Source organism: Hoplias malabaricus, chromosome 14, assembly GCF_029633855.1.
Source record: "Hoplias malabaricus isolate fHopMal1 chromosome 14, fHopMal1.hap1, whole genome shotgun sequence".
NCBI lineage: Eukaryota > Metazoa > Chordata > Actinopteri > Characiformes > Erythrinidae > Hoplias > Hoplias malabaricus.
In genome coordinates this window covers 13,202,537-13,274,625 of record NC_089813.1, presented here as the reverse complement: position 1 = coordinate 13,274,625, position 72,089 = coordinate 13,202,537, and the positions used below count along the sequence as shown (strand labels likewise).

Sequence of the window (72,089 nt, the reverse complement as noted above, 5' to 3'; positions counted from 1 at the left end):
TGTTGTGTGCGTGAATGCCAAATAAGTGAGTAACTATGTTTTATCTGTTGTTAAACGACACCACTTCATGTAACTAAATTAGAGATTTACTCTCCAAAGTTTATACTTAGTGCAGTAATCACGTACTGTTGTTAGAAAGTGGCTGTTAGCGATTAGCCGTTAGAATCGCGTTATGTGTGTGAACTAGAAATACTGATTTATATCACTACTTAGGCACTCATTGTTTTCTATAGGATGTGAGCATAGAATGTGATAGTGATTATTCTTTGTTTGATTACTTTACAGCCACACATAGACACTCCTCTACCTACTGAAATATCTGCTAATGTGCAATGTTCTGTATTGCTGCTCTGAATTGCAAGTAAAGAGAGGAATATTTAAACGTCTGCCTCTTTCCTGTGCTCTGACCGGCACCCCAGAGTGAATACCACTAATATAAACCTCGCCTACATTACAGTCAATATCAGCCTTCCCAACAGTGTTCATTGTCTGTATCTGTGTACTGTTCACATAACCTTTGTCCATGCGCTTGCACTTTAAATTCTCTCATCCTCATTTCATAGCAGTTAACAACACAGCAACAAGTGTTTCAGTTGGCGCTCCCCAATAACATATCCATGTTTTCTGCTCAGAAGAGATGCTATGTCTTTATATTTCAGTCCAAGGTCAAAGTAAAATTCAACGAGCTGCTCCATACTTCACCTGACATGCACAGCAAGCACATAATCAACAGCAAGCACAGTACTACGGAGCCCACAAAGTATTTGCGAGGGAACGCAAAACTATTTGCGAGGGAACGCAATTGTGTTTGCGAGGGAACGCAAAATCAATAGTGTTTTTTTTTTCATTTTTCCCCCAGTCCCTTTAGGGGCTCCGTAGGTTTATACCTCAGTGAGTGGGAAACTTAATTAAGAGTGATCTATGTTGAAAATAATTTTTCTTACACTCTCTTCCTCACATGAACTCTAAGATAATTCAGGATGCAACCACCTTGGTGACTTTGTATAATGTAATTACCATGGGGTGCCTTTTGTTCCAACCATTTGGGCCAAGCTGAAGACAGACTGGATGTCCCCAACACAGCAGGGGTTCTCCATTTCTGTTAACCTGATTGCTATGGTAATTGATTAGGTGTGGTTAAAGGTGGGAGGATCACTGTGTTATTCTTAAAAGGGTATTGTACAGAGAGAGTTTCAGACTTGTTTAGGAAGAGACCCATGCGCACCCAATAAACTTCATTTCATCTCTACTTTTCGAGTCTCCTCTCCTATTTTCAAGAAACAACTTGCCAGCAGAAAAACAACAACTTCCAGCGATGAAAGCAGGAACAAAAGAACAAATTTTAAAAGACAACAATTTTGGCGTAGTCGGCAGGATCCTGCTGTCCGACGCTGTGAACTCCTGTTGCTGTCAGATTTGGACCAAGAATCCTGTTCTTCTGACGATCTGCTTGTGGCTGACCCTGGTGCTGTAAAGAAGCTGAACTGTCTCCTCATACAACAAGGGTGAGCGAAAGAAATCTCAGAACACAGCACACACTGCCAGGGTAGGAGAGTTGTCTTGTCTTAAATGTGGTCCCATGTATTTGTGGGAAGAACACAGGTATAGCTTTATTCCTGGTCAAAGGCTGTAAAATCCGGTAGGACGGCGTTTCCTACTGAGAATCAGGTGTTCCTGGTTTTGGGGAACAGACGGCGTTTCTGTTCTCGGATTAGATTTGTTTCTAACCTTTATCTTAGGAAGGCGCAGAGAGGTTTAGATATACCCTCTGGTCTTTACAAAAGCATCAGCGTTTGCTTTGGATTTAGGTGTTTCCCTATTTTCACCAGTTCCTAGATCAGAGTTCATGGTGGCGTCCTGGCTCGGGGTTGGATTAAGTCTATTCCTAACTTTTTTGTTTTTGTTTACAGCATTTATGTTTTCAGAATAGATCTAAATTCTAACCTTTATCTTAGGAAGGCGCAGAAAGGTTTAGAGATACCCTCTGGTCTTTACAAAAGCAACAGCGTTTGCTTTGGATTTAGGTGTTTCCTACTTCCACCGGTTCCTAGATCAGAGTTCATGGTGGCGTCCTGGCTCGGGGTTAGATTAGATCTACTCACAACTGTTTGTTTTGTTTTGTTTTTGATTGTTTTTTGTCTGTAATTGTGTAGTTTGAAATATTAGCATTTACAATGCAGAAAGTAAGTGGAACTCGTTTTTCCACATCCGTGACTAGTTCCACAACTAACACAACAGCACAGTATACAGACAGGGGTGCATTTGAAGGAGATTTAAAACAGATGCTAGATAGATTTTTATTTAAAAACAAAAGCTAAACTGTGTAAAAGGTTTAACATCTCAGAAGATTCAGAATGGAGTCAGGAACAGTGTTTCAAAGTTCTAGCTAAATGTGTAAAGAAGAAAGATATTGAAGGGTGTGTACAGGTTTCAGGCAGTGGCATTTTTTGTTAATGACAGAACAGCATTCTAAAATTGAACAGTTAAAAGAGGAATGCTCCCATCATAAAGGTGCTGCCACCAATGCTCAGAAAACCTGTGAACACAGCCAGCGATCACTTGTTCTTCTTGAAGCAAAAGTTGAATTGCTAGAGAAGGAGAAAGACAGACTGATAAGCAACAACACGAAAGCTACCAACCACCAGCTATATCCATCTTTGGATGCTTTAAAGAGAGAAACAGAACAGTCCAGTGGGCCTTCTTCCAGCGACAGTGAAGAAGAGGATTTTAATATATCTGTGTTGGAAGCTGCTCCAGTGGTAATTAAACAGGTGAAAACCAAGGGAGGTGAGGAGAAGATAACAGTCAAACACAAGCCACTTTCTCCTGAGCAAATTGATCATCTCTCTAAAGAATTTAGCCATCCTAAAGTTATGGGGTTGGGTCCTTTTATGACACAAATGTCACGTAAGATCAAACTATACTCTCTACATCCATTAGATGTTTTAGCTTTGTGTTCACAGATATTGATGCCTGATGAGATAGACAAATTAGAGTCATACTATGAGAAACATGTAGATAAGCTTCGATCTATGAAGGCTGTCAAAGAGTGCAATATGGGCATGTTAGCAGTTTTAAAAGAAGCCATGGATTCTGCTGTTTGTTGGCAAAAAGTAGTGGAGTGTCATCAGAAACAGGGTGAATCTGTGAACCAGTATACGTCACGTTTTGCTGAAGTTTATATGTTGCATGGTGGACATGAGGACTGTACTTCTGTTGAAGAAGTACTTAACTCAAAGTTTCCAGTTGCACAATGGGCTGATGGGTTATCTCAAGACATGAGGAAGATTTTGCCTCTTTTGAAACCAAACTGGCGTACAACAGCAGTAGGGGAGCTGTCTGACAGTTTAGTAGCATATGAAAGGGATTCCAGCGTGAGATTACATATATCTGCTGTTTTGCATAATGCCTCCCAACAATCCAGGAGGACACATAAAATTGATGGCATATGTCGCTACTGTGGTAAAGAGGGACACTGGGAAAGAAAATGTAAACTGAAGCATTTAGATTCCCGGAAAACTGCTAACTCACACAGGGATCAGGACAGTTCAGGGGATGAAACTTTATCACCTGAGCTGGCAGGGCGGCTCCTCAAGCTTATTCAACAAGCCAGCCAAAAGCCCGCTTCTCATACTCACAATTAGGTGTCTTTAAACTGATTGTGTCCGCTGTGAGAGCTTATTTGCAACCGGTCACACATGAGAAAGACAATAGATCATATGTGAAAACTACTGTAAATGATCAAGAATTTGATTCCCCTGTAGTGATGTCACAAACTCTCACAGTGCGTTGTCCACATGCGATTACTTCTTTTTCATCTCCTGCTCATGAAATCATAGTTTCTGCCCAGAGAAGGGGTAACCGGCTTGCTGCTCCCACAGCTCCAAATATTAGCCTCCAAAAGGCACAAATCACAAATCAATCATCCTTAATGATGACTGCATTGTCTGATAATTGTGATGAGAATGATAGTGATGATCATGAGTGTGTATTGTCATCACACACACCGACTTCAGGCATTTATGAGTGTCCCTTAGAAAATCCTGACATGATTAAGTTTTGTGATGGTTCTCCCCAGGTCCTGAATGGAAGCAAACAGGCTGGGTGGACTATATGTTCACCTGATGCAGTGGTAGAAAAGGGCCATCTTCCCAACCATTTCTCAGCTCAAGCTGCTGAATTAGAAGCCCTTACTAAGGCTTGCATCTTGGCACCTGGTGTTACTGCAGGTTCTCCCACTGAGAATGCTCCTTTGGTATCTAAACTCATGACAGCTCCTGAGCTCCCAGCTAAGCCTACAATGGCTAAAGTTAAAGCTCACAGTTCCCCCAACCATATAGAAACCAGAGGTAATATTATGGCTGATGCTACAGCTAAAGCACCAGCAAAATTTGACACAATTTCCGCTGCTGCAACAACTTGTAATGAAAACGTCCCACAAAATATTGGTTTATCCCTATTGCAAGCAGATGCTCATCCAACTCCTGATACACTGCTGAAATACTGCATGGAGCTCACTGACTCTCTTAGCTCTGTACAACAGCGTGAAAAAAAGGGTGTGGGCTAAGTCACCAGAGGGGGGGACACTATTGTACCAGGACAGTTGGTAATGATTATAAATCATACAGCTGCTCCTTTAGAGGAAAGATGCAAAGGGTCTGTTTCAGGTTTTGCTAAGCACAGAACTTATTTCAACGTCAGAAAACATGGATACGTGCTTCACATTGTGGAATTATGCCACCTCCTAATTAGGGATAATGGGTGAATTAGTTGGAAGAGCTTTGGGAAGATCTGCTGGTATGTAGACCACAGGGGCCAAACCCAAAGTGAAGACTCCCTTTCCCAAATATAACGACTAGCGTTTCCACACTTCCAGCTAATATCTTATGACCCAGTGGTTAGGAAGGGACAGAATGGTGGTATCATATACAATGTTAAAGCAAAATACACAAACACATTTTTTTTATCTCTTTCAAACATTTCATACATACAATGGTCAAAAAGATACTGCCGATGGTGTTTTTGTGTTTTACAGCTGCCAGAAGTGGGCAATGGAAGGAGAAATATCTTCGAGACATTTCATCACTGGAACCAAACTGGAGTACTCCCAGTTCTGACAACCATCTAAGGGCTCAACAGAAACACTGTCAATAAACATCACCAATATTTTTAGTGTAGTGTTGGCTCTACTATAGACAACTACATTTGACCACACTCCTGTATGGTCAAGAGGGGGGAATGTTGAAAATAATTTTTCTTACACTCTCTTCCTCACATGAACTCTAAGATAATTCAGGATGCAACCACCTTGGTGACTTTGTATAATGTAATTACCATGGGGTGCCTTTTGTTCCAACCATTTGGGCCAAGCTGAAGACAGACTGGATGTCCCCAACACAGCAGGGGTTCTCCATTTCTGTTAACCTGATTGCTATGGTAATTGATTAGGTGTGGTTAAGGGTGGGAGGATCACTGTGTTATTCTTAAAAGGGTATTGTACAGAGAGAGTTTCAGACTTGTTTAGGAAGAGACCCATGCGCACCCAATAAACTTCATTTCATCTCTACTTTTCGAGTCTCCTCTCCTATTTTCAAGAAACAACTTCCAGCGATGAAAGCAGGAACAAAAGAACAAATTTTAAAAGACAACATCTATATAGATTTGCTCATATGTAGTAACATGGTTTTGTATGAAGGGAATCTCTGGTGTGGTTTTTAAGTGCATTGTCCTGTGTTGTTGTAAAACATGTTGTAAGATGTTTGTGTAATGAGGCTGAGGCTGGCAAGTTGGTAGGATCCATATGCAGGCTTTAATACCACAAATCCAAAAAGCAAAGTCAAGGGCAGAGCAAAGAGTTCAAAACCAAGAACACGAATCAGCAGTTATCAGCAGTTCCAAAACACAATCCAAAATCTAGATGCAAAAGAACAGGCTGAAATCAAAACACAAGCGAGCAAATAACTCTGAACGCTTGGCTTTGCAGAAAAGACTGGTAATGCATCGCAGTGAATCTCTGTGTGAGGGAAGTATAAGTACAGGGGTTTAAGCCGCTACCTTATGTTAAAGCGGTATCTCTTGTACAGCCGTTAATGTGGGTTCTTTGTCCTACCCTGATTCAATAGTAGGTCGGTTCCGCTGGTGCAGGGTAGCGTGGTTTGGACGGGGAGGCAAGAAGTGAAAGAGACTCGGTCATGAAGTTCACTTTTTAATGTAGAACACACTGTCACTCTGGCTACTAGTTAACTGCGAGCTAAAGCCTACATCTGACCACCTTTTCTCCTCACTTCTCTCTCCCTCTCTCTCTCTCCTCCCCTTTACATCATATCTCGTCATATTTTTCCAAACCATTCTGCATCATAGCAAACCATTTACAGTGCATTTGTAGATCTAACAATTGCTGTTACATATACTCTCCCACATAGCAAGAAATGTCCTCATTTCTGTAGCTAGAAGGACAAAAATATATCTAATTTGCAAAACAAACAAGAAAGAAAACAACAACCAACCCCAAAAAAAAAACTCAGTTGATTATACCTAACTGAACTTGCTGAAAATAACAATGCGTCCAACGAAAAGAGAACCAACATTTAGTCCATTCAGTACAGATGAAAGCAGGACGTAGGCCCGCAGGGGCACAGTGAGGTGTTGCATATGGAGTGTGTGGCAATGGGTCAGGAGGATGGGAGTGTGAGGTGCGGTGGGGAGTTTGGAATGTAGAGAGTGAGGTAGGATGGGGAAGTCTAACTGAGGGGGTACAGGCGAGGGGGGCCACAAAGGACAGATTAAAGGGGGCTTGGGAAAAGACTGTGGGGCTCTAAAGACAGTGTTCTGGGGCCCGGAAACAAATGGTTTGAGGTGATTATAGTGAAGAACTTTGGGCCTACTGTGTGGGCAGGTCAAGTCACAAACCTGAAAATCAACAGGTAGTGGTTGATCAGTGTGTGCCACGGGGCCTAAGATCTCATAAGGGTCAATCCAGCCTGGGGCAAGCTTATTATGTTGGCGTGCTGGGTCGTCCACTAAAACTAAATCACCAGGTTCATAGGGCCTGTAGTTTAGACGGCGATCATAATACTTTTGCTGACGGTCCTGAGCTTCATTCCTGAAAGCGGTAGCTGACTCGTAAGCCGTGTTCGCAAAGAAGCGGCATAAGCAGCTGGGGTAGTGGCTGTACCTGTTGAGATCGAATCAGGACTGTTTAGTAAGGTGTCTACTGAAACACAAGCCTCCCGGCCGTGGACTAAGTAGAAAGGTGTAAATCCTGTGCTGGCATGAATCGTGGTGTTGTAAGCCAGTGCAACTTGAGGAAGATGATCATCCCACTCATGGCCTTGGTCAAACAGGTACTTGGACAGTTCTTCCTTGAGGGTACGATTGTATCGCTCCACTGCACCATCACATTGTGCATGATAGGGTGAAGTGCGAAGCTTGTGAATGGACATCAGACTACAAAGATGTTTTATGTGGTCAGATTCAAACTGCCGCCCCTGATCGGAGTGCAATGCTTCAGGAACACCATGCTGAGGAATGTATTGTTCAAAAATGCAACGTGCCATTGAAACAGCTGTCTGAGTCTGTAAAGGGTAGAGATTAACAAATTTGGTGTAGAGGTCCATGACAACTAGAACATAGCGGCTGCCTTTGGTAGACACCGGAAGCTCAGTAATATCAGCTGCCACAATTTGAAAAGGCCGACTGGGTGAAATTGAAATTAGTGGGGCCTGTGGACGAGGTACTGGTGAACGTCGTGACTGACAAGCGGCACACTGCCGACAATATTGCGAGATGTCTGAGGACATATACGGCCAGTAGAAAGATCGCAAAGCTCTGTGAGTTGTTTTAGCCAAGCCGTAATGACCTGCTGTGGGGTGGCCATGTAAGTAATGTAATACCTGTGGAACCAATTTTCTGGGAATGACCACCTGCTCAATGGTGTTGTGAGAAGTGGGGTGACTCACATATCTACATATGAGGCCATTACACACCTTAAGGCGTGGGAACTGTGACCACAACCTGCGAAGGGATGGAGATGCGTCTTTCAGTTTCCAAAGAGGTGGTCGTCGGCCATGCTCCAACCAATCAAACAGCAGAGTAATATCAGGGTCATTTCGCTGGTGTGTAGCTAGGTCCCAATCCATCTGGACATGAACTAAGTTTGCAGATTTGTGACATGAGTCATTGTTACCATTACGACCTGGGATATGGCATGGTTCCTGTCTGTAATTCTCGTTGGCTGTCTGAGTTGAAGTTGTCTTCGTAAGGAGCTTCTGTGATACAGGCAGTGCTATATCATCAGGGCGACGGGACATGGCGTCTGCATTAAGGTGCTTAGTGCCATCTCTGTGCACTATGGTCCAATCATGAAGGTCTAATTCAACAGCCCAGCATGCACGCCTGCCTGTAGGATCCTGTTCCACTGGTAACTTCTTGAGACCTACTAATGGTTTGTGGTCCGTGACGATAGTGAACTGGTGGAAGGCCAGACAGTGGCGAAAATGACGAACAGACCAGACAATGGCATACAGTTCACGGTCGAATGTTGACCAATTCCTTTCGTCCACCGAGAGTGTATGACTTGCGTATGCTATTACATGTTCTCTACCAGCTACCCTTTGTGATAGTACACTTCCAATGTCATGAGTGGAGGCATCAGTGTATAACAAGAAGGGGGCTGACAAATCCGGAAAAGCCAAGATAGGTGGTGAGGTCAAAGCATGTTTCAGTGTGTGGAAGGCATTGTTTGCAGCCTGAGACCATTCAAATTATAATAATGTAGAACACACTGTTACTCTGGCTACTAGTTAACTGTGAGCTAAAGCCTACATCTGACCACCTTCTCTCCTCGCTTCTCTCTCCCTCTCTCTCTCCTCCCCTTTACGTAATTTCTCGTCATATTTTTCCAACCCATTCTGCATCATAGCAAACCATTAACAGTGCATTTGTAGATCTAACAATTCCTGATTATTGCTGTTACACTCACACCCTCCATCTTGTTATTGAATGACCGGATTTTTAAGAGAGTCTTTGCCTGGTAAAGGTTTTTCGTTAAGATTCTTAGCTTGACCCCTACCCCAGTCAATAACAATTAAAAAAAAAACAGCCGTCCACACTTTTACTTTCTTTCACGAACCCGCCTGCGTCTCATACACCGGTTACTATGGAGATACATGGAGCTACTGAGGTATATTTAATTATAAGGCCTTAAGCACAGTACTAAGGAATGTTCACTGTTTTTTTATGTTCAGCCATATGCTCTGTGTCTGTGTTCCACAGAGAGAAATGTTTAGGATAAGCTGTCAGTGAGGGTAAGAGACTATGAATTTTACCCCTCCCTTAGTCCCTTAGTATATGCAAATATTAACCAATCTCTAGATTACCATATTTGGAAAGGTGGGAGAATCATATAGAGTGGGGTCCTAGCCAGGAAGGAGGAGAGAGAATTTAGACATGGGAGAGAGATTTTGAGCGCTGAATTGAACACTCCTCTCATGGGATCCTTAAGAACCCATAAGACACTGTTTTGGTAAATAAAGATGTATTTACACCTTTGTCTGCGGAGATTCTTTTCCATCACCTGTCTTCACAACACAGCAAAGTTAACAACAAAGATGGCGACGAGGATGGGATGCTGAGTTGTGGCCTTCCTGTTTCAGACGGCTCCTGCATTCGAACTCCCGCTTAAAGCCGGCAAATAGAAGGTGAGATTTTCACAAATTTGAGCGCTGGTTGGGTGTTTGGGCTGTCTGATGCAGAGAGAGTTGCACAGAGATAGACTCAATAGTGTATCAGTGTTGTGTTGATGATGGTGTTGGATAAAATTTCTCCGTTCTAAATTTTTAACTATAGTCATAGTAATAGAGCAATGAAGGAAATAAAAGGGAATAATGAAGAAAACAGTAAAAAGGAATAGAAGAAAAGGAAAAAAGAAAAGGAAAGGAAAAGTTGAAGTATAAGTGTAGAATAGCTTAATTAGTAACGATAGGGTGAGCTGATGATGACACGCAAGTTTGGGTAAACAGGGCCCTATTTTTGCTTGAAACTGTAAGACATGAATCACAGTCATTGTGTGAAAGTAAACTTTGAGTTATTGTGGAATTGGATTATAATGAAATAGTGAGAAGCCCTGGGCCCAGTGGCATTTGGTTAAAATTTATTTAAGGTTATAAGGAAAAGGAATATAAGGAATATAAGAGGAATATATGGGAAAGAAAAAGAGGAAAAGAGACAATAGAGTTAAATAAAGAGAGGATGCCGCAGATTCCGGATAAGCCCTCGTGGAGGCGGGGATAGCCCGGCCGTAAATCCTGAAAAATTCACTAGGTGATTTTTTGGGTCAGTTTGATGAGAAACTGGAGGTGTGATGCAGAGATTTAATTAGGGGTGCCCACTCGAAACACTGTTGATGAACACTGTATTGATGCTGCCTCTTTTTGAATTATTACACCTCATAAGGTAGCATAAATTAAAAATAAGAAAATAAAGGAATAAAGGAAATAAGGAAATAAAGGAAAGGGCAGCAATAAAAAGCATGCTGTTAATGTGTGAATGAGTCGACTATGAGAATTGTGTTGAAAGTGATGGGTGTGTGTAAGTGCTGTTTGGGGGATGTTGGATGCTTTGTATGTGTGTGTGTGCTTAGTGAGTTAAGAAAAAAGGAGTGTCTTGCTGTGTATGTGTGTGTGTCAGTGTGAGTGTGTCCCTCCCTTTTTCCCATCCTATAACTTTGCCCCTTAGTCTGTAACTATGTGTGTGTGTCAGCTGAAAGAATTTTTTTGGGAGTATTAGGAGAAAGTGGGGGAATGATCAACCCCCTCCCTTCTTTGGTTGTTCATGAGTGTGTGTGCGCTGTAAACAGCCATAAATTTTCTGTGGGTGTGTTTAGAGAAAGGGGGGAAAGGACACCTCTGCCCAGAGAGTGTCAGAGAGAGAGAGTGTTTAGAGAAAGAGGAGAAATGTGATGAAGAATGAGAGATTTAGAAATTAACAGGGAAAGAAATATGTAATGGTAAAAATTATGAGCTTCGTTCAAGGACAGTTATTTAAATGATTATGAACCTCAAAAATGAGGGGTTTGTTTATTTATGACAATGAGCCTGAACGGAAGACATTTTTAAATTAAAAAAATAAAATAAAATAAAAAGTAAAAATAAATGAGCTTTCTGGGAGACAGTAAATTAAAGAAAACAGTAGAAAATGAGCTCCAGAAAGACGATTTTATGAGCTTTCTTGGAGATTATACATTAAGAAACTATAGACAATGAGCTTCAAAAAGACGTTTTTAGATGCTGAGAATAGGAGAAAGGAGAGCAAGGTGTAAAGCTGAGTAATTAATAGGGTACATTGGGGAAATTGTAAGGTTTAATCATGGGAATTAAAGGTAAAATTGTTATTGGGGAAGAAAGGAGAGAATTTGAAATCTCCATATGTTGGCTTTTATTGGGAGAAAAAGAGATCATGGGTTTAAGTTCCTCTCAATTTCGCTGAAGCTTTGAGATCTTACACTTTGATTGTTCCACTCTTGAAAAAGAGAGAGATGGCAGGACTTTGATTTGTGACGTACTGATAAAAGCCACGTTGATTTGGTTTAAATAGAAACTAATAGTTATTTGGGCAAATTAAAAATATAAATGTATGGAAAATATTGATGTATAGTGCTGTGCAGGGGTTTGGAGCTCCTGAGAATGGGTGCATTTGAACTGAGTTTCTCTATGGGTGTGGTGCTTGTGTTGTGCTTATGGTCTAAAAGAAAAAGGGATTTAGAGGATAAATTTAACATAGTGGATGAGAGTGAATTGGTGGTGCAGTAATTTGTTTGGGTTCTCCTTGAATACAATAGTTTGATGAAATTGAGACACATTGAATGGGGTAATTGTTTTAGGCCAGTGGAACTGAAGAATGGCCTCATATGTTTGGTTGGATATTGAGCTGTAATGTTGCTCATTTGGGTTTAAGGAATTAACAATTGTTGCTCAGAAAAAGGGGTTGAATCTTATAGTCTCTGGTGTTTAGATTTCTGTGAAGTACTGTTACTTTATATGAAAAAAAATTTTTAGCAGCCAACTAAGTGAAAGTACTGCCAATGTGTGAATATTGGAAAACTCTGAGTGTTTGACAGTGGTGCTTTCTGGGGTTTAAACATACCACTGCGATGTTTATATATGAAAATTACAACATAGTACATTAATCTTATCTTAGTATATAAGTTTAAGAACCAAGATGCAGGGTTGAAAATTTACTATCAAGTGGTCATAAAATGCGTCATAAGTATGTGACATGTTTATGTTTAACTGGTTAAGCAAAACCAGATGTTAAAAGAAGCTGTATTGAGGATGGACTTAGTTTTGCCATCAATCATTTTAGACCCTTTCTAGGGGGATTGAGAAAAAGGGGGGTTGAGAAAAAGGTCATTTAAGCATTAAGCCTATGAAGAGATTTGTTGGAGGTGTTTACAATATTGAATGAAGGGTAAAAATGTTATGAATGAACTAAATGTTGGTAAATAAAATACACATAAGCAGATTGAATGTTTATTTAACAAAAAGTAAGATGAATGTATTAAATTTCTATTTGTCTGTTTCTCTTATCCTGTGGGGTGTGTGTGTGTGTGTGAGTCTGTTTCTCACATCCTGTGAGGAGACCAGGAGCTGGCTGGAAAAAGGGGGGTCGAAGTTACCCAGAGCAGAGCAGACTGCACAAAGGCCAGTCATTTTATCCACAAACTTCTTTCACAAACACCTGCATTGATACATTTAGATTAAATCATTAATAGGTCTCATTATTAAAAAGTAACAATTGGAAATTCATTGATTTGTTTATCTATTTGCATTTAGTCCATTATTGGTGCTATAGTACATGACATAGACTTTTTCAAAGAAAGCTTGGCAACAGGTTGTTCATTTTTTTAAGATAATAATTTGATTATAAAGAATTAACAACGAGGTTTATGAAGAAAAATTATTATTTGGAAAGGGGTTTCTGATCTAAGCTTTGCTATAGGTGTAATGGGGTTGCAAATATTTAGTGGTAATCATATTTAGAAGTGCTTGGTGAGCCTTATATAAGTTTGTATATTCTTTAATTACAAAGTAGTTATTGAATGTTTAATAAATCTAAGTTTATGGTGCACTTAGTAGTTATATCACTTAGGAAAGGGGATTTAGTGCTGTGAATTGTATTGCATATTAAAGTTTGATTTCTCTGAAGTTGGCAAATTCAATTGGGGTTTAATTTTTATTGATTGTGGTAATATAGTGGCCTATAAACAGAGGAAAAAAGGAGAGAAATAATTAATAAGTGTAAGTTGGGAACATATTTAGTCATTATTATGCCAAAAATGGACACTAATGTTTCAAAAGGGGTTACTCATGTTGATATAGTTAAGAAAAATAATCCTTTAATAAAAGGCATTGCAAAAATATCAGAAAAATTTTATAAGCGATGGCCTGACATAGACCAACCATAGACCGTAGAGGGGACACTTAACCCAGATGTAATTAAAACAATAGAGGTACTTGTATCAACATATAAAGCAGGACAGAATAAAGGGCATCAAGGAGAAAAGCGAAAAGAAAAAAGAGAAATAGAGCTTGGCATTCTCCAGTTATTTGAACAAGAGAGTCAGAAACTGATAAAGGCGGCAAAGGAAAAGAGGGAGAAAGGTGTAGAAGCAATGAATCAGCGTACAAAGACAATTGAAAAACAGATGGCAGAAGTTAATGTGTCTTTTTCACATGTGGACTCAGTTAAGACACCACCACCTTATGAGAAGGAAGTGAAAACTGAGAAAGTCTATCCTCAGCTTCCAGTGATCAGTCAAGGCGGAAGTTATCACATTGAAGACGAAGATGAATGCATCATTGAAACAGGACAAGCAGAGACAACGATAAAACTGTATCCGAGTTCCAAAAGCAAGAAGAAAACTCGACGTCTGCAGACTAGAGGTGAACTGAGAGTGAGAAGGAGGACCATTGGAGATGAGGATCTGAGTGACCAGGAGGAGGCCATGGGTGGATACGACCCAGCCATCAGACGAATGCTGGCTAAAGCAGAAAAAAGAGGAGATGTGAGTAGAAGGAAAGAGGACTCAAGAGATGGGATTTGTGAAAAAATGAATGGTGTCTTGAAAAATCGGATTGTTAAAATCTGTCAGCACACGGGGTTAAATTGGATAGCAGCACTTCCATTAGCATTAATGGTGTGTCGCTCAAGTGAGCTGCGTGATTTACACATGACTCCTCATGAGTTGATGACAGGCAGACGAATGCCAACGCCATGTTTGCGTACAAGTGGGAAAGGTCCAAGTTTAGCCCTTTTAGAAGATGACATGAGAGCATATGTTTCATACTTAGCTAATTTACATAAAAGAATATCCACATATGTTTCAGAAAAGCAAAGAAAAGAGGAGGAGCAGGAGAGGCTGGATGAGCAAAGGAAGAATACAGTGCAGCCTGGAGACAAGGTGTTTGTAAAGGTATTTAGAAGAAAATGGTATAACGAACGCAGAGAAGGACCTTTTGAAGTTGTTCGCAGTACTGGAACGGCAAAGAAAAGAGGAGAAAACTACAATGTTCTGACTTGCACTTTCAGGATACTACAGAACGTATATAAACTTGTTGTTCACAACTTCCTCTGATGTTAGGCAGTTCCTTACAGATGTATGGACGATTCGCACTGGCAAACAAACTGTGTGTTAGTAGAGATAAATAAATACATATATAATCTCTGTTTCAAGTGGCTGAATTTCCCTGGAAACTGCAGTGTCCTGATGTGTTAACTGAACCACGAAGACAATTGTGTATCATAAAACATTTGCGCAATGTATTTGTGAGGGAACGCAAAATATTTTGCGAGGGAACGCAAAACTATTTGCGAGGGAACGCAAAATCAGTGGTTCTTTTTTATTCCCCCCCCAGGCCCTTTAGGGGCTCCGTATAAACCAGCTCCTAAACCTGTTCAGTCTTGACTTTGGGATTCTAAAGCATCTATTTGAAGGCAAAATGTTACAAAACTACAACTTCTGTTTACAAACCTGCATCTCCTTAATGAACAAAACTAAACAAAGGCTCAAATCACATTTACAGTGGAATTATTACAAGTGACATGCATTACTCATTTCATACACTTGCCTTGCTGCACCCCCTTTCAAACACCTCTGTGCTCCCCCTAAAGGGCACCCCCCCCCCCACACACACACACTTTGGGAATCACTGAGTTATACTAAGCTTTACTTCAGTGAATCAGTGTATGTTTTGCTCCTGAAGCAGCTGTAATGAGATGAACTGTGGTGCTGTGAAAAAGTCAGACATGTGCTTAAAGAAGGGGAGAGTCAAATAATTAAATATTTAAATAATAAAAAAGAAGAAAACTAAAAATATTCTGGACCTGATAAACCACCAAACTGGTCTCTATCAGATAAGCAACACTTAGAGAAACACTAGGTAAGATTAGTGTAGGTCATTTTTACAGCACTTTACAGAGATCAGAGGTGGAGTGGTTATCTACCCTCCTCCAAAAGGTACATAATGCAGTTTCTGCAGTGCTGAGCCCAGAGAAGCAATCACAGAGGCTCCTAATATACTAATCCCCTGATGCTATAATACAGGCAAAGAATAGATTTGTATATTTATAATGCACATCTAGATTAATAAATCATACTATAAACTGGAATACAGGCATCACACACACACCTGGTAAAGTTAGTGTAACAGCCTAACTAGTGTGTGCGTGTGTGTGTGTTCAGCCCAATGTGTTTTTTACAGTTATAAACACTTGCATGATACAGATTAACTTCAGAGATTTGTTCTCCTTCCACTGTGGAGATTCACTGAGGGGGATGTCGTCCTTCTACCACACACAGTTCTGAACTCAGGTTTTTAGTAAAATAGAAATCAGTAGCAGTCAATACATACCTCTGACTGTAACCTGGACGGTGTCACTGAAGTAATAAGGACTGTCACCTGGCCGGCCCACTGCACACTGGAACTCTGTTTCTCCTGGAGTAGGCACTGTTACACTGACTCTGTTGATGCGCTATTTTCAGGAATCAGAGGAGGTTGTAAATTCTGAGAGTTTGTATACCAGTAAAACTCCCATCCAGTGGAATATGGCGTCTCACAGCTCAGAGTAACTGTGTCTCCAGTAAAGACTGCGTCCTGAGGCTGCACTTTCAGTTTGGGTTTATATTCTGTTGATATGAAATGATGAATTACAATGTACAGTTTTCTTCAACATTTGCCCCTTGATCAAATGACATTGTTAAACATTATATCATTTCCTCTTCATGGATAAAATGTATTTATATTTTAGTGGAAAGTAACTAGTTATTTGTTAGATGTAAAACATTGGACATGTGTTTGTTTTAACATAAATATAGCAACATGCGATTTTTAGTTTTTCTCTGTAGTGTGTTCCATATTTTTAACAAAACAGCTGATTTTTGTCCTCCAGTATACAACCATTTTAATAATTATAATTAATTACATAATTTGACTTATTTCATGAAAAATACAAACTGAATCATGTATTATTAAATAATTAATTAATTAATTGATTCAATTGTTCATTCATTGTTTGTAACCACAATCCTAAACTGTCCAGGGTGTGTTCCCACCTTACGCCCAATCCATCACAGGGCAACACACACTCACACACTCACACCTATGGACACTTCTGCACAACCACTTCATTTAACAACATGTGTTTCTGGACTGTGGGAGGAAAGCAGAGCACCTGGAGGAAGCCCACACAGACACAGGGAGAACACACCAAACTCCTCACAGACAGTGACCTGAGGTGGGGCTCAAAAACACAACCCCAAGCCTGTACTAATCAAGTGATGATTTTACTCTGGTTTTGTCTGGGATTCATTTAATTCATTATTAATAAAAATGTATTAACAGAATGATCAGTTAAAGGAGTCAGTTTCAAAGGATGACAAAACCTTCTGTGCAGAAGTCAGCACAGCTGCTTTTTGCCCTGCATCATATTTTTTAGCACATTTCTCACACCGTTACTATTTATTATTTTTATTTATTTAACAAAGCAGAAGGATTTAAACTATATATTATAGCGGCACTGGCTTGGGGTCACACAGGAGATCTCCCAGCATGCACTGCAGCCTCCCCTGGTTCGTAGATTTAGGTCTAATTTGGGGTTTATGTTGCAGTTGGTGGTTGTTCATACCAGGGAGGGTTTTCTCTTATGTTTTTGTGTGTTTGGGCGTGGTGTGTAGTGAGACGTGTTGTTGTTTGTGGGCTCACTGTCAGAATGAAGTGTGGTGGTTGTGATGCCCCTGAATCTGGCTACAGACCAAGTCTAGGCCAAACACAGCCTGTTCACTTGTGGCATTTTTCACTTTTTTGCTCTTTTAAGGCACTTAGTAAACTTTGCTTGTTACAGCACGGCTGTGTCTCAATATCATCCCAGTGTCTGTCAAAATATAAATATAAACATTAAAAAATAGATGTCCATAAATGTGGAAAATGTGCACTAATATGTAAGTTATATTTCTTTAGTGGGTTTAGCAGAGGGTCTCCAAACTGCTGCATACAACTGTAAACAGTCACCGCGGCTATTAGTAATTTGTAATAATTAGTAATAAATATGACTAATTACTAATAATGTAATTATAATGTCACTCTACCGTCCTAAAAGCATGAAAGTTTCTATGACTCTGAATGTTTCTGTGTTCTGTTTCTGTTCAGTCAGTCTACACTTCAAAAGCTCTCCCTAAAAAACCCTGAAATTTGATTTCTGATTTTTCTGCACTGTCAGTGTTAGGATTAGGTTCAAATACAGCCACAATTCACACTCCTCTTATAGAAAATGTTGTAACTGGTGTGGGAGTCTTCTTTTCATTTATTTCACCACTTAATTTCTCATTTCTCCTATTTCTTTTCCCTCCATTCATCCACAGCAGAAACATGTTTCACACCAGCAGTTACAGCTAAAACAACATTTTGCAGCTGATTATATTTATCAGCTGAACCTTCAGATGTAAAAATGGAGAGAGGTTCATCACTCTGTAAAAGACTGCACAGACAAATAGTGACATAATTCCAGAATAAAGTGTTTCAGAATAAAACAGTAAAGAACTTGGTGATATCATCATCTTCAGTACATAAGTATCTTGAGTACGAGTGTCTAGAGTCTGAAAACTAATATGGAATGGCCATGATCTTTGGGCCCTTAGACAGCACTGTATTAAAATAAGACATGATACTGCAGTAGCAGGTAGTGTCGCAGTCACACAGCTCCAGGGGCCTGGAGGTTGTGGGTTCGATTCCTGCTCCGGGTGACTGTCTGTGAATAGTTGGTGTGTTTTCCCCGTGTCCGTGTGGGTTTCCTCTGGGTGCTCCGGTATCCTCCCACAGTCCAAAAAAAAAAACACGTTGGTAGGTGGATTGGCGACTCAAAGGTGTCCGTATGTGTGTGTGTGTGTGTGTGTGTGTGTGTGTGTGTGTCTGTGTTGCCCTGTGAAGGACTGGCGCCCCCTCCAGGGTGTATTCCCGCCTTGCGCCCTATGATTCCAGGTAGGCTCTGGACCCACCACAACCCTGAACTGGATAAGCGGTTACAGATAATGAATGAATGAATGATACTGCAGGAAATCAAGAACACTCCCCAAAACCACACACACTGCATCCACAAATATAAGTTAAAATTCTACCATAAAGAACAGAAACCATATAAAAACAAGATCCAGAAACGCAGCTGCCTTCTCAGCCCAAGAGCAGTTAAATTGCAGCATTTTGGAGGCAACAAATAGAGGTAAATTTGAAAACTTTCCTGTGGTTAAACAAATAAAAATTAATTCCTTTTGGAAATCATGGAACCTTCCAGACTGAATAGGAGAAGGGTAATCTGACTTGTATTCAGCACAGTTTAAATAAAAATACATAATCAGTTAAAATGTATATTTTAATTTTATAGAACAATATAAGTTCACAGTTCCAACATTTGTCTTCCATTTATTTTATTTCTAAATGAAAACAGGGTTTAAATAATTTGCAACATTTTACATGTTAAACCTACAGTAGGTGAACACACTCCTACACAACTACTCTGATTTATTGTTGTTTTCCAGCCCTGAGAACTGAGTCCTAATCTGCTGTGTGGAGGTCAGTAGTGTCACCAACTATGAGTCACCAACAACACAATCATCAGAGTAGTTAAAGCTGTTCAGTGACTACTCTTTTATCCCATTTCAACACGGCGTGTCCACTGACGTAGAACTAATAAAATAGGCTTTTGATTCAAAGCTGAAGACAAAGTTAAGATGTTTGCAACATTTCTGACCAAACAGCAGCCAAATCACCACAGCTTTCATACATTTTAAAAATAAATTTAGTCAAAGCCCAAATAACTCAATATCTAGATTCAAATTGTATTTAGACAGCAGTCAAATCAGTGATAACTGAGTGGAAGTGTGCAATTTCCCATCTTCAGACTGTTGCATAAATCCTTTATTTGCTGGAAGCTTGAATATTACGAGCTCCTGTTGGAAAACAAACCACAGAGCTGTCTATTATACATTTACACAACAAATCTATTGATTTTAATTGATTCTTATTTAATAATGTTAAAGTAGTCTTAATAAAGAAATGAATTTAGGGTTCATTTTGTTTCATATGTTCTTGCATGAACTCTCACATTTATAGCACTGCTGGAGCTTATACTGAGACTGTGTTACAGTCAGTCTGGGTGGTGTTAACACACTTGCTGGTTGTTTGGTCTTAGAATGCAAGTTTGTTCACATTGTAGGCCACAGTCCCTCAAAACTCTACTTCAGCTCTGGGTACAGATTTTGTAACTAAATATTCATGGAAGAAAAAATAAACCTTCTGAACACAGTCCAAATGTCTGTGTCCTCACATGGCCATTTAAATACGCAGAATACTCTGTAATACTCTGTGTATGTGAATGATAATGAGAGAGTTCAGTAGATGCATGTAATGATTCACCTTGAGTTTGTCCACGGTGGAAGAGCACAACCAGCGCTGCAGCAGAGAGAGAAACAGAGGACATGACGTATTAGTGTGAAACATCAGCAGGTAACACACACAGAATGAAGAACTCTGAAAGAGCTGGAGCTCTTTTTATAAACTAAAATATTCAGAATCACATGATTACAGATTAAGATTCATGCTCTGTTACTCTTTCAGTGTCAGAAGTCAATCACTGAAAGTGATTCACTGAATTACTGAAAACATGTCTTTCCACTGAGCTTTTTTCACTCATTGTGTGTTATTGTTGTGGCCATGCAGAGATGAGGACTGATGTTTGAGACTCTGACTCAAGTCGCATTTAAGTCCCTCAAACTGTGACTTAAGACTCAACTTGGACTCATGAACTATCTTTGTGTAATGTAATTTATTATTATATCATTAGTTTCAGATATCAGCACTAGTGATGTTCGTTACCACCGATTTACTTTCTAATCAGATACTGAGTAAAATTCAGGCTGTAATCAGTGATACCCATCCGATCTGATACTCTGTACAAAAACACCTAATGTGTGCAGTAAATAAAAAAAAGTAGTGTTTTTCAAATTATAGCTTCATAAAGAATACAAAACATCAGGGTTGTTTATTTATTTTAAACTCTGAAGTATATTGAGGTAGTGGCTCATTATATTGAGTGTAGCTGCTCTTGGGGAATCACCTTCAAACGATACAAAATCACATGACAAAAACAAATGATGGAGCTATTCTGCACTGAATGCTTAATCTTATTTAGATTTAACTGTGTGTGTAGTCTCTCCAAATAGCCTACAATAAGAGGATACAAACACTTGCTGTTTTGTAATGCTGTGTGACTCAAATCTAAATTGCCAGTCAAATATTTAATTAAATAAATAAATGCCACAATATTTGCACCGGTTTGTCAATACCTACATTTTAAAATATTAATTTAACAGTTAAAGTAAATTAGACAGATTGTAAATAGATATTTTTATGGACAATTTTTTTTTATTTTATCTTTTCTAGTATATATTTTTCAAAGTTCACCATGGATGTTTTATTGCAGTTGCTTTGTATAAATTAATGACACCTGTAATCCACTTTAAACGACCAATTCTTTAGGAAACCTTACCTTAATAAATCTAGGCTTTGTTGCCTATGTGAGATTATCTCAGTGATACACACATTATTAACTGAACTCATGTAGCTATTTGTTGAAGCATGTGTTTTTTCGTTAACAATTTTATAACCATATTCATTAATTTGAACAACTCCAACAGTAACAGTGCTTAGTGCCGTTTTAAGCTCATTTTCTCCCTCTGGATAGTACCTGCCTGCAGCACCGAAGGACTCCACCAGAGACGTCTCACATTCTGTTTTTGTGGTTTAACCTGAGGTGTTTCACGAGGTTTGTTGTGTTGCCACAACATCACAAAGCACATCTTGTCTGTGCAGCTCCGTTTACGATCTGCCCTTGTGTCTGTGTCTACAGTCCGAGTGACAGAACAGCGTGCCGCTGCATTTACCCATGGCGTTCTTACCCTATGGAACGCCGTTATAGAACGCCGTTGGGCTCTAAACGTGTTGGATTCACCGTGTTAACACGTAGCGTATAATTTCGTGTTAATACGTTAAGTTGGTGTATTTCGTGAATCTTGATTCTTTACTGCCACCTACTGGTATATGGCGTTATTGCTGAAACAACATAAAGCCTTAACTTACCAAATAACGGAAAAATTCCAGTGTTTAATGTTCTGATGTTTTTTTATGAGATTTTGTATAAACATTATACATATATAAATACGCTTAAAAGCGCGCGCACACACACACACACACACACATATATATATATATATATATATGTGTGTACATATATATATATATATATATATATGTGTGTGTGTGTGTGTGTGTGTGCGCGCGCTTTTAAGCGTATTTATATATGTATAATGTTTATATAAATATATATATATATATATATATATATATATATATATATATCAGTGGCGGATGCTGGTCTTTCAAGGAGGGGAAGCTCAATTTCGGCCTACATCATAAAATGTGTCGGTTTATTTATACGTAAATTCTACCCTCCGTTCCTTTTCAACAAAATGATCTGTGACCCTGTCGTACCAACAAGGCGTCTTTTCCAGGGACTTGACTAGTGTCCTCTCAATGGCCAGCAGAGCTAGGCTGCTTAAACGGCCTTGGCCCATGTGACGTGTGTCCGCCTGTGAGTGCTTTGTGACGGTGGAGGGGCTCAGCAGCACCCGCTGGACAGAAACTGTGATAGAAGTCAGAAAGAGTGATAGAAGTCAGTCTCCAAACACAAGCAGCTACAAAAAACCCACCAGAAATAGAAGCTCGATTTGTCGCTAGTCGTTTTTAACAAAGAAAATGCCGCTAAGAGGATTAAGAAAGTCTGGTTCAACTCAGAACAGAATGAAAATGTAATGTTCCCACAGATCTTTACACCAAAGGATCGCTGATTCGCTCATTTCGCTGTCAATCAAAAAGGGATTCAGCCTCAGACAGATCATCCAATCATCATGCAGAAGCTGAGCGTCCGGCCAAATGCTGGCCACAGCCGAGGCCAGCCCACTGTCCCATAGACCCCCAGAGACGCTGAGCGTCCGATGGGCGGGACAAAGCCCAGCATTTATCCAATGACTCGTCTCGTTTTGCTGCACTTCACTGCTTCGCTATTGAATTAAATCACTGTGAATCTGCGCGAATGATTGAGAGGAAAGCCGCGTCTTTACCAGTGATAAGAAGCTGATTCAGAACAAAAGTGGAGCGTGTTGTAGTCCATATTAATTCAATGACATGTACACACAACAGTATATATTTGATCACTTATTTTTTTGACATTTTAGGGGAAGCTGACCTTCCCTTGCAGTCTTAGAGCAATCACCTCTGATATATATATATATAACCCTCACTTCAACCACCACTGAATTTACTGCTGAAAAAAAGCCCTTTTTAATTCAGATTTTTTTGTTCAGTTTCATTTTGAAGGAGATTTAACATCTCTTAATGTATATATAGAAGTGGATACGCATAATTAAATAAAACATGAGTAAATAAATGTATCTTTAAACATATTATACATCTTTACAGAAAGAGGAGGATCTGGAAAGTTAATTTCACCATGGGTTTGTATTGACACTATTGTTTAGCAGTATGCTATTAAAAGAATGCACATAATTTATCAATGTGAATGAATAATGCCTCAGTATGTGTCACACATAGTGTGAGAGAATAGTGATGTTTGTTTGATATAAAATTATGAAAAGCTTTAGAGCATGTTATAAATTAAGTTATATAATAATATGCATGTTTACAAATTTTAAGGTATTAAACACCAGAGTTTTGTTATTGTGAAAAATAAACTTCCAGTTGCTATGGGGATCAGGTTACTAGTATTGCTCAACGTAGCCATAGGTCAGCGCTTAGCTCACTATGTTATGAATAATTCAGATGAAACGTAGGGAGTACGTTCACAAAGGATTTATGTTTGGTGTCAGCTACAGTGTGTGATGTAAATCGATTGTTCCGCGATTGTTCCACGTTTCCGTGAGTCAAACTCGGAGTCAGAGCGCGAGGCACATGAGGCATCCAGCTTCCTTTTCGTTTCCAAACGTGCTGTGCGAGGCAGAGCGCAGTAATCTCCTTTATAAATCAGTGTAGCCCGTCGTGTAAAGCGGGATTAAAAATCGCCTGCAAAGACCTGCATTTACAATGGTTTTATATTTTCTTCAAACAGAAAAACATTAAGCAATAGATGCTTAATTATGCTAAACACAAACAGAAAATAATAATTTAAAATAAAATATTGCAAAATACAGTTGTTCACTTAAAGGTTGTGGGTTTCTACACATTTCACTGAAATATACTTTTAAAAGTGATCTGATCAGTTTACTGTAGTGTGTGCTAAAAATGACAGTACAGTACATGATTTAAAATCAAGAAATAGCAATGCAGTCATGTGGTCCGGAACAATGGCATTCATGGTTTTCAGCAAGAGACTTGAGACTCGATTTGGACTTGAGGTCAGTGACTTGAAACTTGACTCTGATTTGCAAAAAAAAAAAAATGACTTGTGAACATCTCTGTGGCCATGACCATAATTTAAAAAAGATTGGATTCCATCAAGTTCACTTTTAGTGCATCAACAAACTCAATGATCAGGACCCTCTCAGAGCCACAGGATTACCACAGAGCTGTATTATCAGGTGGTGGATCATGTGTCTAAAGCACTGAGAGGTGAGAGGTCACAGTGTTTAAAAATTCCAGCAGCACTGCTTTTTTAATTCCATTAACTTATTTTATTTATAAACTATAAAATGACAAACACCAAAAATCAACAGCACTGTGAGTTAAAGGATAAACAGGTTCATGAATCAGTAAAATGACGAGTGTCTGATTCACTCATAGCAGTGTAACACACACTAACACCACCTCCACCACGTCTGTGTCACTGAAGTGCTTACAATTATCTATCACCCAAATAACACCAACTGTCCTATGGAGGTCCTAATTAATGAAGAACTGTGGGGAAGGGGTCTAACCGACTAGAAAATATGAGCAGAAACACAACAAACACTGTCCATGATATAATACGTTCCTGTTCTTTTCTTGTGTTGATTGGAGTGTAAAGTCTTTGTTTTGTATGTGTTTGTAAAGTACATGATTGTATTGTAGTTTGTTCATTTATTACATGTAGCAGTGTGAAATGACCAACACCGAATGACACTGAAGCAAACACACATATGATACAGCTTCAGTAATACAGACTTCATACAGGGCCTTAACTAGAATTAAAATTGTAGTGAGGTCCATGCTGTGGGAATGCAAACCCACTTCACTTCACAAAGCCAAATGTTTACAACTTCAAATGCTGACTTCTAATTTATGTTACCCATCCATTCTTCCATAAACTGCTTTGAGTCCACTTAGATTATGTATTTTGTTTTACATTTACCCCTCTCTCTCTCTCTCTCTCTCTCTTGCTCTCTCTGTGTGCGCTCAACCTCCTCTCTCACTTCTTACTGATTATATATATATATAACTAAGTCTAAGGGAACTAAGTCTTTAGTCCCTCATTAAAATAAACATACTGTAGTAATCCATGTAGGATTGGGACATAAGAACTCTGACTGTTTTAATTACTGCATTAATACAGTTGTATTGACTGACCCTGCAGTATATTAGTAATATTAGTAATATAATGCATGACCAATCAAAATGACTGTATTAATGCGGTAATTTAAACAGTTCATGTTCTTATATTGTACTAATGTACTGTATGGATTATGTCTTATCACGTTACTTTTAATAATAACTGTTTAAAGCTGGAAGAAAGTTATTACGATACAGAAATTTGCAACTTATATAAATAACTGATGTTTAGATAAATTACAAAATATACTACTTATAGTTTTATTTGTGTTGAATTTTTTAATAAAGTGGTTTAAAATAAATATAACGTTATTATAAAACATGTAACTACTGAATGCATTTTGTATCATTCCCTTTTTATCCTGTGTTAAGATGTCTTTGTATTTTGGGAGTTAAACCTGTAAATACACACTAGTAGCAGGATCTGACAAGGTAGCAGAACTCGACAGGTATAAAGTCTGCTCAGCTAACGGTACTGCAGCTAGAGAACAGGTTTTAAACAGCAGTGCTACATGGAAGTTGTGTTCGTATTTTGCCATCTAGCGGCGACAGAATGCAACTACTGCACCATTTAGAAAATCGTAATAAGAAACTTGTGAATAAGTAGCGAACTTCAGCGTCGTGATTGGATGTTGGTTCGATTGGAGACAGAATCGTTTGCTTATCCTTTGTATCCCGGATGTGTACTCTGAATTTTTAACTCGTATTTTGGCATCTGAATTTGAGCAACTATATTGTTTGAAGTTTTTTATCTGAATGTATTAACCTTGAATAATAACAGTGAAAGCGTGTTCCTGAAAATTCACGAGTTCAGTTCAAGAGCAGTTATATTCAGATGCATAATTGCGAAGCAAAATATTCAGAGGTGAAAATCTGAAGACTTAAATTCAAAAGCAACAAAATTCAGATGCATAATTTCAGTGCAAAAAAAAAATCAGTGCTACAAATTCAAAGGTGGCAATATTTCAGTGTCTAAAGAGACGGATTTGCTTCTATAGCTACATACACATTTCTGACTAAACCTTCAGTTTGCCCTCACAAAGTCCTCACGTTTATGTCATAGCAGCGGTGTCGTAGACTAGTCTATAATATATGTATAACATACCTCTCAACAAACACTTAAAGACAGTTAGTAATTGAAAGGTCTTGTGAGAGCAGGAGCGCAATTCTAACGGCAAATTGAGAGCAGGGTTGCCAAGTCCAGCAAAAATACCCAGACCAAAGTCTGTCGAAAACCCGTGTCCTAGAAATATGGGAGATATAGTAAAGATAAAAAATACTTGGTGTCTTCATAGCTAGTTATGGCCATGACTTCATATTAATACATATTCAATCTCCACACCTGATATTTCTGAACTACTTCATGATAAAATATTAATTTACTGGTGTTACCCATAAAGTGAAATACAATTAAATAAAATCAGATTTTTTTTACTAAATGTTACTAAAGCTCCTGTACCTGTTCAAACTCATCCTGCCTGTGAAATAAGTTTACACTTAACTAATGAGGTAAATTTCCATGTAAACCTGTTCAAGAATGCCTGATATACATTAAAGATTGTGTCTGCTTCTCTCCTCTGCTGCACTCAGTGGTTATAAACAGAACTTTTACTACTTACAGAACATCACACACAGACGACTGAACTCCATACTGCTCCAGACGTGTCGGAGAAATGCAGTGTTAAACACCACTTCCTCTGCTGAGAGAGAGAGAGAGAGAGAGAGAGAGAGAGAGAGAGAGAGAGAGAGAGAGAGAGAGAAGAAGCATACAAATATTCACATCACCTTCTGGAGAAGAAAATGTAATGTACTTTTAGGGAACACAAATGGACTCTAAAACTACAGCTGTTTCTTTAAAGGTATATTTTCACAGAATGTATCTTTAGGAGCAATAATGTACCTTTTTTCTAAGTGGACACTATAAAATATTTGATCAACTTTGTAATCTTATCTGACCTTATCTGACATCATCCAACTCACCAAGTTGGTCAGAGCTGGGGCTAAGAATACATTCACATTGCCATTGACTGGTGTGACTCAAATCTGATCATTTCAGGGCTGTGTGCACATGTCAAATCCAATCTTTTCAAATTTGATTTGATCCTATAGGATGCCATAAATGTGAACAGTCCAATCGAATTTCACGAGTCTTTTTCCCTGTACACTGCTCTTGACATATTGTGCAGCACTTTGGTGTAGATGCTGTTATTTAGGACCTACATCCTGCACTACACAGAGCATAGGGACCCATTTGGGATGGAACTACACACACACACACAGGGGCGTAGCACCAAATTCTGAGCCTAATGCACAAGCAGTGCCCATGGGCCTACCTCAACCCCCAGATTCTTTCACATTACAAACAGATACAAGTCACTCACATTTATGATTGTGAACCATCAAGAGAAACCAATCTGATCTATAAATAAATCTGATTTTATTAAAGATGAAAAACACTTTATTTTGCTGCATATTTTATGTTTGTTCTTATGACATTGTGTTCTAAACAATAAAGTGCACAGGAAACTCTGGTGAGTGCTGCATCAATTCTCATACAGCCCCCCCTTCAGTGGCTTCAAGGTGTTCATGACATCACACTTCACCTGAATGTCCTTCATGACTCATCTGAGAATTCTTACAGTGGACAATTCTTACATGACAAATTACAGAGAACCTCATGCATTTAACAGTTTCTCAGTTGCAGCTCCTTTGCCTCTGCGGTCTGCACCCCCAGGGAATAGGGACTTATTGTTGTTTATTGTTGTTCAGTTTAGTCTGGTAGTGAATTTAGTTGCTATACTCTGTGTAGTTAGCATTTTCTGGGGTATTTTTATTATTATTATTTTTATTGTTGGTCTAAAGAGAGTTTGAATTGCCTTTGTCAGTAAAGAGTATAAAAAGAGGACGGGGTGATTCCCCCTAGACTTTTACTGGTTCAACTTCTTATTAAACTTCAGGAGGGTTCTCATCACATCAGCCACAGTCACAGACAGTGCTTCATCACCTGGGGGGAGGTGGGAGCCCACTGCCTCTGTGTTGTTTAAAGCATCTGAAAATGTAGTCATTGATGTGTACGAGATTATTTTTCCCTGTTGTTTTCTGTAACTGTTTGGATCCTCTGTTTTGTTCTCGACAATCACTGTTTACATGTTCTTCATTCCAACAGTGAGGTTACTCTTTGTTGCAGACTGCCACTCTCTCACCAGATCTAAAAGAGGCATCATGGGCTTTGAGCAAAGAATAATACTTTAGAACTCAGCCAGGGCCTGTGACTGTGACTGTGTGGTAAGTTTCAATGGCTACTACACCATCTACCCACTTGTTGAAGAAAGACTAATAAAATATACCCCAGGTCTGTGTGATTCTCACATACAGCAGCACCATAAACATGTCAGCCAGTGCAGCTAAAACAGACCTGCAGTGCTGAAACTGCTCTTTCCGGCCACAATTTGATGGTTGCTGTTGCTGTTTGTTCACTTGTGCTCATTTCAGCCGTAGTTGATATGTGAAGACCAGTGCTGCAGGATGTGATCTGATGGGTTAAGAGTGGGGGCCAGAGGGGGCTTTGTAAGCTCATCTGTAAACGCAATGAACCCACAGCTGACTCAAAATGATTTTTGATTGTATAGAAAGATATTGGTACAATATGTCAAGTGCATCGCCAGCATTTACTACTGGCTCAGTGACATTGCTCTCTTTGTTCACAAATACAATCACTAATGGAGAAAAAAATCAGACAAACCTTTTTCACAGATTTTCAGATAAAAATGTGGAGGCAGTGTTTACACACCCTGAATCCTCAGCCCCTGCTGAACAAGACAAATTATGAAATTTCTGCACCATGCCACACTTGACCATTCCTGCTCTTCTCCAAAGCTGGCATCACATTGTAAAATAAGGATTTAACCTACACTTATTTAAATACTTGAGTACAGATAGTGTTTAATGGACGAATATGCTTTTGAACAGCATTTCTGTTGTTGGTCTTTATGTGATTTTAATGCTGTTTTTAATCTATGAAAGAAAAGTGACTGGGTATATCATCAACTGTGTACATAAATATTCAGTGCACATGTATTTGTTTCATCGTACTATAAATCCACACAAGAAACCAGCTATGGGTCTCAGTGCTGTTTCTACAGGTGCAGTGGGTATGACTCCAGAAGTGGAGGAAGAGGAGAAAGAGGCTGGAGCAAGAGGCTGTGATTCTCACTAGAAGCTACGAGCTACAGCTTGTCCTTTTTATAACTTAACTTTTATAACTTAAGACGTAATATAAAATAGAAGAATAAGTAAAAACTTAAACAAAAGTAATGAGCCTCTTTGGAAAATGTAGTGAGTAAAATTAAAAAGTATTAAGTGACAGAAATATTCAAATAATTTACAGATTTAAGTACAGTAAACGAGTACATGTATTTCATTACTTTTCACCTCTGACAGCTGTGGGTATAAATACAGTCAGACATTTATGTAATTACTTCATTATTAACTAACAGTCACAGATTTGGTTCACACATTAAAATGTAGTTGGGTTTCAACTGAAACATTACAAAAATTAAGCAAAATTACCTACATGTTCTATACTATTGTCTATTTTGTTCAGCTCCATTGTATGTTGTATGTTTAAAGACAACAAATCATCACAGAGCAGATATTAATGTAAGTCTGGATCAATCTAAGTGCCGCAGTTACACTGAGGTTGTGGTGGGGTGTTAGTGTGTGTTGGGCTAGTGCAGTTGACTCACACAGCAGTGCTAGAGTTTTTAACCCCCTCAGTGTCACTGCTGACAATAGAACAGTCAACCAACCAACCTCCTGCCAACATTGTTCTGTGAGCAGCGTCCAGTGTCCACTGCTGAAAGACTAGATGATAACTAACACAAACCGTGCAGCTGCAGGTGAGCTATTGTCTCTGATTTTACAGGTGTATGTTTAGGTGTAATATTTGAACAAAATTTCCAATAATATTCTTATACATTTTCATGGAAGTTTGGCCTTTTCACATTGTTTTGCCCCATCCCCAAGGATCCAGATATTTTTAAAAACAAACATTTTTCTCACTCTTCTTCTTCACTCACTCTTCTGCTGCATTTCTTTGCTCTTGTGACTGAATCTAAGTAAGTTATTTGTCACGCCTTCGTCCTGTCAGTCTGTTGTCCCCGCCATGTGCTTTATTCGCACATGGCTATGTTTTGTTTATATCCTTGTCTCCGCCCTCGTCCCGCCTCCTCGTCCGTGTCATGTGTCAGCCCGTCCTCGTTATCTGTCCAGGTGTGTCTCGTTTGTGTCTGTATTTAAGCCCTCTTGTGTCACGTCCTGTTTGTCGTACATTTCTCATTTCACTTTTCTCATGTCTAGTCGGTCGTGTTTTCGAGTCTGTCCGTCTGTCTCCACAGTTTCTCCGTGTTTGTTTCCCTAGTCGTTGTTTCGTGTCGTAGTTTCTTTTCCTCTCTCGTTCCTTCGTTTTCTCTTTAGTCTGTCAGTCCCGTTTGCCCTGTTTAGCTCCCCTTGTTTAGTTTAGCCTGGTTAGCTCCCTGTTTGTTTTCGTTATGTTAATGTATCTTTGTTTTGTTATTCTTCTTCATTAAAAAGCTGTGTTTTAGCGAGTGCGTCCGCCTCCCTCAATCCGCCCCTCGCTCCTGACAGAATGTACGACCCCCAGGACGCAGCTAGCACAGACTATTATCTCAAGGGATGTGCCGTTCGCCGGACTCCATTCCGCACAGGCCCCAAAGATCCTGTGGGGGAGGCTTTGAAAGCGGCCTCGGAATGGAGTCGCCGGCTCCAGCTCCTGCCTGGCGCTGCTCCGGATCCTATAGCGGAGGAGTCGACTCGGGAATCGAGTAGTTGCGCCAGCGGGAGTCGAAAGAGTCGGCGGAAGAACCGTGCTGGAGTTCCCCCCTCGCTGGAGGATTACCCCCTCAGGTCCGGGGAGATTTTTGGGGGGGCGTTAAGGGTAGGGGCTGTTAGCCTCACCTCCGTAGCTCTGAGGTCTGAGGCTAACAGGGGCGCACCTCGAGGTGATCTAATGGGTGCGCCTGTGAAACCCCCTAAACCCTTTACAGCTCCAGCGCGAGCCCGGCGAGCAGCACAAACCCCTGTCCTCGAGAGCGCGGCACGCGCCTCTCCTGTCTTCAGGGACGACGTCGCTGCAGGTTCCCCTGCCTCCGTGGACGACGTCGCTGCAGGTTCCCCTGCCTCCGTGGACGTCGTCGCAGGGTCTCCAGTGTCCGTGATGGCGGCACCCGCCGCTCCAGTGTCCGTGATGGCGGCACCCGCCGCTCCAGTGTCCGTGATTGAGGCACCCGCCGCTCCAGTGCCCGTGATGGCGGCACCCGCCGCTCCAGTGCCCGTGATGGCGGCACCCGCCGCTCCAGTGCCCGTGATGGCGGCACCCGCCGCTCCAGTGCCCGTGATGGCGGCACCCGCCGCTCCAGTGCCCGTGATGGCGGCACCCGCCGCTCCAGTCCCCGTGATGGCGGCACCCGCCGCTCCAGTCCCCGTGATGGCGGCACCCGCCGCTCCAGTCCCCGTGATGGCGGCACCCGCCGCTCCAGTCCCCGTGATGGCGGCACCCGCCGCTCCTGTGTCCGTGACTGTGGCTACGGCCTCTCCTGTCCCCGTGACTGTGGCTACGGCCTCTCCTGTCCCCGTGACTGTGGCTACGGCCTCTCCTGTACCCGTGACTGTGGCTACGGCCTCTCCTGTACCCGTGACTGTGGCTACGGCCTCTCCTGTCCATGTCCGTAGGTCGGCCCGAAGGACTTCAGGGCCGATCCCCAGAACTGTGCCCAGGCTGGTTCCTCAGACTGCCACACAGACATTAGCCAGTCCTGGGCACCGCCCTGTTGTTTTGGTTCCCTTGTCTGTCCCTGTCATGGTTCCCGTTTCTGTCCTTGTCCCAGTACCCGTGTCAGCCTTTGTCTCTGTCCCTGTACCTGTTACTGTATTCATGTCTGTCCCCGTAAACGTCTTGGTCCCTGTTCCCCTACCAAGTCCAGTCCAGTCTCCTGTCCTGCCTCAGGTCCAGTCCCCTGTCAGCCCTGTCCAGTCTATGTTTCAACCCCCGGTTCAGTCCCCTGTTAGTCATGTCCAGTCTTCGTATCCGTCCAATGTCCAGTCACCCGTCTTGTCTCCGGTCCAGTCTCTGTTTCAAATCCCTGTCCAGTCTCAAGTCCCGTCTCCGGTCCAGTCTCTGTTTCAACCCTCTGTCTTGTCTCCTGTCCAGTCCCCTGTTAGTCCTGTCCAGTTCCCGTTTCAACCCTCTGTCTTGTCTCCTGTCCAGTCCCCTGTTAGTCCTGTCCAGTCCCCGTTTCAACCCTCTGTCTTGTCTCACGTCCAGTTCCCGTATCCGTCCAATGTCCAGTCACCTGTCTTGTCTCAGGCCCAGTTTCCCTTCCAATCCCCTGTCCAGTCTCCAGTCCCGTCTCCGTTCCAGTCTAGTGTCATGTCTTCTGTCCAGTCACGTACCCCTGTCCAGTCTAACGTTCCTATCCTGTCCAGTGTCTTGTCACCAGTCTCTGCTCCCGTCCAGTCCCAGCACCAAGTTCTGTCACCTGTCCCGTCTTCTGTCCAGTCCCTGTTTCCATCCAGTGTCATGTCCAATGTCAAAAACCCTGTCAAGTCCCATGTGTCCACTCCTGTCCTGTCCAGTCCGTTCTCGTCTCTTGCTGCCCCCCTTTGTCAGTCTCCTGTCATGTCCCATGTCCCGTCTCGTATATTCGGTCCTGTCGTGTCCCCAGCTCCTGTGTCTGTTCCCGTCCTGTCCTGAGTCCTGTCACCCGTTGGTTTGTTGTCCTGTCTTGTTTTCCGTGCCCTCTCCAGTGCCAGCTCCTGGGGGGTTTAGGAGTACGCGCCCGGGAGTTGCGCGTTCTTGGGGGGGGGCATCTGTCACGCCTTCGTCCTGTCAGTCTGTTGTCCCCGCCATGTGCTTTATTCGCACATGGCTATGTTTTGTTTATATCCTTGTCTCCGCCCTCGTCCCGCCTCCTCGTCCGTGTCATGTGTCAGCCCGTCCTCGTTATCTGTCCAGGTGTGTCTCGTTTGTGTCTGTATTTAAGCCCTCTTGTGTCACGTCCTGTTTGTCGTACATTTCTCATTTCACTTTTCTCATGTCTAGTCGGTCGTGTTTTCGAGTCTGTCCGTCTGTCTCCACAGTTTCTCCGTGTTTGTTTCCCTAGTCGTTGTTTCGTGTCGTAGTTTCTTTTCCTCTCTCGTTCCTTCGTTTTCTCTTTAGTCTGTCAGTCCCGTTTGCCCTGTTTAGCTCCCCTTGTTTAGTTTAGCCTGGTTAGCTCCCTGTTTGTTTTCGTTATGTTAATGTATCTTTGTTTTGTTATTCTTCTTCATTAAAAAGCTGTGTTTTAGCGAGTGCGTCCGCCTCCCTCAATCCGCCCCTCGCTCCTGACATTATTTATACACAGACCACATACAATCATCAGTAAGCATGTTATTTCAGACGATTTCACCTGCTAACAAGGGAAATAATTTGACCCCGCTGTCCCTGCGCTCCCAGAGTGTAACAGATTTTTGGAGCACCAAGTTTTATCGTGACTGTCTGCCTAAATTATTTCAGTTATTGTTATAGATGTATAGCTACTTGTCTGAAAATAAAAGTAACATTGCCACAGCAAAGCTGAGGCTGAATCCCAGATGTGTCACTACACAGTTTATAGTCAAGTTTCACATTAACTTATCAAATTTATGTCAAATTATTGTTGGGGGCAGTATTTTTAGTTTATTATCTGTGATGTGCACCATATAAAACTTGTGATTGTTAATGTAATGACTTAGATATGCAAGAAATAGATAAATATATATATATATATATATATATATATATATATATATATATATATATATATATATATATATATATATATATATATATATATATATATTTAAATATGAGCTGCTTTGTATGTGTCACAAGTGTCAATGACAGTATAAAATGTGTCACAGGATAAGAATCAGAGAGAAGATTAAACTAGGGGCTTTTTTTACATTTATTAGAGGTGTTGGTGAAGCTATTTTGAAACAGTAGTTTAGTAGTTTTTCAAGCCACTCTTGGTTAAAAGTAGTCAAGCTGCAGCCAAGCCAACAAATTACAGAGCTGCACTATGAGCTACTGAGGAAAAGTAGATAATGATGAAGCTACTTAAGATATGAAACCTTACATTTACCTGTGGAGTGCAGTTTTTCATAAAAACAGTACATCAACAAATGTGCGTCATAAATACAAAGTTGATTTGAAGAGAAAAAAGTGAGCTCTGTGTGTGTGTGTGTGTGTGTGTGTTACTGAACTGAAGGATCAGAGCTGCAGAGATCTCAGAGTGGGACCTCACAGATACCCTCTCATACAGTTAAGAAAGGATTATTTTTGTGAAACATATGAATTAAGTAATAAATCAAATATACCCCTGTGTTTACCTCTTTAACAATCAGACATTACACTTCATTGTCTTTATTTATAATGAAAAAGCAGCACAGAGGCTTTCTTGTGACCTTCCAGGCTGTGTTTCATATCTCTGTAGCTCTGTTTGTGTGGTGAGTCAGGTCTGAAATAAATTACTGTATAAAATGATGCTTGCTGATGTTTCTCCATTTAGCTGATCTTGAGTGGAGCTCAGATGTATCTTCTGCTGTCTTACCTTTCTCAGAACTGTGTCTGTGTTACAGTAATACAATAACCCTGCCTAGTATTGTATGACCAGGGGTACTTGGCCTGTGACAATGCTTAGATAGGTGAGACGTGTAAGCATAGTGTCCACATGAAAGTCAGGATTAAAGGTTTCTGAGCAGAGCATCACACTGCCTCCACTGGCTTGCTTACTTCCTATAGTGCATCCAGCTAAGCAAAGCATCCACATCCAAAGGGGAGAAGCTCGGATTTCATTGGAGGTGGGGGTGCACTTTGTTAAACAGCTTTTGAATGTTCTTTGATATCAACATTAAACGTTGGTAACGGGTAGTTTCCGGTGGTTATGAATGTGATGAGACAAAGGTTGCCCTTCACTAGAGACTGTGTATGTGGATGTTATATTTGCCTGTTTACTTCTGTGGTCTCTTTGCCAGCAAACAGAGTAAGGGGAGGTTGATCGGACAGAGTCCACCAATGGGGTGTGCTGTAGGGCCCACGACTAGCTTATAGGGAGGGAGAGTCTTGGTCACAACCCGGTAAAGAGATTCTGTTGATGTACGTGCACTAACCGGTTATGTTTCTCTAAAGCCTTATATTATCTCATGTTACTTTGTTTGGTTGTTTTTTGTGAATAAATGTGTAGCCTATTCTTATATGTTGGACACACCCCTTGGATTCCATGGTTCAGTCCAGGGGAGGGGCCAATCATATAAGAAGAAGGGAAACAGGTAGCAAGGGGGAGACTAGCTGGAGAACACTCACCAAAGTCCGAGAGGGAGCTAGCTTAGAGAAAGAGTCCCATGGGCTTGTGACTTGGAGCCATACTTACCTGTGCTTCATAAGAGTCAGGTTTACTGTTTTAACTCCTGTTTATTTCCATTTCAGGTTTTGTTTGTTTCTGTTCTGTTTTATTCCAATAAAATTACTCACTGTGCACCAGATCCCCAGAAATCATCATCTTTTCCATCTACACCCATCCTCATTCACCCTTGATCACAACCGACCCGGTGACTTTGTGTCTCCTCATTGGGGATTCGGCGAAGCATCGTCAAAATGAACACAGATCTCTTGGAGGAATAGAGCAATACCTGAGTGAGCTACCAGCTATTACAAGATCAGAGCCAAATGCTAAGCAGTCAGAAGTGGAACAAAGTTGAGGGAACTTATAGAAAACTGTTTATTTATTTATTAAAAGATAAAAAAAGGAAACCAAAAGTAAATAACTTTCATAAAGAATGGAATGATTTCACCACATCAGGTTTGAACCTGTCTTTCTGATGATAATCTAATACCCCACCACTGTACCACAACCACCCACAGAAAGTGAACAGGTGGAGGTGATAATAGTGGTGGGAAATGCAATAGAGATTGGGGAAGAAAATATTCCCAAACCTATACGTATTTGGGGAGAAGGCGGGAAAGGTAAACAAAGGATGCAAGGGGAGACTGACTACCTCTACAAAACTGAGGTTTGATAAATTCTCCCAACTTAACAGAACACAACAGAACACCTCTAAGTCTTCTGATAAGAAATAGAGAAAAGAAGGGGAAGGGTGAGACCTCTCAAACTCCCAGCACCTCCTGAAAACTACGACATGCTAAAGCACACAAAAGAACCAGCAAACTCTGCTGTCTTCCTAGAGCCTTTATAGGTAGCTCCACAGGTGCAAGGTGCCAGGGCTAATTGCTGATTTACCTCTAGTGGCCGAAGCTGGACCAGCACCCTGACCAACCCTTACAACTTTCTGTTTTTGAGTGCATTGTTGTTTCCTTATTTCTCACTAATCACACACACGTCTTTAAAACATGGAAAGGTAAAGTCATAAAGGTAAAGTGCACTGTGGAAAACCCTTAGCAGCTCTCCCATGAGTCAACAACTGGTTTCTATATAAAATAGCAGAAGGACAAATACCACACTGTAAATTTTATGTTTAAATGTTGTTTTGAAATATATTTATCACATTTTTTTTCTCCTGATCACATTAAATTAAAATGTACTGATCACATCCAGAGCACTGTTTAGTGTGTGTTTACATGTGGTGAGGTTTCTCTTCTGTTGGTTGGGCCTTGTTTTGGAATCATGCTTTAGTTTTTTTAGTTTAATCGTTGATTTTTTAATATTTCATACACTAAGTTCACTTTTGATTTGCTGGTATTTTAATAATGAACGTGTATGAGATGTTTCCCATTAACAACATTACTTTTGTCTCATTTAATGTCCAGGTCATGACTCTGACCTCTAGTGGACAAACACATGCTCTACTCTCCTTCAGTATATGAACATGAATGGTACCACTTCAGAATAAGGCCACATTTATAAATGCTTTAAAATCTGTTTATTAATGGATATTTATAAAGTTGTAAACACATTAAAGTCCATTTATAATATTTTATAACACATAAATAGTAAGGGTAATGGTGACCTGTTATTTGCCAAATAGTAAAACCATATCCATCTACACTGTTACACCTAGGATCTCGCAGAATACTGACCTCACTTCGTCTTCTCCTTCAGTCGACAATAAACCTGTCAGCTTCAGCACGTTTGTTAATGTGTTTAACAATACTTCCTCCTGAAGCTGAAATAATTGTATTCAGAGCGGAGGAGGAGGAGGATGAAAACACTGAATGTTGGTTTCCTGGAGAAAAAAAAAAAGAATAACAATGAAAATTGAGGAGAAAGAGAAAAACTGTGTTGAGCCACATACAGAAATAAAGGATCTTTTAATAGTGAAGTCAAGCACTAAAGTCACTTCTTGTTCTGTTTTATTTCATACTGTTATGCCACAAGATTAAAAAAAACTCACAGGTGAAGTGAAACACACTGATGAAGCCCTATTGGAGGGCTGGAGTATATCAGGTGGTGTGTTACTCCCGTCATCTGCAAGTGGTTTTAATGTTGTGGCTGATACATAGTGCTTCGGTGAAGTGACATTTCTCCATGTAGTTGTCACTGTTCTTTCTGTGTGCAGTGTGTGGATTGAGGACTGTGAGGCGGTGTCAGGTTACACTCGTCCACACACTTCTCAGTGTAGTAATGATCTCTAATGGATGTGTTGTAGTACCTAAGAGCAGCTGTAGGAGGCAGTAGAGTCTGAGGTATAGCGATAGCACTTTCCCTTGTTTGGTTTCATGTTGCTCCAACGCTTGACCCTGTATAATTCGCCTTGTTACACTGAGTAAGAGCTCTCTAGTTTTTGTTTCAACATAGTATATAGCATGGGCATGTAACAACAATTTAAGATATTTCCGTAGTGAGACAATAACAGAAGGATATTCTGCAGTTCAGGAGCCAATTATTGTCCTTGTGGGCGGAGTTTGGGTTCCAGAAGTGAGTGGACAGCCCCCTCTACTGGTCAGAGCTTAAACAGATTTATAGTCAGAGGAGTACAATGTGAAATGAATATTGTTCTACCTTTATTCAGAGAGTAGAATGAGATCGTGTGCTGTGAAATTTATCATAAAACACTGTCTGAGGTTTATTACTGCATAATATTAGATGTGTCTACTGTAAAAGGTAAGCATTGTGTTTGAAGGGAGATACTGAATCAGTGTAAAGCAGACACCTTTATGATTGTTACAACAAATATTACTCTTAATTCCACAGATGTGAGTTTGATACGGATAAAACAGCAATTGTGTTGATAAATAATACATTTAATTTGTGTGCTTTCCTTTTACAAATGGATTTAAATGTATGGGACTTTAATGAATTATGGCCAGTGCTTACCTTTCTAATATACATTAAATAAACATTTCCTCTCACTGGACTTGTTACTGTACTCTACCTGTTTGTCTGTGACAGCAGAACACTACATCAAGAAAATAGGCACCGTTTTTGACCTCAACTCCACAGGAGCATATGGTGCTGAAATCTTATAAGGATTTAAATTATGTTATGTACCATGACCCAGTCTTTCAGAATAAACACAACCCACACCATTTATTACTGAAAGAAACTATGTGATCTTTATTTCAACACTAGCATTGGCCCAGACAGGGAGCATATATCTGTCCACTGTCATAAACAGGTTGGCGAACTACTGACTGTAGACCACTGCTGGTCCACCATCGGACCACTCAGATTACTGTCCTGTGAACAGACTTTTATTCTGGAAACAAACTAATACAAATATTATTATATCTCTCATAGTTGTTGGTAATGAGTATAAGCCTGATATAAAATGATGCTGAAAATGTTGAATATGGCGTAGATTAAAATGATTTATGAATCTAATTTATAAAGAATATCAAAAGAATCTAATGAATGAATAATTACTAAATTGGATTGTGAATGGAAAAGTGTTAAAATGTGGCATTTTGTCTAAAATTCTGTTTAATCACAGGTGGTCCGCCCAGAAAACTGTGCAAAACATCAGTGGACCTCCATCTTTGCCCTCATTGGACCAACCATGGTCTGCCGTCCCCTATCAGGGGAGTAAATCAGACACAAAACACAATCACACTTCATATTTATCCAACTGTGGAATAAAATAAAGTGATTACTGGAGAAATATCATAAAATATAAAAATGCTATGAATACAAATGTTTCTTAAAAGTTTAAAGCAAAGGTATGATTTCTGCTCGTGGACGTCGTGAAAACGTTTTTTATAAATGTGTAATGTTTGTTAAAAAAAAAAGGAAATATTCACAGTGTCTTCTGAAGTAGAACTTAAAATGTATTGAGAATATATTAATCATTTTAAAAGTTGTCTGCTCAATTTTTTTTATTAAGATTAAACAGCCTTGGTGTAGATTTACATTTACATTAATAATATTTGTGAGAAAAGTTTTAGTTTCCTATAAATTGAAACTCACATTAAAGATTATATTAAGTCCCTGAATGAAAGTGTTTATGGCTCATAATAAAATAGGTTTGATACAGAACCTCTGACACCTCCAGGACACTAGGTGTCAGGACAATAACTGATTTATAATGTGAAGTAGAATCATTAGACAAAATGGTGGATGGCTCGGTGTGGAGCTGATGTAAGAGACACAGCTGCTGCATTAATACAACTGCTCTCACTGACAGAGCAGAAATGAAGCTGCTGGATGCTGAGGTGCAAATGAAAGCCTTTTTTTCTGATCTGAAAAGTACATGATTAATATTGTAATGTAAAATACTGTACTACAAATATCATCCAGATTCTTCAGCTTCTATCACTGCATAGGTTCTGTTCACCTCATCAGGTTTAACTGTGAAATACACAATAATACACTGCACATTAGTCTTTGATCAGATGTTATGATACAGTTTAAGGCTGATAATAAATATCTGATCCAGAGAAACTGAGAAACTATTTCAAATCCAAGTTCTTATCTCGAGCTCTGTGGCATTTCATCCCCAGCACAATGGTGATTATCAAATAAGGAGTCACTGCCATGAGACTACTGAGCACTCTGAGAACTGAGGATGGAGATCCTGAACCAGACAAATAGGACATACACACACACACACACACACACACACACAATAAAATTAATTGTAAAATAGGTCAGAGTTAACTGTTCAATTAAAATATAAATAAAGCAGCAGACCTCTGACTGAGATCCAGCTCCGTGGAGACTCTCCTTCCTCTGGGTGTTTACAGTGGTAGAGACCTTCATGAGACTTTGAGACTTTATGGATGGTCATCTCTCCTGTCGTCTGCTTCTGGAGAAGTACTCCATCTTTAAAGAAATCAGCTGGGAGGTGTGAGGAGTTTGTGGAGCGATTTAAACAGCGGAGAGTCAGAGAATATCCCTCAGACACAGAGTGGACAGGACTCTCCAGAATCACATCACCATCTGCAGGATAGAAACAGGAGTCAGTAAAAGTGTGCTGTGGTATTTAGTGTGACTGTATTTGAATTTCTATTACATTATGCTTGAAAAATTAAGCTAAATATTATATTTCAAAACCTCAGTGGTCCTCTGTATTGAGCCCCTATTATTGATGAGAATAGTGGAGACTCACTGTGCACTGTGATGTTGACAGGATCATTGCTCTCTCCAGATTCAGACTGACACCAGTAAACTCCAGTGTCTGATGTGGAGAGGGAGCTGATGTTGCAGGTAAACCCTGGAACTGAAGAACAGTTGGACACCTTCTCACTGTGTGTGTATCGTCTCACTCTCCATCCAGCAGAGTCTCTGTGTCCCTCACAGCTCAGTGAGAGAGAGTCAGTGCTGAAGTGTTGAGTTCTGCTGGGACTGATCATCAGAGACACTGGAGGAGAGTTACCTGAAAATACACAGAAGTATTAAAAGTCTGTTTCCTGTAGAGAACATTAACTCATTTTCACTGTAAAAAATCAACAGAAGTGTAGTGAGACTGTTCTGACTGTATATTCTTCACTGGCTCTAGTTCCTCACCAGTGATCCATAGCGGCTGTGGACTGCTGTACTGTGTGTGAAAGGCTGGTTCTCCTCTCTCTGCTCCACACACATAAACTCCTGTGTGATACAGAGGAGCAGGACTGAGAGTGTAGGAGCCTCCAGCTCCTCTTCTGCTGTCTGACAGGAGCTCTACAGAATACACCACTTTACCATGAACATCTGTAATCTGGGTTAAACCTTGTCTGTAGGGAACAGCTCTGTACCAGCTGAACGTCCAGCCTTTAGAGGAGATATCAACCTCACAGCTTAGAGTCACTGAGTCTCCTTCAGTCAGCCAGCTCTGTGGAGACACATTCAATACTGCCTGGGCTTCACCTGACACAGACGACATGGAGAATAGAACAGACACAAACACGTTTATACAGAGGGAGAAGATTATTACATACAGTATAATTAACAAGAAAATACACCTCAAACCCACAGACTCACCAGACACAGTCAGTGTAACAGCAGCACTGATCTCTGACTTCTGAGAGTCACTTTTCCTCTCCCCTCTGCAGGTGTATTTACCGCTGTTAGACTCTGTAACAGAGCGGATAGTAACCTCCTGTTTTCTTGTAGCTGGGTATAAACTGTCACCCTTAAACCAGATATAATTCCACACAGTATCTCCTCCTGCATGTATGGCACATCTCAAAGTGACGGTCTCTCCATTTAATACCACATTATCAGGATTTATAGACAAAACAGCTGTAGGTTTCTCTGTAAGAACATTATAAATAAAATCACAGTTCATAACTTATTGAAATGAGAGACAGTTTTGTGACTTATATAATAATTTTATCTTATTATGTTGTCCAAATTTATTAATCAGGACTGAAATATTCACTAGCAAATCTGTTAAGACTTAATGTAAACCAAAGTAATACATTTGTCTTTCAGAATAAATGTTCAGTAACTAGGCTATTTAAGATTTGTTCCTGGAAAAACTATTAAATTGTTCTAGGCTTGGATGAACAGTTCTAGAGAATAACAATTAGTTAATGGCAATAACATCAGTGGTTAATGGGTCAAACCTGGTTGTTAAATTGTTAAAGAAATATTTGCTGAAGCTGACAGACTTAATGTTGACTGATGGAGAAGAATGGGTTCACTTTTAGGTAAACAACAGCTCACTGTTGCCCTTTCTCTCTGTGTTATATATGATTATTACTGATTTTACAACCTAATAAATAGTCATTAATACACAATTTGTAAACCATTTATAGACCTTAATAAGTGTTGTCTTATTCTTAAGTGATACCATAAAGTCCACATTTTAAATGTAAAAAAAGTATTAAGTACAAGATATTATTTTTTTCTGGAGATATTTCTGAAGATATTACAAATAAACAGTCCATGTGCACTAATAAATAAATAAATGACAGCAAAGTGCCACCAGCACATTTAAGACTTCATTTGTACTTTTGACCAAATTAAACCTACTGATGCTCACATTCAGTCAGGTGGGCTGGTTATTGAAAAGTGTCCATAGTTGTGTATATAATTGAATGTGTGAGTGTTTTTAGTAAATATGTGATACCCTGGCACGCTATACCGTGTGTGTTCCTGCCTTGTGCCCCACAATTCAGTGTAGGTTCCGGACCAAACGCAATCCTGAATTAATATTGTACAAAAATGGCAACTCCAACTTTTTGCAATACAGGCCAAGGATGTATTGATATTGTATGTTTAAATGACAACACTTCTTGTTAGAAATAATTATAAAAATATACCACACTCACCTGATAAAATCAGTGTAACAGAGTCACTGATGTGTGTGTATATTCTGCCTGAAGACTGTGTTCCTTTACAGGTATAAAAACCTGCATGAGACTGATTAACAGAACTGATGACATATTTTTTTCTTTGAGAATTTCTGAGAGAATGGTTATTCTTATACCACACATAATCCCAGTCAAATTCACTTTCTATTTCACATGTCAGTGTGACTCTCTCCCCGATGAAAACACTCTCAGCTGGCTGGATTTTCACTCTAGCCTTTGGTCTCACTGTCACAAAATGACAAATAATTTCAATGTGTTTAAGTTTTTTTCTACCTTAAGATTAGTGGAAAATAATTTAAATTACATTTTAGCAGTCAGAAGTCTTAACTCATTTCAAAAGAAAAAACTTCACACACATCTTGATGTGTGAACTGAGCTGTGTATTACAGTAAAGATGACAGCTTCATTTGAAATATACACTGAATGATCACTGCATTAAAAACACTCACCTTGTATCTACACACACTGTCCATATTATCAGCTCCACTGACCATACAGGAGCATTATGTAGTCCATCTGTTGCCCAGCATACTTTCTTATCCCCATTTCTTCTTGTAGTCTTAGGTCAGGACCACCAGAGCGCAGGTATGATCTTGATGGTGGATAATTCTCAGAACTGCAGTGAAACTGACATCGTGCTTGTGTTTTAGTGTGTGTTGAGTTGGTTTGACTGGATCAGACACAGCAGGGCTGCTTGGATTTAAGGCTGCTTGACTACAAGGGCAAAAAACGGTCAGTGGAGCTGATAAAGTGGACTTTTGGATGATCTGGTTACTGGACCATACTTAGTCCAGCAGTGACAATAAGGGCTTAAAACACTACATGAGCACTGCTGTGTCTCTTTCAATTCTACCACAACACAACATTACACACCACCCCGTCAGTGTCACTGCAGTGCTGAGAATGATCCACCACCCAAATAAAACCTGCGGGGGGTCCTGAGCACTGAAGAACAGGGTGAAATGGGGTAAACAAATTACACAACAGCTGGACTACAGTCTGTATTTGTAGAACTACAAAATGCTCCTGTATGGTCAGTGGAGTTTAGAGAATGTACAATGAGTGTAAAAACAAAGAAGTGGTCAAAATTTTATGGTTAATGAGTGTATATTCTGATCACATACCTCTCACGGTAATCTTGACAGGATCACTGTAATATGTAACTTGGTGTGGACTTCTCACCACACACTTGAACTCTGTTTCTACTGGATTGGGAACTGTAACACTAATTGTGTTGGTGTGTGTATCTTTAGGAATCAGAGGAGGCTGTAAATACTGAGAGTCTTTTCTCCAAAAAAATCCCATCCATTTGCCTTTGGCAGCTCACAGCTCAGAGTAACTGTGTCTCCAGCAAAAACTGTGCTTTGAGGCTCCACTCTCAGTCTGGGTTGAGATTCTGCTGATATTAAACATAGTATTGAGGACAGTGGCCTTTCTTGGACATTTTGTAAAATGCAATGAAAACAAATAATATGTACTCTCTTCAATCTTTAATTTATTAACACAATGCAAAGAAATTATTTTCTATGTAGGTGTCATGTTAACATCTAGGTACTGTTGCTGTCAGGGTTCTATGGTCTGGCATTGTGGGTTTAAGCCCACCTCGATTACAATATATAATATACTAGAAATATTTTTTGTAGATTTTTCAGAGAAATACAGTTTGAAGGAATTTTAAAAGTCACAGATTTTTATTCTAATTTTATTGCATTTTAATTTTTCATCATGACATTAACAGCATCTGACAACCGTGTTAACAAGCCACTAGCCTCTGTGCAGAAAGTAGTTGCCATCAGCAGCACATAACAGCAGTGTAAGCAGGCCGCTGGACACCAGCAACATGTTTTCTTGGTCAAAATCCCCAGCTGACAGAAATAGCGAAGGCAAGCAGGCATCCACCAATACGTGGTGACAAAACAAGCTCTCCTGGTCAGCAGGCCCAGCCATTAACATTGGTAATATCAGTCTGTTAACTGATAGCAAGTAAAATTTGCTGCCCCCAGTCAGCAGTCATAACCAACAGCAGCACAGTGGACAAGCCTGCCACATTTGGATATTTTCATAAACAGTTAAAAAAATCAAACAGGGAATACTTAACATAAAACAAGCAAAACACAGTTAACACAGGGAGAAAAAGCAATTAAACAGAAGAAAAACTGACGTCACACCAACAGACAGGAAAACACGTTTCCTCTAAAGCAAATGTGGCCAAAAACAAGACCTCATACCCAGGCAGTGCCATTTTGTTAGATTAAGCTAAAGGACATTACCCTGCAGCCAACTGAAGTCCTCATAACATATAGATGCTGGATGACTGGTAGGACAAAAATTAGCCATGGCTGAAGTGCCCTTGAGAAAGACACCTAAACCCTAAACAGTTTCCCTGGTGCCAAAGTGGTTGGCAGCCTGCTGCTGAAGTTGTATGTCTGCTCGCTGCCCTTTGTGTGTGTAGTGCTTGTGTGTTCACTAGGGAATAAATAGGTAAATCCTCTTGTGCCATTGTAGTCCCACAGCACCAGTTCCATGGCTGAAAGGTGCTGGGTACATTTCACAACCCAAATGGCTTCCTAGTATACTGATATAATCCATAATTTCAAATAAATTCACTTTTGGAATTTAGAGTTTCTTCCTCACTTGTCTCAATCTGCCAGCATTACAATGCACCCAATATTACTGGGATTACTAAGATGCATTTGTTTCTCATTCTGGAAGCTGAAAGTGGTGCACTGCACAGGTTGCTGAATAGGTTTTGCATGTCTATTGTCAATAGTATCTAACTGCAGAGAAGGTGCTCGGACTGTATTATGTTGCTGCAAAACAGATTGGTGCTATAAGAGGAAAGTGATTAATTTCTGTAGTAATGCTTTGGACAGAGCCTACTGGGAGCAGTGTACATTTCTTTAAGATGGGCTGAGAGATCAAGGTCATAATTCAACTAAGTATTTAAGGCTCATGACAGGACCCAGGAGTCTCTGTTTCCTACACATATTACATCTGGGTATGCCTCAATTAACATTCCCAAACATATTTCTCTTGGTATGGGTTTACTAGAAATAGAGATATTTATATAAATGTTTATTTCTTTTTTTCATTCTGGAGGGATTGTCATTTTCCAAGACTACTCATGTTATGGTATAATGACATATGTCCCACTGTAGGGTTTTCATACCAATCTTCAATTCCAATATTAAACCGCCTGCAACAGGAATTTATTTGCCAGTCTCCATGTATTAGGTACATTGATTTTTAAGCTTTTTAAATGAGTTTCTCCAAGTTTCATATCCACAAATAAAACATGTGCCCTGGTTTCCTTTTGTTGGGCTGAGGCACTGCAATCTGTTAACTGTTTAACTAGAGTAGGACTAGAGTAGACTAGAGTTGGACTAGAGTAGGACTAGAATAGACTAGAGTAGGACTAGAGTAGACTTGGCCTCACCTAATGAGGACATATAGCTGAAGTCAGTAAGGTAGAATGTCATCTAATATAAGTTGGAGTTTGTCCGTGAGGGTCTTTATTTAATTCTAAGCCGCATATACATTTTAACAGTTTTGTTTGTGCATCATTTACAAATTTGTGAATTATATCAATATACCCTTGGATAAACCCTTGTCCTTGGATAAATCCAAAGTCAATGTGTTTGTACATTGCGCTTCCAAAACCTGCCAATTTGACACAGCCTTCATCCATTTTTAAAACAAATTTAGCAACACCCAAAAAAGTAAGATGTTCACATTATATTTTGTATTCTTTTGCACAGAGAGGTGCTTACAGTGTAAATGTGTATATTTAACCTTCAAACCACTGAATGCATTTATTTGGATTATAAAAATGTCATTGTTATTATGAACTGTCTGATATCAGGAATTCACAATGAATATTGGATTAATTACTGAAATTACAACTGTAGAATGGTAATTCTGTTTTTTTCCTATCAATTTTAATATGTACCTAAGCCAGGTTTCTAATGCATATGTTAGATAACACCCTACAGTGTCTGAAGGTTGCTGAACCTTTACATATCAGATGTAATTTTGCTGTCTGATTTAACTAGTGATGTTAAAGTAATCTTATAATAAATATTAATAAATCTTAATAAAGAACAGCTATTAGATCAAAATTCTTTAATAACCAACTCAATTTCTATCACAGCTTTAGCTTAGTGTATTTGCTTAGTAACTTTGTTAACTGGGTAGCACTTACTAATTTACTGACTGTTTAGTATAATATTAGAATGCAAATGTGTCCACACTGTATCAGCTCATTATTATATAAAATTTTTAACTATAGAATCACGAAAGGAAACAATCTGCGTATGAATGTGTACATGATGAAGAAATAATTTAGAAGACATGAATATAATGATTCACCTTGTGATTGTCCATGGGGGATGACTACAATCAACACTAAAGTATAGGGAAAGGAAACAAATTTGTGAAAAATGTGAAACAAATAATATGTTCTTTTAATCACCATCTGGAAAAAGAGCACAAATAAGTGGCGTATGTGAATTCCGCATTTGGGAGCCAGGTATCTTAACCAGTAAGCAAGGTACTTAACTGATCAGAAAAGCATATCTTAATTGTTCATACGTGCATTCTCTTCAGCATATCTTTATAATTCAACATAATAATAATACATGGCCTCTGTGATTATCTGTAGCATAACGGCACAGATACGGCAAAAGTTCTTGCCTTGAGGTTTTCCGTTCCTGTTTCCTAAGGCATTTGTTATGAGAGGTATATATTTAAAATAGAAAAGAAAAGAAAATGATTCCTATATGACTAAATCCTATGGAAATTTCTTTATGGTAAAAGTTAACATATTTGTAATTTTATAATCCCTCAGGGCCTGCATTACATTCTGTATTACATCTGAACTTGAGGTCAAGTTTCCCACAGAGAAAGCCTAGATTAATATAGATTACTTTGAACAATTAGAGTATTGATTGTCATAAACTGTGTCTTTTGGCTTTGCTATGAATGAATGGGATAATTGGAAATGACTAATATACTTCTATATTCAGAATGATACATTTCATAGTTATCAAGAGTATTAAATGTAGGTAGTATGTGACACTTTAAATATGGTAGATATCTCTGTGACATCTTAAATTGTAAATATATCCATGTGTCAAAATTTAGGTCATATGGCTCTTATCAAGTATGATCATCTGTGTATTAGAATTAATAACTGGATTTCATTAATATTAACTGTTCTGTGCTATTAACCAGATAACTATTGACTGTGACCTTAAGGATACAGCGCATTATTGGACTATCTCACATTCTTAAATATATATAATATACCCATATACCTGATGCAACTAAAGAGCAACCTTTTCCAAAGCTGAATTAGGAATGATAGAGTGAGGACAAAACTGAAACATACAGGGCAGTGGCCCACCAGGACAATGATTAAGTAACACCATGTTCTAACAAACTAATTTTCAGGCTAATGTTATTTCCCTTCTTCAGTTTTACAGTAACAACTTCATTTTTATTAGCATTAACATGTACTTTCCAAATATGATATAGTTGTGAAAAAAGGTTTATACTTTGATTTCTCCAGTGAGAATGTGATCTATTTAACTGTAGAACTGTCTAGCCAATGATGAGTCAGAATGTAATGGCTGCCTTTAAGATGTGATCATAAGAATGTCCTGAATACAAACATTTCTATGTTTCTCACAGAAATTCACAGTTAAATGTGCTGTTAAAAGTAAACATTGAAAGTAAATTAAAATTTTATCTACTCACAGAGCATCACAGAGAGAGGACTGGGCTCCATAATGCCCTAGTAATGACTGAATAATGAATTGTGTTAAACTGTCAACACCTCCCCGGACACATATTTTCAGAGTACACTTCTGAAAGAAAGCAAGCGAGAGAGAGAGAGAGAGAGAGAGAGAGAGAGAGAGAGAGAGAGAGAGAGAGAGAGAGAGAGAGAGAGAGAGAGAGAGAGAGAGAGAGAGAGAGAGAGAGAAAGAGAGAGAGAGAGATACTCATCTGGCATTATTTTATAGCACATCTTTCCCAAATGTCTTTGGAATATCTACCATAAAAACCTGTATACAAAACTATTTTTTTCAATTCAAAGCAAACAAATCCAGTGGAGAAGACAAGAGGAAATATTAGCGGACATGTATCAAATGTTACATATAATATGTGAAAAATACTACTGTTAATTAAGGCTTCTTTTGATTAATAATATATTCAGTCTTAAAAAACTGAGGTTTACTGTCATGTGTCTACTAAATATACAGATATGACAAGTTGGCTCATGACATGGTATGAATACTAGAATGCTTTTAAGTCCACAGATGAAATATAAAATACAAATTTGGTGCATAAGCTCAGTTTGGCTCTGACTCTTTGCAAATGCATCATGAGCAAGCAAGCACACTGCTTAATGTTTACCTCTCAGGGAAGTGGGTTTCAGTTCCTGCATGGTGAGACGATTGGTTTCATAGCTCTTTCTCTAGAACAAAAGTCAGACCCCGGACACATATCACATACACATCTCTTTGTTCTCAGCTCTGGGAAATCTTGAGGATAAATTGGTTGGTCAACACAACAATACTAATGCTTATAGACATTTGAAGAGTAAGATGGTTCCAATAGTTTAATTGTGTATATCTTCCAGAGTGAGATATTTTAATAAAATGTTCACTTGACATCACCGTGCTGTAACTGATGGCAAAGATAGAAGAGATAAAACTAAGACCACCCAGTCAGCAGTGAAACAACTCATTGCCCACAAACATCAGAGAAGCTGGGGTTTTGCCACAGCCTCAATTCTCATGACACATATTCAGTTCTATGAAACTCAATATCTTACTTATGCAACTTTGACTTCTTTTTTTAGATGCACTGATATTCAGCACTATATGCTTTAGCTATGATATAAATGTGAGAGTTAGAGGGTGAATAATTTTATGCTTGTAAAATGGTCTATTTAAAATTAGGCCTAGTCGTAACATTTCAGGCAACAGGCCTGAGAAATGGTGGGAGATGGAGGGAAATATTAATGTGTAACTTTGGAAGCACAGACCAGACACTTGCAGATATAAAATGAAAAGGGGATTTTTAATATATAAGAGATTATAGGAGTTAACAGAGACAGTTGTCAATAATAAAATCACAAGTGCAACCTCAGCAGACATGGGTAGATACAGTTGTATAATCATGAAGAAAAACCAGAGTCAGAAACCAGATGAACCATGCAACTAAGCAACCTAACAAAAGGGACAAAGCCCAGAAAGACTGGATGATTGAAGTGATGCAGTTTTCTGTACATAATTTCATGCCAGCTGTCTGATTCTCATTTAATATTCAGAGTAGAACTGTCTTCCCTCAGTTGAATTTTGTTAGCTGAACTGGCTCATGCTTGTGGGGTGTGTTTTTAAACATCAGTTTTAGTTTAAAAGTTTTTCTGCCTAGCAAATTACCAAATGGCCAAATCTATGCCTGTGCTACAGGAGATTATTAGCACAATACAGCACTGAGAGGGTTTACTGCCTGAAAGCTGCACCAGAATTAAAGCCCAGTGTGTGTAATTACTTAATCATTCATTCATTGTCTGTAAGCGCATATCCAGTTCAGGGTCGCGATGGGTCTGGAGCCTACCCAGAATCATTGAGTGCAATGCAGGAACACACCCAGGAGGGGGAACCAGTCCTTCGCAGGGCGACACACTCACACATTCACTCACACCTAGGGACACATTTTGCATAGTCAATCCACCTACCAACGTATGATTTTTTTTTTGCCTGTATGGGGAAACCAAGAGCACCAGGAGGAAACCCACACAGACACGGGGAGAACACTCCAAACTCCTCACAGACAGTCATCCAGAGCAGGGCTTGAACCCATAACCTCCAGGACCCTGGAGCTATGTGACGCCTGTGTAATTATGTATTGAAAATATTTTACAGTGCCCCCCCTACAGGTTTTGAATAGCACTTGCAGGAATCTGGATGTAATTAAAGTTCATTACAACTCATTATAATAGACACAAATCCAAAAAATGTATTATCATTTATCATTTTATCTTGACAAAGAAGAAATCCAACAGTTAAAATGCACACATTCACTTAAGGTAATTGATCCTATTGGAATTGGTCCTTAGGAAATTGGGTAATGTCATTTTTAGTCCATTTTAGTCCTGTCAAAATAGACGAGGTTTGCCATTATTCCAGAGTGCAAACGTTCAAGTATATGTCTAATTCCATGACTAAAATCAAGGCGACCTAAAGGACTTCTCAGAGTTGTGAAACCTCTGTCAGCAATAGGTACATTCTGTGCACAATAACAGCCTATGTATGTGTTAAGTTACTCATTAAGTTACTACTAAAAAGCAGAATACTAATAACTATGTAACAAAATACGTGTGAAGTTGTTTTGCCATAATATAACTCGTTGTCTTTTATGAAGATCTAGAATATAAGGTCACTTATGGTAGAAAATGTTTGGTTTGTGGACTATTCTCAGAAGAGTAGGCAATGCATAAATCCTGTCTCTCTTATCTCTGTTATTTACACAAAATTTCAAATGAATTCTAATTGCAATCCATGTAAAATTCCTCCTTTGTAAAACTAATACTATCCAAATAAGAATTAATACTGGTAAAATATTATTAGGTATTTAAAGAAATATAATAGTTAAAGGATTCCCTAATTAAAAGATTTAAGAAGCAAAACAGAAATAAAGGATACAATATTTGAATAATGTAAAAGAATTCTGAAGTACAAGAAATAATAATTGCCCTATGAAGGACTGGCGCCCCCTCCAGGGTGTATTCCCACCTTGCGCCCAATGATTCCAGGTAGGCTCTGGACCCACTGTGACCCTGAACTGGATAAGCGCTTACAGATAATGAATGAATGAATGAATGAATTAATTAATTAATTAATTAATCATACATTGAAATACACTGCAGTCTGGGACTGCCACCAGGTTTCTCATGAACAAGAGGAAAGAAAAACAAAAGTGCAACTGTTCCAGTGCAAAGTCAAAACATTGCTAAACACCATTACACAAGATATATTTATCCTATTTGTGAATAAATTCATGAAATAGAAGTGAAATACAAAAAAATGCTATGAATTAAATATGAGACAAATGATAAAACAAAAATATAAAATTTAACAGTACTAAAAAAGCTTAAGCAAATATTTATTAAAGGAATAACAAGATTAATATGTATTAAAAAAATAAGTATTATAAGTATTACTTTTATTAACTGATTAAACATAAAAAGCCTTGGTGATTATATAAGAATAAGGGGGCAATCAGGAGCATTAAAATACACTTAATTAAGTATAATATATAAACCATAACTCAGACAGACGTTCCAGCTTCTACTACCGCATATGACCTGTTCATCTCCTCAGATTCAACTGTGAAATACACAATGATCAACACAGCACATTAGTCTTTAATCAGATGTTCTGATTCAGTTAAAAGTTGATAATGAAATGTCTGATTCACAGAAACTGAGAGACAACTGAAGAAGTTCTTACCTCGAGCTCTGTAGCATTTCACCCCCAGCACAATGGTGGTTATCAAATAAGGAGTCACTGCCATGAGACTACTGAGCACTCTGAGAACTGAGGATGCAGATTCTGAAACAGACAAACATGATATCCACACCATAATATGATAAAATAGGACAGAGATTATTATTGAATAAAAATATGAATTAAAAAAGCAGGAGACCTCTGACTGAAATCCAGCTCCGTGGAGACCCTCCTTTCTCTGGGTGTTTACAGTGGTAGAGACCTTCATCAAATTTTGAGACTTTATGGATGGTCATCTCTCCTGTTGTCTGTTTTTGTAAAAGTGCTCCATTTTTGTAGAAATCAACTTGGAGGTGTGAGGAGTTTGTGGAGCGATATAAACACCGCAGAGTCAGAGAATCTCCCTCAGTCACAGAGTGGACAGGACTCTCCAGAATCACATCACCACCTGCAGAACAACAGTGAAAACAGGATAGAGAAAACAGAATATTGCACTTGCAACCAAAAAATATATTTTTCAGATGATGAACCCTCGTTAATAGTTTAAAGGGGACATATTATGTATATACTTTACATATTATGTATTTACTTTAAGTTCGGGAGCCTTAACTGGTAACATGGGATAAAATGAGTCCTTCTTGTGCTGTGTCATAGAGTGCAGGCATTCAGAACTGCCCACCTCCTCACTGGTATTTCTCCAATTCCAGTGCTTTACTCTCAATAATATGAGAGCACAAATGCTATGTTAAACAAGCCACAAAAATTACAATGAATGCAGAGAAATTTGTGTACTGGTTAAATATGATGAAAACAAATATGGAGAAGAAAGGGAACAAATTTCAAATAATTAAAAATGAGTGCTTTGCTTCTCAAGAATCACTCATGGGTGCCTTGTGTTTGGAGACAACAGAGACTAATTTTCAGCAGGCACTGAAACAGGTAATTCTGAACAGGGCTCTTTAGACAGGGTAAAATAAATTACTGCGCTGTTTGATCCTTGTGGTATTTTGTCTGTGAACTGTGTTGTGGAACAAGGGTTCAAATTTGTCCTTTTTGTTAATAATTATAAAGAATGATATGGAATATTTTCCACTTTTCTTAGAACAGCTGTAAATATGATATGTGTCACAGTAACATAGCTCCAGGATCCTAGGGTAGTGGGTTCAAATCCCGCTCCAGGTGACTGTCCGGGAGAAGTTTGTTGTATTCTCCCTGTGTTTGAATATCCTTGTTCGCTCAGGTTTACTCCCACAAACCAAAAAATACATTTATGGATTGGTAGGGTGGCCACATCTACAACCCAATAATATACATAATATAATATTGTGTATAATAACAACACATTATATTGATGAAAATAATGGGCACACACCTTGCACTGTGATGTTGACAGGATCGCTGCTTACTCCAGATTCAGACTGACACCAGTAAACTGCAGTGTGTGATGGGGAGAGGAACCTGATTTTGTAAGGAAACCCTGGAGTTGGTGAACAATCGTAAACATTCCCACTGTGTGTGTATCGTCTCACTCTCCATCCAGCAGAGTCTCTGTGTCCCTCACAGCTCAGTGAGAGAGAGTCAGAGCTAAAATGTTGAGTTCGGCTGGGACTGATGATCAGAGACACTGGAGGAGAGTTACCTGAAAATACACAGAAAAACAGATTGTTTTCTTTACACAAATGAACTGTTCACTGTTCCTCATGTTTGATAAATAGAATATTTAAATTCACCAAGTTGCATGTTATTTTTGTGTTCACCATTGCTCTGTGTACATTATTAGCTCCCTTTCACCCTGTTAAAATACCTGTTTTGTGGTGATTCTGGGGTACTGACAATTAAAGAAAAGGTGGAAAAAGGGTAAAATTTATGCATAGAATCAGATGAAGTGCATGCTGCAAGTGCAGAACTACAATAGGTTAAATGGAGCTGATAAAATTGACAATTAATTTTGAAAAAAGAAGGTGGGGTTAATGTTATGGCTGATGAATGTACAGTGATGTTACTTACCTTCCTATGTATTCTATTCATAGCTGTCTGCACACTGAGTAAATTAAGAATCTGTACCAAAAACAAAATCTATACAGCCCCCAAAACACACACATACACACCATAATAATAACTGATCAGTAACTGTTCTACAGAATTTCCTTTGTACTGATGGATGGAGCAGAGGGATCTGATGTTGCAGGCACAAATTATTAACCAAACAAACTGTAATGTATAATAAAAAATTATGTGTGTATATTAAATTTGTGGAAATTATGATTTTAGTACAATTCCTCACCAGTGATCCATAGCGGCTGTGGACTGCTGTACTGTGTGTGAAAGGCTGGTTCTCCTCTCTCTGCTCCACACACATAAACTCCTGTGTGATACAGAGCAGCAGGACTGAGAGTGTAGGAGCCTCCAGCTCCTCTTCTGCTATTTTTCAGGAGCTCTACATAATACATGACATTACCATGAACATCTGTAATCTGGGTTAAACCTTGTCTGTAGGGAACAGCTCTGTACCAGCTGAACGTCCAGCCTTTAGAGGAGATATTAACCTCACAGCTTAGAGTCACTGAGTCTCCTTCAGTCAGCCAGCTCTGTGGAGACACACTCAGTACTGCCTGGACTTCACCTGACACAGACGACATGGAGAATAGAACAGATACAAGTGTATAAAGAGTAAGAAGAATTTTACATAGAGTATAATTAACAAGAAAGTAAGAATAATTAAACCCACAGACTCACCAGTCACAGTCAGTGTAACATAATTGCTGAGCTTTGATGTTTGAGAGTCATATATCCTTTTGCCTTTGCATGAGTATTTACCGCTGTTAGACTCTGTAACAGAGTGAACTGTAATCTCCTGTGTTGTCCTTAATGGGTACACACCCTCATTTTTATACCAAATGTAAGTCCACTCAGTGTCTCCTCCTGCCTCTATGCCACATCTCAGAGTGACAGTCTGTCTTTTAAATACCTGTACATCAGGCTTTATGGACAACACAACTTTAGGATTCTCTGTAACAAAATTATAATTAAAATCAAAGCTTGCATGGCAGTGCATGCAATAGCTATGTCTACAAACCCCATTTGCAAAAAAGCTGGGACAAAATGGAAATAAATAAAACAAAACAAAATGCAATGATATAAAATGTAAGCTCTTGAAAATAATACAAAGACAACATTTTAAATGCTCATATTGAGAAAGCTTGTTTTTTGAATATATGTTTGCCTATTTTGAGTCTGATGCCAGCATTACATTCTAAATAATTTGGGATGGGACACAGTTACCACTGTGTTGCGCTCTATAAATGTTTGGGAATTACAGAAACCAATTGCTATAATTTTAAATGTGAAAAGTTTTACCATTCTTGCTTATTATAGGATTTCACATGTTCAACAGCTGAGTGTCCTTGTTGTAGTGTTTTTCATTTAATAATGCACCCATCATTTTTAATGGGTGGCAGGTTTGAACATCTTTAGAACCCAGACCCTTTTGCTAAGGATACATGCTGTTGTACTCAATGAAGAATGTGTATTGGTTTTTTATTACTGAAAAAAGCAAAGACAAATACATTGGCTGGATGGCAGCATGTTGCTAAAAATCCTGTATATATTATTCAGCATTAGCAATGCCTTCACACATGTGCAAGTCATCCATGCCATATGCCCTAATGAATAATGGTTTTATCATACTGGCATCCACATGAGCACTCAAGGTTTCCCAGAACACGGCCCAGAGCATCACACTACCAGTGAGATTTGGGCACCCATGAACTTGTTACCAGTATCTGGTTTTCCTTCCTTGGACCATTTTTGTAGGTTCTAATCATATCATATAGGGCAAATTCACAAGTCCTGGAATTTTGTTCATGTTCTGACACAGACATCTAGCCATCAAAATTTTGCCCTTGACAATGTCACTAAGATCCTAACACTTGCATGTTTTTCCATCAGCTTCAATAACAGATTGATCACTTGCTAATATAAGTGTAACTATTTTCATCATATCCAACCCCTTGACAGACGCCATTGTAACAAAGTTTACAATGTTTTACTATTGTGGATGAGTAAATCTTGAAGCAGTTGCACTATATAGTATGTTTTGGTGAAAGTCTCTTACTCACCAGTGACGTTTACCCAGAATGCATCACTGTAGTCTGTGTAGTAGACTGGGTTTCCTCTGCCAGCTCTGCACCTGTACTGACCTCCATCAGAGTCACTAACTGACCTAATAGTATAGATATACGTGCTGGTTGTGATCTCAGCATTCTGAGTGTGTTTGGACCAGTAGAACATTCGTCCAGCTGGATGACCCAGTTTACAATACAGAGTTACAGGGTTCCCTCTCAGTACATCCCCTTTAGAGCTTGAAGTGAGTGTAGGATGATCATTTACTATGGATAAAGAACAAAGTCCAGTTCAGAATTAATCCATGCTACTTAGACACCTCTCTTTTTTACTGGAAAAAAGTTTAAGAGTAAAACTCATAGTTAATCAACTGCTCTCAGTGCCTCAGAATTACCAACCCTCTGACACATTTTACCAACATTGCTTTTACTATTCTGAGCTTTCTGTATAGCATGTGTGCAACATCACTACTCAAAATGGGTCCTGGTGGCAGCACAGCTTTCGAAGGAGAATCAATGTAATTGGCTACTAGCCAAAAGATGGGGATGGATGTGATTGGCCTGAGCTTTTCAAATTACAGACCATAAATCGGTAAAGCTCCACCTAGACCATTGTATTTGCTCTGAGGGTAATTACTTTAGAAGAAATAAATGTGCAATAAATGTTCTGTTTCATAATTTTAGTGTTGCAAAAATGTCAATATTCTGTTTTGTTTAAATAGAGGATAATGTAACTGTGCCTCTGAGGAACCTGCAGAACGCTCTGCTGCATCTGAGGCATGTTCTGTAGAAGTACTGTCCCGCACATTTGTGTTATGGCTGCTGCTTCAGAGAAAGCAGCAGAAAGATATACAATAAAATTTGGCTGTCTATAAGCCTGATTCGAAAGAAGCACTTTTTTCACACTTTATTTTTGACTGCTATCTCTGAAGAAGCTGCAGAATGGCATACCATAATGCTTTGTTTCCTCAGAGGTAGCAGTCATGACCTAAGTGTTAAGTGCTATGGAATCTGCCTTAGAGGCAGCAGAGCATCGTGACATTCTGCAGCACCTTCTGAGGCAGTAAGTTGCTGAAGTAAATTAAAATACTGAGATTTTTGCAGCACTTCAAGTAAATTATGAAACAGAACTAAGCTTACTGTAACAAAAAATTATATTGCACATTTATTCTTCTAAAGCAATTTCTGGCAGACACAGCAGGCACACAAGAACTTCTAGAGCTTTACCCTTTTAACCAATCACATTCATCACCACCTGTTGGCTGGTAACCAGTTACGCTCCTTCTGCCTCAAAGGCAGTGTTGCCTCCAGAAACATTTTGAGTAGTGATTTTGCACACATGCTTCTGTTTTACACTACAGTGTGCAAAGTGAGACAATTACTGTGTGTATATACAATTATAACTAAATAACTAACTAAATAAAATTAACTACTGAAAACTTTCATCTCTTTTATGCATCAACTAATCTACAGAAGATGCGGTTTTATTTATTTAATTGTATTAAATAAATAAAATAAAAAAAATAATTGTATTATTTATTGTATGTGCTGGGTGGGACGTGGAGGTGGACATAAGCGTGAGGAAGTTTACTGACACAAACAAAACCAAACAACGGATCAACAGAAAACAACACAGAAACAACACAGAAAACAACCATAGACCAATGTAGACATATGCAAACACAAAACATACACATACATACATCTACACACAATATCAAAGCAAAGGTGCACTGTAACCAAAGGGGTATAAATTCACTGGAACATACAAGAAACACCTAGGAAGGACTATGAGAGGGCAGGACCACAAAGGAAGCACAGGTGGAAACACTAAGGCAGGTTAAGGCGGAGACAAAGGAAGAGATATTAACATGACAGACAAGGAAACAAAAACAGAGAAGGAAAACATAAAAGAGGGCAAAAGCGTGGCAGTGCCATACAACACCATTTTCTTATGCTATAATTGATGTGTGTGAGTGTGTGTGTTGTGTACAACACTTATACGCTTGATACTGTAAACTGATCATATGAAACATATGAATACAGTTTGGAGCAGAGAGAGCAGGTCTGATGGTCTGATGTGGAATAAATCATCTACACATTCATCTCTTCTTGTGAACAATGGGATATTATGAACAATGTCCATGTGCTGACACTGCTCAACACTAAGATACTGACAAACATCTCTGAGAAAACACATGGCAGCAGGGAACAACACACACAGAGCATGTGTGACTTTATTCTCTGTTGAATATGTCTTTACTCTACTATAACTTTTTTAGACATGAAATATTTAGTGCTATATTTGGTGTTTTTGCTGCAACAAATCATGATGATTGGTGAAAAACACAAGATTAGATAGTGAGTGAATATGATGTCTGCCAGCATAGGTATATTAAATAGATAGAGGAATCCAAGCCTGTCCAGTAGAAAAAGAGCAGAGGGACACACATATTGCCATGTCAGTATCAATAGCAAATTTCATTTACTTTTTTTTGTGTGATTCTTTATTGAAAATGTATAATTTGTTGAAATTACAATGTATAATATATTGTCATATTATTGCATTGCTACAACCCTGACATTTTAAAAACGTACATGAACATGATTAACTCTTAATAGCAGAAGTATTTTAAGAATAACACCTTACCTGATACAGTCAGTTTAACAGCACCACTGGTGTGTGTGTATAATCTCTCTGATGACTGTATTCCTTTACAGGTATAAACACCTTCATCAGATAGTTTAACATCAGTGATCTGGTATTTATTACTGTATTGTGCCTCACTAATAGGACTATTATTTTTGAACCATTTATAATTCCAGACATCTCGACTTTGTATTTCACATGTCAGAGTGACTCTCTCTCCAATAAAAACACTCTCAGCTGGCTGGATGTTCAGTGTCGCATTTTCTCTTACTGCAGAAAGAAATTAAACTCTTTTGTGATATACACACCTCCTTTAAAGTACAAAGTTTAAAAAAAAAAACAACAACAACAATTAATGATGGAAATAACAAAAGGAATATACCACACCCACCTGACACAGTCAGTGTAACAGCACCACTGGTGTTTGTGTATAATCTCTCTGATGACTGTATTCCTTTACAGGTATAAACACCTTCATCAGACAGTTTAACATCAGTGATCTGGTATTTATTACTGTATTGTGCTTCACTGATGGCGCTATTATTCTTAAACCATATATAATTCCTGTAATCTCGACTTTGTATTTCACATGTCAGAGTGACTCTCTCGCCAATGAAAACACTCTCAGCCGGCTGGATTTTCAATGTCGCATTTGGTCTCTCTGTCAAAAAATGACAAATAATTTTGAAAAGTGTACTGTCTGTTAGTCTCTCAATATTTAGAACATATTTTAAAATATTATGGAAAAATATTTTTATTCATTCAATTTCTGTAACAGTTTATCCAGTCCAGGGTCGCAGTGGGTCCAGAGCCTACCACTGGGCACAAAACAGGAAAATACCCTGGAGGGAGCACCAGTTTTTTTACAGGTCAGCACACACAATTTTGAATCACCAATCCACCTAGTGTTTTTGGACCCTGGGAGGAAACCGATGCAAGACACAGGGAGAACACACCAAACTACTAACAGACAGTCACCCGGAGCAGGACATGAACCCACAACTTCCAGCTCCCTGTAGCCGTGTGACTGCGACACTACCTGCTGCGTCACCGTGCTGCTCCTTTTAAATTATTACTAATAAAAAATGTGTTATCAAAATGATCAAGACTCTTATTTTGATGGCAGTTTGGAAGAGGTGAATTAATCCACTACTCCATTTGAAATAGTATGCCCTTCATGTTGGGAAAGAAGACCCAATAAATCTTTTTTTCTGGATAAGTTTAGCAGCTGAATAATTATGTGCTAAAACCTGTATGTAGAACACAAAAAACCTAAAATATTGTGGAAATGTGAAATCCACTATCGACATAGCTAACCTCTGGGATCTGAGGAGACCATTTGATGTAGTCTTGAAAGAGAAATTTTGAACCTTTGATTCATAATGCACTGTTTTTTTCAATTGGTGTCAGGTCTGGACTAGTTTAACACCCAGAATCTTAATAAGCCGTGCTGTTGTAATCTATGAAGAATGTGGACTGGCCTTGTTTTACTGAAATGAAACATTCATAAGAAACGCAAACAAACTGTGTGTATCTTACAAGGAAATGGCATTCCCAAAAGTTTCATGAACACTGCATAAGCACCAGATATGTATGTATGTGTGTATGTTAATAAATACCAAATGTTTGCAAATTAGGTGGGCATGCATGTTCCTTTACAATTAACATTCCATTACCATGATCTCTATATAAGGAAGCAATAAGGTCTGAGGAAAAGCAAAGATATCTCTACAGAAAAACAAAAGAAAACAAATGTTCTGAGCGGATTTAATTGAAGTGCATTCAAATCTGCACTTTTTAGGTTTGTTCTATGCATATTATGTGCTCACTTATGGGAAAGTATAGCAAGGCATTAGACGGATTATGTCTATGTATTATACAAACATTTTGAGACTACAAATATTTTGATGAATCCGGATACAGAATTTATGAAAACATTTTTTTAAAAACTGCTCACGTTTCATGAATGAGGCACATTTTCTGCATAGCAGGATGTTGCTTCAAAATCTTTATATTGTTTAGCATTAAGACCCATCATTATTAAGTATCTCTCATGCCAAATGCACTAATGCATCCCGATCACAGATGCTGGCTTTGAACTGTGTGCTTTTAACAAGCTGGAAGATCCCTCTCCTCTTTAGCCTGGAGGAAACAGCATGCATGATTTCACATTTTGATTTGACAAACTGGTCACAGAAAATATTTTGGAAGTGTTACACTTCTGTTGGAAGTGACACTGGTGTTGCTCACTCTGCCTCTTTTTCCTTCTCGTGAACAGAACTAGTCATCATTTATCTTCTCTCTGATGATGTGGCCTTACTAATGGCTTTCCATGAATCACCTGACCCAAGGCCTGCTTTTCCGCATCGCACTTGGCCAATCACATGCCTTAGTTCTAATGAGCTCCTGGCTACCTGCACTGCCACTTGCAGATTCCACTTTCTTCCTGCTTTTGTGACTGGCGCTGCTGTTTTTAACACTGCATCCTTATATCCTGACAAAATCATCTCGCGACTCACCTTTGCACAATTATTATCCTCAACTAAACTTGAGTGGTAGTTCCAGTACGCCTCTCCTATTCTGTGCCATGTGATTTGAACACTGCCACACCCCTAGCCACTTTCTTATATATGGTTTAAATATTTTGCACATCACTGCATTCTATTTTGATTTGTATTTTGCAAAGTGATTCAACTTTTCTTTAAATGGAGTTTGTAATTCCATATTTAAATGTTAACAAGCAACTCGAGGCCTGTTATGAGACTTCATCCTGCCAAACAGTATTAAAATTGGACATTTTGTGCTACAGTCAATAAGCATATCAAAACATATATATAGTGTTGAAGTGTTCTACTATTTATTTTTATCATAGTGATAAAGGGCAAAATGAAAGCATTTTACCATTGTCTGGCCTCACACTGTGTTAAAGCCACTCAGAAATATTAGAGAACTATTAAGTTCTCTAACAAATATTTAACAAATATTAAGAAGTAACGGGCGGCACGGCAGGGCAGCAGGTAGTGTCGCAGTCACACAGCTCCAAGGGCCTGGAGGTTGTGGGTTCGATTCCTGCTCCGGGTGACTGTCTGTGAGGAGTTGGTGTGTTCTCCCTGTGTCTGCGTGGGTTTCCTCCGGGTGCTCCGGTTTCCTCCCACAGTCCAAAAACACACGTTGGTAGGTGGATTGGCAACTTAAATGTGTCCGTAGGTGTGAGTGTGTGAGTGAATGTGTGTGTGTGTCTATGTTGCCCTGTGAAGGACTGGCGCCCCCTCCAGGGTGTATTCCTGCCTTGCGCCCAATGATTCCAGGTAGGCTCTGGACCCACCGCGACCCTGAACTGGATAAGCGGTTACAGATAATGAATGAATGAATGAATTAAGAAGTAACACAAAAGTAACTACACTGCTCAAAAAATGAAGGGAAACTCACACTTTGGATATTAAAAAACAAAAGATTAAAGTTGAAAATCTTTACTGATAAAAATTGTGTAGGTGGATTGGTGACTCAAAACTGTCCATAGGTGTGACTGTGTGAGTGTGTGTCGCCCTGTGAAGGACTGGCGCCCCCTCCAGGGTGTGCTCCTCCCTTGCGCCCAGTGATTCTTCAGACCCACCATGACTCTGAACTGGATAAATGGTTACAGATAATGAATGAATGAGGAATTTTTCTATGAACCTTGATGAAAACATTATTCTCCAGATGATCAGGGTACTGTTTGTCTTAATTACATCTTTAATCTCTCTTAGAACACAGTTAAAAGGAATAAAATATAAGAATTCAGAATTACTTATATAATTACTTATATTTGAAATTGTTACACATGAATTGAAATAATTTTAGAATGAAACTCTTTATATACAACTAAGCCAGCTGGATTTTGAGTGTCGCTTTTGGTGTTCCTGTTCAAAGATGACAAACATTTTGACATGAGTAATGTCAGTGTCTGAAAAACCCTTCTACCTCCATTTTTATTATTTCTACATTTTTGACAAATGGTTTGTAACCTTTTTAGGAGATGCAAAATTTTGTTCTGGTTGCAATGATATAAACTCTTTACAGATTAAATAAATTATCCCCATATTTTCAATTCTGAGTTCAAGTTATTTGTAATAAAACAAAACAATAAACAGCACATATCTATGTCAAGAATGGAACACTATAGTTCATATAATCTCTTCTGTGAGATGCATAAATGTACATTTTATCATTCTTTGTGACATTAAATTAACTTAATGTAAGAACACTGTGGTCAAATCCAAAGGAAGCGGTTCCCAATAATGCAGATGTGTTGGACACGGTGCGTGGAGGTCACTGTCTAGAGCCTGGATATCATTCTGACAGCCAAGCCCTCAATATATAGGCAGGGGCACTGGAAGAGAAAGGACATAGACAGAATAATGGAGGCAGGAAGTTGATTTTCATGCCCTTATGGCACAGGATAACGGATCCACATGTATTATAAAAAACTGGAATCGACGTTCCACCATTGTCGTGTTTCTCCCAAGACTGTCTCTCTCCTCTGTTCCTCGCTTTGTTTTTGCCCAAGTCTGTCTGTCTTTGTTTTGTTATATTTTGTTGTAAATAAAGTCGCTGTGTTTTAGCGTGTGCGTCTGCCTCCGTCAGTCCACCTCGGTACTGACATTTCCCATGTATTGTTTTTGTTTATTATTAATAATAAACTATTATTGAATTATTATTTTGTTGATTATAATTAATAATTAGTAATTAATTGGCATTTTGATTTGAAAAAAAAAAAAAATTCAAATAAGAAAAATAATATTAAGAAAAAAAAATCATATTGTAAATGGGGGGACCATTATGTGTTTGACGCACGGCATTGAGGGTGATAGAGTGTGGTCTGCTTACTTGTTGTCTCAGATGTAGATGTAGTTTGAGGTGCTGAAGTCCAAGGAGTAGAAGTTTCTATAAAATACAATTACAAAAACCATACAGTGATCTTATACTTTTCCAACCGTCCAGCTCACCACACAGCAGCAGGGAGAGGAGGCACCGAGCCAAAGTTATGCATTAAATATGAAAAAAATCAATCAACAAAAGAGTAAACAAAAAAAACAATATTAATCAAACAAGTTGGCAATAGCTATAAACAGAATCTTATAAAGACAGATGCTACAATAGTTATGCTAACCAACCGGCACCAGTCTTATACTGACAATATCTATAAACAGGACCTAACTTCTACTAGTCACATTAACCAACCAGCCCAAGTCATGTTGGGTTTTTGTACTTCTCTTCACCTGGCAAAATAGGCGTGGCTGCACGTAGGGCCAGAAATCTGCTGTAAAATTTCCACCATGCTGGTTCAGCAGTTTCATATCTGAAGAGCTGTGTTCTAGCAGCAGAGGTGAAAATGAGGAATTCTCAGAGAAGAGTTTTGTCTACGATTACTGTGTCTCTCCCTTGTGTTCAAATGTATTTGCCCGGAAGTCACGTGCGTGAAATTCGCCTGTGTCACTGAAATAAATGGAATTTCATGAACACAAATCCAGTGTGACCATGGCTAAATGCATGGGCTAAGCCAGAAACTGTCTATTTTTAGCTGTTGTTTCGGATTAACGAGAACAGCATCTCCACTTGTGCATAGCACTGCTTAATGGGCGCGAGAGAACAGGGAGTGTGTACAGGCCTCCACTGTCCACATACTGGGAAAGAGAGAGTCTGTAGGAACTACACTGTTAAATACAATCAATTGTATTGCTTTATGAACAACTGTTTTACAGATGTGTAAAATAAATATACAATTTTCCACACTATTAAGTAGCTGTGCTATTTATTGCCACATGCCTGTCAAACCATTTTCAGCAGCAATGGGCAAAGTTTCTTCTTCAAACATTACAGCATGCTGTTTTGGGTCACAGTTTTATCACATCATTTTTAGTATTGCTGTCGAAAAAATTTCATTTCTAAACTATGAAGAGTTTGTTAAGCTTGAAGCGGCCCCGAAATTGGAAGGTAAGTGATTAGCTCTTTTCCATGCAGTGGTGTAACGCCAACTTTTCAGTTTTTTTTCTTTCTTCTGTTTAGCATGAAGCTGCCCTCATTCTCGTGGCTGAGGTCCAGAAAGCAAAACTGAGAAAAAACTATGCACTTCCCTTCACCTCCAACCGATATGCTGAACGTCACCTGAATAGTCTCCTGATTGTCTGTTGAACCCCAGGCACCAACCACACGGAGCCAAGCGAACTGAGCAAATGCAAATTAGTTACAATATAAAATCTGAAACACTGCCAATGTAGCAATTAAAAGTAAAATACATATTTATATATTCCCAATATTTGTCTTATCTAAGTATGGTTTCGTTTATTTTCATTTTTTTTCCTTTTTATGTTTTTCTTTCACCTGGCAACACCCTCCCCTCCTGAACTCAAGTACGTCCCTGTACATGGTAGACAGTCCAATAATAATTATTCGAGGGAACGAGGTTAATGTTGTTGAACAAGGTTGTGCAGACACCTCATTCTCACTTTTGACATCCGTCCAAGCTGTGGACAGTCCTTGAAAGAATGATTTCACTGCTGTGAGCAATGGATTTCCCAACTCAGTATAATCAAGCCATCATGGCGGCTGACGGTTTCTTTCTGATCTCCTGACAGATTCATCTGGATCTGTTGTTTCCTCTGTGTTCATTAGGACTGTTCCATCCCTTCCTCCCATTTCACCTGTTTCCTCCTTGCTCTCCCCAGATTCTGCACCTCTGGTGCCATCCTTCTCCACATCACTGTGTGACATATCTGAGGAAACTGGAAGGTGCTCTCATTGTACGCCTAAAAGATCATCCTCAGGCAAGTTATTTTGAATCAAGGCTATTTCATGGACTGGTTCTGTGGGAGTATCTCTATCAATGGATGAATACTCAGTATCACTCCAATGGAAGCTCGACTCCATGAACATCAAAGGACTATTTGAAATACTGTTGGAAATATCAAGTGGGTTGTTGTTATCATGCATCCTATCTACATTCTGAGCATCCACAAGACTTTCATCAGAATAGATGCTTGGAGGTTCTGTATGCTGTGTATCTTGGACTTCAGTCGTAGATAGATCAGGTTGCACAGGGTTCTCGCCGGCTGTGAGAACAGGAGGATTTAAATAAACTGTAATGTGTACATCATCATCTTCAATTGAAGAATCCACCTCTTCTACTGCAGGGCGTGCACAGGTTCCTGGCCTACGTGGTACTGGCTTTTGTACAGGCTCGCTGCTTTCCTCCACAGGTAAATACCCACATGGAAGCAACAGGTCTCTATGTAATGTCCTTAATGGACCATCCCTGTTTTCAGGTTTAACTGTATAAACTGGGAGTGTGCCTGCTCTTCTTACCACTAGATGGACAGTGTGTTCCCATTTGTCTGAAATGTTATGTTTGCCCTGGAGAAGGACATTTCTGACCAATACTCTATCTCCAATTTCCAAGTCTGAGGCAGTTACATGTCGATCAAATCTAGTTTTGTTCTTGTGAGCTATCATTGCAGCTTTATCCATAGCTATCTTGTAGCTTTCTTTGAGATGTGACTTGAGGTTTGTTTACATACTCAGAGTGAGATGAATGTTGGCCTTCTTGTACTGGCAACTTGAATGCAAGATCGACTGGTAGGCGAGGTTGGCGCCCGAACATCAATTCATATGGGGTGAAACCAGTCACCTCATTCCAAGTGCAATTGTAAGCATGGACCAGGGGTCTTACATAGTCACGCCAACAAGCCTTATCTTGATCCTGAAGAGTGCCCAGCATGTCAAGCAGGGTGCGATTAAATCTTTCCACAGGGTTGCCCCTAGGGTGATATGGGGTTGTCCTAACCTTGTGAATACCAGCTACCTGGCAGAGATCATGGATTAGGCGGGATTCGATATCTGGACCCTGGTCACTATGTAGCTTTTCTGGGATACCATAGTGCACCATAAAGTTTTCCCACAGACATTTTGCTACTGTGCGGGCCTTTTGATTTGGCGTTGAGATGGCGACCGCAAACTTAGTAAAGTGATCTGTGATCACCAATATATCCTTTGTCCAACTGTTGTCAGCTTCCAGGGACAAGAAATCCATGCAGAGGAGTTCAAGGGGTCTGGTGGTACTGATGTTGACCAAAGGAGCGGCTCTTTCAGATCGTGCCTTCCTCCGAATGCACCTGCCACATGTCCTTACTTTCCTTTCATTGTCCATAGCCATCTTCGGCCGATAGAATCGGGCCCTCACAAGGTCCAATGTACGGTCAATCCCCATGTGACCCATATGGTCATGCAGGCTGGTGAGAACTGTATTTTGAAGCTCAGCTGGAAGTACCAACTGGTAAGTTGTCGTCGCCTTGACGTCGCCTGTATAGGATGTTATTGTAGTGGAAATAGTATGCACATGTTGAGGTGGCATTAGCACTACATAGCGGAGTCAATGATAATTAATTATTATTTTATTAACAATTAATTATTTAATTCATTTTGCTAAGCTCCATGTTTGGGAGCCATTAACTAATATGTAGTGTCCTTACCTGTCTTAATTTTAGCTTAGACAAGTAGGTCATCTTCACATATTATACAGCATAATTAACTACAATTAACTATTATTAATGAATTATGCTCTTTGACCCGCCGTGGGTTCTTGACTCTGAAATGGAATCTGATCTAGAAGTTATAATTCCATACAAGAAAGGTGCACACACAAACAAATAACCAAGGATTGGTTTTATCACACAACTGGTTTATTAATTGTAATATCAAATAATGAATATGAGTTAGACATTTTAGATAATGAAATGGATTAGAGCGATATATGAGGATATGAGGACACGAAGATTAATATATGAGGGAATTTCTCCATGATAATTATTACCCTAAGTTCTAAGAAAGGCTATTGTTTATCCCAGCAAACGTACAGTACCAACCCATGAGCCATGAGAGACATGAGACCATGTGACCTTACGTATCCTGGGATGGACAGAGAGCATGTCACTGACGGTGCCTTCCGGCACAACTTCCTGGAAAATTGCGGATGCGAGCTTTGTGTGTTTTGCAACCGCGGGCGTTCTGAAGGTCTCTGTGGGGATTCTTCGTCGTCGCTGATCTGCCGCCTTGTGAGAGAGAGACATGTCCATGCAGGTCTCTCCTGGGCAGGTTTCTCCTCATCTCAGAAGGTCATTCTGAGGGTGCGGCCGTCCTCTTCGTGGCGTTGTCGTCCTTTTGAGGGTCAGAGGTCTAAGGTTGCCTTCATGCTCTGGGTGTTGCGTTGAAATTTTGCTAGGGTTAAACTATAGCATTTCTTAATATGTAGTTTCTATCTGGACCACGCTTTAAAGGTCCAAGACTGTTTAAGAAAGCCATGAGTCTAACGCTTGCAGAGTCATTTCAAAAACTCAGGTCATTTTACTCTTTTAGCCTTGAAAAAGGCTAAGAGAGATAATGCCCCAAGTATCTGGAGCCTTGAAGGGAAGAGTCGAACAGCGGAGAAAAAGGGGCAGAAGCCCAAAAACCTGAAAAAGCTTAAAAATCTTGTGTCATTTGGCGCCACAGGTTTTTAACCAGAGTTTAGAAAACCCGCCCCGAATACCTGATTCGTCCTCAATGAGGGAGAATTGGAGCTTTTCTTGCTCCTGATTGGCTGTTTCCTGTACCTTGGGAGTGGCATCACATAGAATTTATTAGTGATGGGAATTTTGGCTCTTTTTGGGGAGCCGGCTCTTTTGGCTCCTAAATGGCTCTTTGTTTTACCACTTATTTCCACTGATGCAGAACAATATTACCTACATTTTACATGACTATATGGACAAAACATTATTGTTCAATATTAAAAATAATAAATAGTGTTGCAATGGCCAATTGTTTTATGGCTGTCTTGTAATAACTCACTGATTGCACTCACACATTCAATTGTATAAATAACTGGATTTTTATTTAAACACCTTAATAAAAAATCACTTGTAAACTCTGAAATATAGCCAATGGTACACAAAAGGTAGGTATTACAAAATAGCTTATTAAATTAAATAATCATCCATTTCTGGGTAATAAAATAAACAAATACTCTGCAAAGTTCAAAACAGCAGCATTCAACAGTAGTGATTTAAACACCCACAACTGTCAACAAACATTTAACTGATTTAACATTTTCTTCAACTATTTTTTGGAAAGCAGATTGGCATTCAGGAAAACCAAGTGTCTCAGCTTGTAGGGTTGGAGGGTTGGAGGGTTGGAGCTTGCTTTTTGTTCTCTGATTGGTTGAATGACAAGCCTTAGAAAAAAATGGCTCTGTCTTAGACCGGAACCGGCTCTCATCGTTCACTTTCAAGAGCCGGCTCTTTGAACCGGTTCGTTCGCGACCGACACATCACTAGAATTTATGACACTTGACAAGACAAAGACTTGACCATCCCTGAGTGAATACTTTGCAATATAAAAGATTATATGTTAACACAAAGTAATATCATTAAGAAAAAGACAACCATGTTCTATATAATTATTAACCAACTAAACACATAGTATGTGGCTACCTTGGTTCTACATAAATTCATATAAACAAAAATAACTTTAAACTCATGTAAATTAATTCCACCTATTTTAATTGTCAAAACGGGATTAATTTTAAACAGTTGCGCCCATATACAACTTGTTTCCATGTAAGAACTTTGGGATGTTTGAGTCTTTTAGAGTTAACAGTCCTTAAAAAGGTGTCCTTTAAAGAGGGCATTGTGAGTTTCAATCAAGATTGAGTCTCTGTGTCTCTCTGCATTCTTTTCTTGACCCTGTGGGTCCTTAAGTCGTAAAAAGGGTCTTTGGAGGGGGTTTTACGGGCCTGCTCTGTAGGTTTATCTCACCTTTCATCTGCTAGTGAGGAGATGTCTCTGAAACGAGCTAAAGTTTGGGTATATCAAATCACATCTTCAGAAAGTCACAATTTCTTATTAGAAATTAATACACATTCATCATATGCACTACATTATTAAGGAGCTCAAGACGGTTTAGTTCTTGGAGAAGGAGTGGAAGGTCAGGGATTTGGGTGCGTATGGTGGGGGGTGGTGTGTCCTCATGTTTGATCTGGGAGATGACATGCTTTATGCATTGATCGGCCCTTTGCTTAGCTGCTAGCTCTGCTTCAGCTAGATGAGGAATAGTTGGCAACCCTCCAAACTGTTCTTCCTGCCCATAACTGTTAGGCACCGCACTGGGGGACATGGTAAGAGTCTCCACCAAGGCAACATACTCTATACCCCGCTCTCTTTCATCATCAGGACTGACACTATAAGTAAACTGTCTATCACAGATTACCATAAAGGTAGTCAGCAAACTTCTCTGTTACCGATCACTTGAGAGCTAAGAACTCCAACTTATGCGCTGGATAGCGGCTCTCACTCCGTGACAGCCCTCTACTTGCATAGCCTATGACTCTGAGTTGGCCCTCTTGCTCTTGATATAACACAGCACCGAGCCTGGTGCTACTGGCATCCGTGTGCAGTATGTAGGGTTCTGAGGGTCAGCAAAGGCTAATACAGGAGCAGAGGTGAGACTTTGGATAACTGTTTCAAAGGCTTTCTGACAAGCTGGCATCCAGCGACTCCCAAAAGGCTCCTTTGGGTCATGGTATTGACCCATTTTCTCTCTTATGGTTGCTAGTGTTGCTTTTGATTTCTTGTGGAGAGGTGGGTAGCCAGAGGTTAAATTGTGGAGAGGTTTTACAATGTTGGAGTAGCCTTTAACAAACCTCCTGTAGTATCCACCCAAGGAAGGATTTCAACTCTCGTAGGCTCTTGGGGGCAGGCCATGTCTAAGAGCCAAAATCTTCTCTGGGTCAGTCTGGACGCCATCTCTCGAGACTACATGACCCAGATAATGAACGGATGCCTGGAAAAAGATACATTTTTCTGGGGATAATTTCAAGCCAAACACTTTGAGACAAGTAAGCACCTTAATCAGTCTTTCTTCGTGCTCCTCAAGGGATCTGAGAACACTATGATGTCGTCAAGGAAGACCAACACATCTTTCAAGTGCAAATCTCCCATGCACCTCTCCATTAGTCTTTGAAATGTGCTGGGGGCATTAGTCACCCCTTGAGGCATCCTATTGAACTCCCAGAACCCGAGGGGACACACAAAGGCTGTCTTTGGTTTGTCCGCTTCTTCAACCTTAATTCGGTAGTACCCAGATTTTAGGTCAAGGACAGAAAACCACTGAGAACCATTGACAGCTGAAAATGTGTCCTCCAGCTTTGGAAGGTTGTATGCATCTTTTATAGTCTGGAGGTTTAGACGCCTATAATTAATGCACAACCGGACTTGACCGTTCTTTTTCCGAACTACCACTAGGGGTGACACAAATGGCGACTCTGATTCCTTGATAACTCCTGCATCGAGAAGCTCTTGAATGTGCCTTCAGACAGCTTCCATGTTTTTTGGGTGTATTGGGCGGGCATGCAGTCTGAAAGGAGTTTCATCTAAGAGTTTTATGTGATGTTTCACCTTACTTGTCTGGCCAAAATCAAAGTCATGATGTGCGAACACCTCAGGTATGCTGTTAAGCTGCCGAGAGATGAGTTCCTTCCATTCAAGTGAGATTGGGGAAACACCAAAGTTGAACGTTAAGATGGGTTCTTGAGATGACTGCGTCTCTGGATTTCCATGGAGGGGTTCTGATTGCTTGGTTATTGTCATACCTAACGAGTCTCCCTACCTCTCTATGAACCCTCAGGACAGGTTGGACTTCAATTCCCAGGATCCCACTCTGTCCCAAGTTCCTGTCACATGCCCACAGTCAGCCAATCAGGGAGGGCTTCCTCGTTCATCATCCCCTGAGTTCTAATCTGTGTCACCTGGATAACTCAGCATGTGGGTATATTAGGACAGACTGTTTTATGCTCATTGCGAAGTACTG

General features: G+C 39.5%; 1 protein-coding gene across 1 annotated transcript; it reads right to left on the bottom strand.

Annotated features, from left to right (window-relative positions):
* Nucleotides 1–39,920: 39,920 nt before the first annotated feature.
* On the bottom strand, nucleotides 39,921–67,458 carry LOC136666273 (carcinoembryonic antigen-related cell adhesion molecule 5-like). The gene is made up of 12 exons (XM_066644372.1): nucleotides 66,936–67,458; nucleotides 56,564–56,833; nucleotides 55,182–55,454; nucleotides 54,730–55,068; nucleotides 53,818–54,084; nucleotides 52,645–52,893; nucleotides 47,296–47,331; nucleotides 41,591–41,863; nucleotides 40,740–41,006; nucleotides 40,322–40,570; nucleotides 40,106–40,205; nucleotides 39,921–39,981 (listed from the first exon to the last, which is right to left on the bottom strand). The coding sequence occupies exons 1-12, from the start codon at nucleotides 67,456–67,458 to the stop codon at nucleotides 39,921–39,923; spliced, it is 2,907 nt and encodes a 968-aa protein (XP_066500469.1).
* Nucleotides 67,459–72,089: the final 4,631 nt, after the last annotated feature.

What these genes read in the sequence shown, in the direction of transcription:
- LOC136666273 (XM_066644372.1), bottom strand. Translation starts at nt 67,458, where the DNA reads ATGGGGATTGACCGTACATTGGACCTTGTGAGGGCCCGATTCTATCGG. An exon ending in TCAGGATCAAGATAAGGCTT is followed by an intron (nt 56,834 to 66,935) that starts GTTGGCGTGACT and finishes CTTTATCCATAG; the next exon opens with TAAATGATCATCCTACACTC. An exon ending in GAGCTGGATCTCAGTCAGAG is followed by an intron (nt 40,206 to 40,321) that starts GTCTGCTGCTTT and finishes TGTCTGGTTCAG; the next exon opens with GATCTCCATCCTCAGTTCTC.